Consider the following 72,089-nt stretch of genomic DNA (forward strand, 5'->3'; position numbering starts at 1 on the left):
AAGGTTATAAAGAGCTTATTGCATATTTTGTTTATCTGTGATGTTACCTCATCAGAATTTGGTGAGTGATACCAGTTAGCTGCACCTAATATTCTTTTAATGGCTTTCTAGGAATTGTTAATCTGTAGAAACAGCCATTATCTGTCTGCAAGTAGAGATGACTATTTCCTGTTTTTATTTTCATTTTCTCTCTTTTGTGTTATACATCACCATCTGTACACACACTAGTTTATATGCTATGTCTATTCACTAGACTGTAATGCTGAATAAGACATGTCTTCATAGTCCTTGATGTTCACAGTACTTCTTCATAAATGTGTACTCAGAAGTGATTTTAAATGATTAAATAGATCAGGAAATGTTTTTATAAACCACAGCTCATTGAATCAAAGATGTGTGCATATCATTTGAGTGTTAATTTGGGAAGCCATTTGCAAAGACTAACCAAGAACTAAGCATAATCAATTACTTCTGCTATTTGGAATGAGACTCAGAAAACTATCCCTTGGAAGTAAAAGAAGTTACAGAAAGCACTTGTACAACACCAATTGCAAATTAATGAACCACCATAGCTGTAGGATTTGAGAATAACAAATTCGGAGTGTTTGGGGATGCAGAGGTTTAATAAATAAAAATTTTATACATAGTCTGAAAAAATGAACAATGATTATCAGGAATGCTAAAACTTTATGAAAAGATTGATCAGCACACCTGTAAGAACTTTCCTGGTGTTTAACAGGTTGAGCTTGGTCGTATAGAATGACTATGTGACGGGTACAGAATAACTCATATATATATATATATATAATTACTAGAGTCAAAACAAGGGTTTCTTGAAGGGCTTTGCCATTTTCTTAGGGATAATCTTCTAGAATTAACTTAGGTACATAACACACACTCAGAGTTTCCATTATCATTCTTACTTTTGGAGGAATCTTGACAGTTGAAACACAGCTTTTTAAACATTATAGTGAAGGAACAATTTTAATCCTTTTTTCTACACAAGCTCAACCCTTTTTCTTCAAATCTCACTTGACAGCTAAAGGAACAGCTCATTAGTGCAGTGGTTAGTAAGAACAGAGTCTTAAGTAGCCACGCTGCTCTTTGGAAGTAGAGTTGGAACATGTCACAGTAGGCATTTGATCAAGACTGCTGTGTACTAGCCCTTAATGGGTGCTTTGAGTTCACAGTGGTGGGACTTGGGTTGAGTGTTGATAGACTATTTGGACACATGCCTGTGCCTGGCAGTGGTTCTCTTTTGTCAGGAGCTGCTGGAACTGCCAAATAATTCTCAAGTTTTTATCTGGATGTCTGGAGACCTCTGCTTCCTGGCCTTTTATATTTCACTTCTCCACCACGATCCTTTGTACAAAGCCTTCCTTCTGATTCTGCAAACTGAATTCTTCACTGCCCACTCATGGAAAGGTATTTCAACTCACTCCTACTTCTCTTCTGTGTTCTTAAATTATGCAACACACAGGCAAGCATCCCATCTCTCCCACCTCTAAGGGACACACACACACACACACACACACACACACACACACACACAGAGAGAGAGAGAGAGAGAGAGAGAGAGAGAGAGAGAGAGAGAGAGAGAGAGAGATGCTGGCAAAAAGTAGGAATCACAAATCATAGACAGATAAAACTAGACATCTTCCAATTGTCTACATTTGAAAACGTTTCCATTCTTATTTTTTGGGAAGCTTTTCCTAATTTTCATTTCACATTTGTACTTTGGAAAGCGCACAGACTTAGCTGTAGATATTTTTTTTCCTTTGGCTTTACAAAGAATGAACCTTAAATTCTTATTCACATAAAAAGCACAATTTCCAAATATAGGATTGGGAGTCAGTTGTGTGCCACAAAATATAATGAAATGAGAGAAGAATAAAAATTATACGACCAGGGCGAGAGAATTGAAAAATCAAAATAATTAATTAAACAAAATCCCAAAACACATGATAGCTGATATTTAAGCAATGTTAGTATCATAATTACAAGTGAGGTGGCATGCTCTCTCTCTCTGCTATTAGGCCTGCACAGGTGCATGGTCCTCTTGTCACCGCAGCAAGGTGATTAAGATCTTGCCCACTCCATCTGTCATTAAAGCATCGCCGAGCGTTATTGGTACAAGTAAATGAATTTTCCTCAGGGCAAACTGAATAAAACAAACTACATGCTGTATCTACACAACAAAGAACAAACTGAAAATGTCTCTCTGTACACTTATTTTAATCAATCCCCTTTTTTCCCCATCAGTTTGACACAAGCTAGAATCATTTGAGACGACAGAGCCCCCACTGAGGAAATATCCCTAATAGATTGACCTGTGGGCAAGCAAGCCCGTGGGAATTTTCTTGGTTAATAATTGATACTGAATGGCCCGGCTCACTGGGCATGGTGCTATTAGTGGGCATGTTGTCCTAGGTGGTAAAACAAAGTAGGCCTGAGAAGCCAGTAAGCAGCACTCCACGCCCCCCATGGGCTCTACATCAATGCTTGCTTCCAGGTATTCCCACCTTAAGTTCCTGCACTTACTTGCCTAGATGATGGACAAACTGGAATATGAAATAAACCCTTTCCTCCCTAAGTTGCTTTTGGTTATAGTGTTTGATTAGAGCTACTGAAACCCTACTATGACAATGGATATGGCTATATGATAGAAATGAAACCACTTTACTCTGTAGCTATCAGATTACTATATAGCTCCCATATTTACACAATTAGCAAATTATACGTTTGGATTTTTAAAATTAGATTATATAATAAAATAGTTAAAAATAAGGAGGAGGAGGAGGAAGGGAGAAGGAGAAGGAGGAGAAGAAGAAGAAGAAGAAGAAGAAGAAGAAGAAGAAGAAGAAGAAGAAGAAGAAGAAGAAGTAGGAGGAGGAGGAGAGGGAGAGGGAGAGGGAGAGGGAGAGGGAGAGGGAGAGGGAGAGGGAGAGGGGAGAGGGAGAGGGAGAGGGAGAGGGAGAGGGAGAGGGAGAGGGAGAGGAGGAGGAGGAGGAGGAGGAGGAGAAAAGAAGAAGAAGACGAAGAAGAAGAAGAAGGAAAGAAAGAAAGAAAGAAAGAAAGAAAGAAAGAAAGAAAGAAAGAAAGAAAGAAAGAAAGAAAAACAAAGGAATTGGGTACATTTAAAGAAAGGGTTTCACTATGTAGCACAGGCTGGCCTGAAATTAGGGTGTAGATAACACTGGCTTCAACTTCACAAAGGTCAACCTGTTCTACATTGCCGGTGCTTGGATTAAATATATGTATCATGACACTTAACTAAGAAACTATTTTGATGGAAAGAACATATAGTAATCAATATGATCCAGAGTTTCTGACACTGAGAGCAAGGGAGAGGGGAAAATTAGGAAGAGCCTATTGGGAATTGCCTACTTCCTAATTTAATCAATGAATTGTGGACATATAGAAAGAGAGGATAATGACAAGGGGGAACAATGATGGTAAAGAGGATAATGGGAGAGAAAAAGAGATGAAGACGGGGAAGGAGAGAATAAGGAAGATAGAAATATAGAGTGGTAGATTTCATACATTACAATGGGAATGAATAATATATATTTGAAAAGCATTGTGGGGTAAGATTATATGTTACATTTGTAGGAAACTAATCATGGAATTCAGAGAACTTTTGTTAAAGTTAATAGTGATGGAAGTGATGTTTTCCTAACTACTCTTGACTAGGCAGTAGATTAAAGTGTGAATGCATCAGCCCATTTATTCCTTAACAAAATGTAGAGACAGGTGATGTCAGTATTTGCAATATATGTTTGAATAACATATCCCTTATTAGAACTCATGCTTGACTCTACAGTTGATAGGTTTTAGGTTCTAGGAGCTATGGTAAGCAGAGTACTGAAAATAGATGACATCTGTTTAATTTTTTACTAAAAATGGTACTTCTAAGTGTACACAGCAGTGAGTTCTCGCAAAAGGAGATTGAGGCTAGAATGTCACTGCATATTTATTTTTAAAAACAAGTAACATTATACAAACTGTCAGTTTATATATTTAGAATTATGTATGTCTGCACACAGACACAGACACACACACACATATACTTTTTCCAACAATTAATGAAAAAGAGACTGCAAATTTGAGAGAGAGAGAAAGGAAGGGTATATGAGGGAGTTGGGAGGGAAGAAAGGGAAACAGAAAATGGTGTAATTACGTTATAATATCAAAAAGAAATTCAAAAGTAAAAGAAGAAAATAAGGAAGAGTTGGAATTGCTTATAGCCCATTGGGAGAGTGCTTGCCTCCCATATTAAACCCACACACAAGAACCCTCAAACCACCTGGCCTCAATCTCCAGCAATTCAAAATAGAGAAAAACCTAGCAGTCCAATTGCCTTGTAAATAAAGAATATTAATAAGAAAGTCATAGGCATCACCTATAGCAGTGTGGTGAATGCTGTCAAGAAGAATCTGTATTAATCAAACCTGTCTCTGTGGTTTCCCACCTTATAGCCTAGGGGGATTAGCTAAGCATCTATGTTATTCTTATTCTCTTCTTGTAAAATATAAATAGTAACAATGGCATTTAACACTTATGAGAATCAACCAAAACCTGATATGTAAAGCACACTGGATGCCATGCATGTGTGAATCCTTTCACAAATATAAGCTTTTATTATGTGATGGATCTTTTGCATACTAAGAGGAATAACTCTAAGCGCCAACCGTGGCAAGTTCTAAATGACTGAGTTCTAAGTGCAAATAGTCAAGTTGCAGATAATATACACAAAATAATATTTATGAGAGCTATATTCTCACAGAAACATTTATTGTGTGGATACGCATAGCTAGCAGGATAGTTTCTCTTTACTTCCATGTCATGAAGTGGGGAGGGTTCAGAAGAAGGGTAGAGCTTTGGTCAAAGTTAAGACGCTTTATTTGTTTTGATGCAAACATGTGAATATATGAATAAACTTACTCCTTTGTAAAAGCGAGAAAATACCAAGTTCTGTTGTTCTGTTGAGAACAGAAATACATTCTGGAAAGTTTTCAACCGTATTCCTGCCAAAAATTCCTTTCATCTTTTTTCCCAAACAAACACTGATGCAGAGTACTACTAAGATCTTTTAAAAATATAATGAAGTATAAATATTGTCCTATCACTAACACGATGTGCTTCTTTGGAAGAGTCTTAGGCTTTCTCAAGCTCTTTGTGTTTTCATACGAGTAAAATGGGTATTTTGGGGATAGCAGGACATAACAGGGCGGTGTCTTTAAGTTCCTTCACTTGTGAGAGTTGATGGCTGCAATAAATAACTTCTGGGTGAAGAGAGATTCATTCTTTTTTTTTTTTTTTGAGGATATGACCACTAGTAGTTTTCTCATGGCCTAGTGAATGGCCCTCCAGCCATGTTTATATGGACAACACAAAATGGAGTTAAATAAAGGAGACATGAAGTCAAGAGAGGGCATGAATAAGGTGGGAGTTGAAGGGGTAGGGATGGTTAAATTTATTGAATATATGAATCAAATTCTCAAATGTAAAGGAAAAGATACACACAGAGCCATATCCACAGGTATACATAGATGCTTACAATTTGTCTTTTATTTTTCATTGTTTACTATTTACAAATATTTTTCTATTAGTAATATAAGATGTAGTTACACATTTTTCCTAGATATCATAGTTGGATTATTTTACTTGAGATTTTTGTAACATAAATTTGGAAGTAGACAATGGTAAAATAGAAAGGAGAAGGTGATTTTCCTGAGAAAGTAACAGTTTGTAACAAGGCATAGAGAAAATTGGTTAGGCTTGAAGGAAGACAGTAAGGATGGCATCTTGGATTGTTGGGAATTGGAAGCAATGAGACTGATGTCATGGTTGGCTAAATAAATATTGGAGACTACAGGGGACCTGCTATCTGAGGAGAAATAAAATTACCTCATTGAGAAAAAGTGCTTTTAAAATTAGAGTAATAACATCAAGTAATTTGCTTTCTTTAAAGTATATAAAAAAATAAAGTTCTGAAAACAAAGTTTTAGAACAGAGAGGAACAGTGAGAGAGGGGCCAGTCAAGGAGGTTGAACAGTTCATAGGTAAATACTTTGCCAGGGTGAAAGAAACTCGGTAAGGCTGCCCAACACAGAAGAAAACCAGACAACAGAAGTCATAAAGTTTCCCTAGTGTTATGGGTTTAGAAAGTTGGTGATGTCTAGATGAATATAACTGATCCTCTTCTCAGGTCAGTTTATGTACTAACGATTTTGTAATTAGTTTCAGCCAATCAGTCATTCCTTTAGTTAATCTTGGTTGTAGACAACCCTCCATGGGCTCAGGTGCTGGCACATGTAGTCTCCCTCTGTTGTCGCTGTTCTGTGAGATTTTGGAAGGTTTGGGACTGTGGTCTAGTAACATATTCAGGTTGCTGGTGGCTAGAATTCCAGAGGACATTTTGCTTTAAGGTTCTCTACATTATTGCCTGTTCCCATGAAGTGATCACCTCTAGAACTTCTCACCATGTGGCTCCTGTCTGTAAGCATAACAGAGCATCATTAATAGGTCAGGGACTGGTGCTTACCCATAGGATGGGTCTCAAATTGGATCTGTTATTGGTTGGTTATTTTCTTATTCTGTTCTCCATCCCCCATCCCTGCATATTTTTTTTTGTAGACAGGATACATTTTGGGTCAAAAGTATTGTAAAAGGGCTGATGCCTGCCTGGCTACAGGAGGTGGTCTCTTCCCGTTCCATATCCTATACCTGTAATTCTACTGAGCATGGTGTTTCATTGTTTGCACTTGCTTTCACCTTTAGAGACTGTTTCAGTAACTTTTCTTGTTGCTGAGAGAAAAATTCTCTGATAAAATAACGTAAGGAAGGGTTTATTTTAGACTACATTTGGAAGGTATTTGTCTGTCTGTATCTATCTATCTATCTATCTATCTATCTATCTATCTATCTATCTATCTATCTATCTATCTGTTGTCAGTGCAGTCAGAGTGGCAAGAGATTGAGGCAGCTGGTCACATTATGTCTGCAGCCAGGAAGCAGAGAGTGAGGAATGCTTGTGCTTAGCTCAATTTTTTAATAGAGAGTCCAGAATCCCAGACCAGGGATGAGTGACCATGGGGATGCCTAAAGACTTATCTCCCACTTTATTATAGATCTTAGGGAGTGAACAATGGAGATTATCACATTGTCATATAGACTAAGCAGGGTATAAGGTAGTTATCTACAAAAACATGAAACATGAAAGAGTTCTCTTGGTGTCATTTCAACTGAAGGGCCTTAGAATCCAAAAATATTTCTTAAGTGTTATGTGTGATCTCAAACAAGGATTCTGTGAGAGGAGCCTTAGTGGTCACAAAGTAACTGAAAATGAATGTTGTAGTTCACACAGGATTCAATTTAATTCTGGAAAAAATTGCATTGAGAAGAGGAAAGTTTTATTCCTGATAAATCTGTTCTCTTTATAAAGGATTCAGAGGAAATTAACTCATCACGCTATTAACTAAAGATCTTCATCTCTTTTGTCAGGCTGTGCCTATCCAACTGAAAAGATCTGACTCCATTATTAGGTGCTGTACTAATGCCAATATTGATGCCAGCATGGCTTTCTCCATGGTCAATTAGATCATTTATTTGGAGATGGGCCATTATTATAAAATAGTAAGAGGCAAATGGAATCGATTGCTCTGTATTGACAAGGTATACTATCTTTTTTGTAATCATTTGAACAGACAGATATCAATTTCACCCAGAAGAGAACTTACTTTGTTTAGGAAAGGCTTTATTCTCTACACTCTCCTTTCAGACGTATTTATATTTTTCGGAGCATAATTTTGAGTAATGTGGAGATACTATTACATGTAATGGAGTTAGAGGTAAAAATGAAAAAGAAAACTTGAAATTAAAATGCTTTAGGTTATTAAAGGAAAATCTCAAATTACTTAAATTTTAATTGATTTTGAATATTTAGGGTTTGTTATGTCTAGACATTTAGGACTGAAAACTGGGAGCTTGTACTTAAAGGGAATTAAAACTGCTTTTTCATATTCTGCAAAAAAATGCAGGCCCAGATAAGATCAGTAATGTCAAGAATTGCTGCACAGATGAATTTTTAAAAAGAACAAAAAGATAATGCAGAAAATTAAAGAGAAGACTAACAGTTATCAGAAGTTTGTTCAGAAGACAGTGTCACCAATACAAGATCATTTGAACATTGACTGGTTTAAGAAAAATAATTTAGTATTTTATTTATGATTATTTTAAAACCAAGACATCTGTTTTTAAATTTAAAAAAATCTATAGCCATCATAACCTGTACATTCCATACTCCAACAACAGCAGCCTTCAATCCTGCATTCCCACACCCACACCACAACAACTGTAGCTTCCTAACATGTGTCCCTAAATGACAACATCTGCAGCCTTCTCACAAGAAGTCCTCACAACCCAACTCCAGCCTTCCTAATCTGTGCCCTTTACACCCCAACAGTTATACCCCCTAAACGGTTCTCCCCATATCTCAACAACTGCAGCCTCCTCACCTGTACTCCCTGTACCCCAAAGACCATAACCCTTGTAGCGTACACATTTAACACCCAAATAACTGCAGTCTTCTAACCTATACTTCCTATCAGACCTAATTTATGTATCATCATCAGGGAAACAATTTAGCTCGGAATGATAAATGACTTATGCAGTGGTTATAAAATGTCTTTGGAAAAATTTTTAAGAATTCAAAGAGCTAGTAAAACTGTAGAAGAGGCTGTAGAAAAGGAGAATAGAGTGAGTTTTATAAAAACAGATGCATAACAGAATAAAAGGGTAGTAACCTTAAAGGACTCAGACCACAAATATTGCCACATTCTTTTTCTTTATTGTTGATGGACCTAAAAACTTTAATTCAGAAATTTAATGAAAAGTCACAGAGGGGATACTTTATGTTTCCAAATATAAAGGAAATTCTTACTAGATTCTACTGTAGAGGCTAAGGGATACCAAGGTGCTTAGCCCAGTACTGGGAGGAGGGACACTTGGAAGGGCAACTCTTCCTTAGGAGTCAGTTGTCACCAATATGTTCTTTGGAACACTCTAGCGCTTGCATTCAGTTTCTTTTTCCCTGCCCCCACTTCATAAAACTCAGACCTTCATTAAGACCTGTTAGCCTTTCTGGAGTCCTTCAGCTCCTTATCCAGTTTGTACCTGTGTTTTTGCCCAAATGAAAGTTTACATATCTACTTCTATTGTATTATTATCATCACCAAATGCTACTGAGATTCATCAGAATTCAAATGTGAAGATTAGAGATTTTGAGTGAGCTTATGCACAGACTGTGGGTGATGAGATGGGAGAGTTACACTTAGTCACTCATGGTAAACATTAGTGCTGAAGCTTGTACTTGTGATCAAGAAAGTGTCTGCTGATGTATGGTTCGCTAGAGTATGAAGAGCTAGGAACTTTTGGTTTAACAATGCCTATTGTAGCATTGGTGTTTTCTGGTAACCCCTGTAAGTTATTCTCCAGCACCCTCCCTTATAAAGAGAGGTCATTTCCTCGATAATTGAAGACTTTGCAGAAACTACACCTGCATAAAAAAACTAGGCATTGATCCTTTTACAAAGTGCTCATTTGTCTGCACTGCCCAAGTCAGATAATTAGCCCAAGTTGAAGAATAATCATCTTTTATTAGTGAAGAAGAGAAGAAAGTTATATTATGTGGTAGGAAGCTGAAATAATTAACTGGCTTTACTATATGGAGCCAGAGAATTATTTATGCCATGGGATTTTGATGGCCAAATCTTGTATAATTCTATAAGGAAATATTCTTAGAGGGAGATATTTAACTCTCTTAGGACAAGACATATTCTAGAAAAGATCCTAAAAGATGGACCATACCCAATTTAGAGGTTCTTCTTGATGAGCAAGCAAGATAATGGTAAGCATAGAGTAAAGTAGGAGTGTCTGAGTTGCCTAGTTACATATTAGAGGCAAGAATAATGAGGATGGAATGGATACAGGATGAGAAACTGAAGGACTCATCAGATGATGATGTTTGCAAGATCCAACAGGAGATGTCACTCACTGTGGTCATCTTCATTTTACTGGGAAGGGGACTTCTAAAATCACACACACACACACAACCCAAACAGCTGCTCCTTAACAATTTTCAGCACAGTCTACTAGAGAGAGAGAGAGAGAGAGAGAGAGAGAGAGAGAGAGAGAGAGAGAGAGAGGCAGATGAGTATTCAGAAGACATAAAAATGAATTGAACCATGAGATAGCATCTCAGAGGTATTCTAAAGAGTGCTTCCATGAAATCAACAGTTAAGGAAGTTTGGCTCATACAGAGCTGTGAATGCATGCAACATGTGAGGAATCCCAAGGGCACAAAAAGGAGAAGGTAAAGAATAAAAGGATGGACATCTCTTTAAGTTTGGGAAGTTTTCTTCTATAATTTTGTTGAAGATATTTGCTGGCCCTTTAAGTTGAAAATCTTCATTCTCATCTACTCCTATTATCTGTAGGTTTGGTCTTCTCATTGTGTCCCGGATTTCCTGGATGTTTTGAGTTAGGATCTTTTTGATTTTGTATTTTCTTTAATTGTTGTGCCCCTGTTCTTTATGGAATCTTCTGCACCTAAGATTCTCTCTTCCATCTCTTGTATTCTGTTGCTGATGCTTGCATCTATGGTTCCAGATTTCTTTCCTAGGGTTTCTATCTCCAGCGTTGTCTCACTTTGGGTTTTCCTAATTGTGTCTACTTCCTTTTTTAGGTCTTGAATGGTTTTATTCAATTCCATCACCTGTTTGGTCATGTTTTCCTGAAATTCTTTTTTTTTTTTTAAGATTTATTTATTGGTTATATGTAAGTACACTGTAGCTGTCTTCAGACACTCCAGAAGAGGGAGTCAGATCTCGTTACAGATGGTTGTGAGCCACCATGTGGTTGCTGGGATTTGAACTCCGGACCTTCAGAAGAGCAGTCGGGTGCTCTTACCCACTGAGCCATGTCACCAGCCCCTCCTGCAATTCTTTAAGGGATTTTTGTGCTTCCTTTTTAAGGTCTTCTACCCTAAGAGAACACAAATGCCAGCCCAGGCTACTATACCCAGCCAAACTCTCAATTACCATAGATGGAGAAACCAAAGTATTCCACTACAAAACCAAATTCACACATTATCTTTCCATGAATCCAGCCCTTCAAAGGATAATAACAGAAAGAAAAAAAAACATACAAGGACAGAAACCACGCCCTAGAAAAAGCAAGAGAGTAATCCCTCAACAAACCAAAAAGAAGAAAGCTACAAGAACAGAATGCCAACTCTAAAAACAAAAATAATAGGAAGCAACAATTACTTTTCCTTAATATCTCTTAATATCCATGGACTCAATTCCTCAATAAAAAGACATAGACTAACAGACTGGCTACACAAACAGGACCCAACATTCTGCTGCTTACAGGATACACATCTCTGGGAAAAAGACAGACACTACCTCAGAGTGAAAGGCTGGAAAACAACTTTCCAAGCAAATGGTCTGAAGAAACAAGCTGGAATAGACATTCTAATACCGAATAAAATCAACTTCCTATCTCCTTGTACTCAGGTCAAATCTAAGTAGATCAAGGAGCTCCACATAAAACCAGAGACACTGAAACTTATAGAGGAGAAAGTGGGAAAAGCCTCGAAGATATTGGCACAGGGGAAAAATTCCTGAAAAGAATAGCAATGGCTTATGCTGTAAGATTGAGAATCGACAAATGGGACCTCATAAAATTGCAAAGCTTCTGTAAGGCAAAAGACACCATAAATAAGACAAAAAGGCCACCAACAGATTGGGAAATGATCTTTACCTATCCTAAATCTGATAGGGGACTAATATCCAATATATATAAAGAACTCAAGAAAGTAGACTCCAGATATGCAAAGAACCCCATTAAAAATGGGGCTCAGAGCTAAACAAAGAATTCTCACCTGAGGAATACTGAATGGCTGAGAAACACCTGAAAAAATGTTCAGCATCCTTAATCATCAGTGAAATGCAAATCAAAACAACCCTGAGATTCCACCTCACACCAGTCAGAATGGCTAAGATAAAAAATTCAGGTGACAGCACATGCTGGCGAGGATGTGGAGAAAGAGAAACACTCCTCCATTGTTGGTGGGATTGCAAGCTTGTACAACCACTCTGGAAATCAGTCTGGTGGTTCCTCAGAAAATTGGACATGGTACTACTGTTGGATCCCTTAATACCTCTCCTGGGCATATATCCAGAAGATGTTTCAACTAGTAAGATAGAAACATGCTCTACTATGTTCATAGCAGCCTTATTTATAATAGCCAGAAGATGGAAAGAACCCAGATGCCCCTCAACAGAGGAATGGATACAAAAAAATGTGGTACATTTACACAATGGAAGTACTACTCAGCTATTAAAAAGAATGAATTTATGAAATTCCTAGGCAAATGGTTGGACCTCGAGGGGATTATCCTGAGTGAGGTAACCCAATCACAAAAGAACTCAAATGATATGTACTAACTGATAAGTGGATATTAGCCCAGAAACTTAGAATAACTAAGATATAAGTTACTATTTGCAAAACACATGAAACTCAAGAAGAAGGAAGACCGAAGTGTGAACACTTTGCCCCTTCTTAGAATTGGGAACTAAATACCCATTGAAGGAGTTACAGAGATAAAGTTTGGAGCTAACAAAAGGATGGACCATCTACAGACTGCCATATCCAGGGATCCATCCCGTAATCAGCCTTAAAATGCTGACAACATTGCATACACTAGCAAGATTTTGCTGAAAGGACCCTGATATAGCTGTCTCTTGTGAGACTACGCTGGGGCCTAGCAAACACATAAGCAGATGCTCACAGTCAGCTTTTGGATGGATCACAGGGCCCCCAAAGGAGGAGCTAGAGAAAGTGCCCAAGGAGTTAAAGGGATCTGCAACCCTATAGGTGGAACAACATGAACTAACCAGTACCCCTGAGTTCTTGACTCTAGCTGCATATGTATCAAAAGATGACCTAGTCAGCCATCACTAGAAAGAGAGGCCCATTGGACTTGCAAACTTTATATGCCCCAGTACAGGGGAACGCCAGGGCCAAAAGTGGTATGGATGGGTAGGGGAGTGGTGGGGGGGAGGGTATGGGGGACTTTTGGGATAGCATTGGAAATGTAAATGGGGAAAATACCAATAAAATATTTTTTAAAAAAAGAATAAAAGGATTAGTTCAAAGGAACAGAATGTCAGGATGGCTGAGTTATACTTGTCTTCTTTGTTGTTTAGTCCCCCATCAAGATGTTTCATATTTAAAAGTCATTTACTTGATTTCTTCATTTGAACAACACTGCATACAGAATCCATTTTCTAACTAAGAATCCAACCATAATAATGGCAGGTAAGTATTAAGATGATTTCTCTCATTTCCTCCTTCAGGGCTTTAGCAACACTTATTTGGGCTATTACACTTGCAAAACTCCCAGTCTCCTTCCAGCCCCCCATGTTAAAGCATATTGCTATGGAAAGCATCCGTAAAGGATTCTGTTAGATGGAGTCATATGGGGGCTAGCTTGTGAATCTGTATCCTGAAAGTCTGTGTTACTGTTGTACCTCTGTAACAGAATATACTTGGATAAGCAGTTCCTAAGTAGGAAAGACTTATTTTAGCTTATGGATTTTCATAATTGCTGGGCTTTCTTACTTTTGTGCCTGTGGCAGCATTCCTGTAGGGAATGACTGGGAGCAGCAGAACAGTTTAATTCATGGTTGCTGGGCACAGAAGTGTGTGTGTGTGTGTGTGTGTGTGTGTGTGTGTGTGTGTGCCTGTGCATTTGAATGTCTGTGTCTTTGATACTATTCAATATCACTCCCCAATGAACTATTGAAGCTCCAACTTCTAAAGGATAATTACCTCTCAAAAGTTATACAACCTCACAATTATATCTTGAACACACCATCTTTAGGGCACATTTTAGAGTCCATTTCACAACTTAAATCAATATTAAGAGTTGATAATTCTGGAAGCTATGCTTAGGACTTTATTTTGGGGGTTCATTTTTAGGGAAAGTAACCTAAGATACAGTTAAAATATTCAACAAGCTAACTTTCACAAAAAGACTCACTGACAGGGGATAATGCTATAATAGTGAATTCAGAGGCTTTCATTTAATTAATGCATATGAAAATGCTAAAATATGGTGGCCATTCTTAGACCAGACATGAAACACCTTTCAATGTCATACACTAAACTCACACACATTTACTATAATTTAGTTCCAACAACTACTCTCACTGTTAAATCCATGGCATGGTGGGATCAGATTTAAGTATTATGACTGATGGACTCTGGGGTTTTGTTGTTTATTTGTTTTCAGTATTTTCAGGTTTGCTTAATGCCTATTTTTAAGATTTTACCTATTGGGTGCATTCCACAGCCTGATCAATTCAATAGATGATATGCACACTAGAAAGGAAGCTGTACATGATAATTACACTGGAAATCATTTTTTTTACAAGAGTTTCTTGGAGCCCACTGTGTAACCAACTATAATATTGAACTTCGGATCCTTCTACCTCCATATCACAAATGCTGGAAATAAAGGTGCATGCATATACAGCTGAGGATAATACCCTGAGCTTCCTGTAAGTCAGGGGAGTATTATACCAATGTGGGAAACTTATGAAGTTTTTATAAAATTATAAATTATAAAAACTTCAGAGGATAGAATATATTTCTATGAAAACTCAAAGAGTTGCACACCACCATCTGCATGGTCCAAAGATGTGTTAAAATATAAGGGTACACTATGGGGCTTATGGGAGGCATGAATGGGATGCTGTCCACCAGAATGCGATTCAGATGCATGACTATGGTATGTAAATTAGAAGAAAATGTTCTCCGAAGAGCATCTCATGTGGTGTGCAACAACAGAAGAGACACAACACTGGGTCACAGAACTATAAGTTATATTATTCCATGTCTGAGCATCATACACAGAGTTCATTGGGTATTACCATTATAAAGCTTCCAGTGCCCTTAATTGGAGGCAACTATGCCAGGATAAAATAGTTTGTGATCAAATGTCCTGGGATCAAAGAGGACCAGCAGACTACAAAAAGGTATGTCTAGTCTTCCTGTTGCTCACTACATCTTGGCCTCACTTATAATGCTACATTTAGGTCTGTGTTGACTGTTGAAATGGGTGAAATGGTCAGATTGGTTGATATTTGTGTCTTCACACTTTCTAGTTGAAAGCCAAAAGTGGATGGTGATACATTCCAGACACTGAAAATCTGGAGGAAAGAGAAGCCTTCCCAATTTGGGAAACTAAGTGGAATATCTATCTATCTATCTATCTATCTATCTATCTATCTATCTTCTATGCTATATTTATATTTTTCATAGAGTAGCACATGATCTTACCATTTGGCTGGAGTATAGAAAGGAAATTAGTGAGTATTAGTGAGAAGGGCTAGAGAAATGGCTCAGTGGTTAAGAGTGCTTGCTGGGCCTGCAGAGGGCTGGGGTCAGTTCCTAGAAACTACTTTGGGTGGCTCATAACTGTCTGCAACTACTACCCCAGCAGATTCACAGGCATCCACAGACAAACGTGTGCGTGCCTGTATATGTAAATGTACTTGCATACACATATGAACAACATAAACACACAAAATTTAAAAATAACATTCTTTAAAAAGAAACAAGGATATTTAGAGCCTTATGGTTGAACATATGGAATGAGATTGCACACACATTTTTCAAGGCTATTTGTTTTACACATAATGCAAAATATAAAACATATTTAGCATTGATGGGTCACTAAACAACCAAGTAGACAAAAATAACTCAGGCACTTGGTGCCAACCTGCTTCCATTGTCAACTCTCTAAAATTTGGCATGGCCACAATAGTAGAGACAGAGTTCAGGTCTCAAGAGTAGGTTAAATATTTCAGTTTACTAAAGATGGTTAAGCCACAACTATTTCTCCCAAATCCCTAAACTTCCCTAAAATCCTTATACACCACAACTTTCAACAATAAAAGGATTCTGGGGAATTACCATCCCTAATCTCAAGTTTTACAACAGACCAATAGTGATAAAAACTGGATAGTATCGGTATATTGACAGACAGGTCGATCAACGGAATAAACTTTAAGATCCAGAAATAAAACCATACATTTATGGACACTTGATCTTTGACAAGGAAGCCAAAATTATACAATGAACAAAAGAATGCATTTTTAATAAATTGTGCTGGTGTAACTGGTGCTCTGTATGTAGAAAACTGAAAATAGATCAAAATCTATCACCTTACACCAAGCTCAAGTCCAAGTGGATCAACATAAAACCAGATGCCCTGAATGCAATAGAAGAGAAATTGGGAAAGAGCCTCCAACTCGTTGTCACAAGGGGAAATTTCCAGAACAGAAATCCAATGGCTCATGCTCTAAGATCAAAAATTGGTATTTGGAACCTCATGAAACTGGGAAGCTTCTGTAGGCAAAAGAAAATTTTGTCAATAGGACAAATCAACAACCTACAGGTTGGTAAAAAATCTTCACTGAGCCCAAATCCAAAATATATAAGGAAATCAAGAAATTAACTTCAAAAAACCAAACAACACAATTTAAAAATAGGATACTGAGCTAAACAGAGAATTCCCAAGAGAAGAATCTCAACTGGCTGAAAAGCACTTAAAGAGATGCTCAAAGTCCTTATTCGTGAGGGAAATGAAAATCAAAACTACCCTGAGATTCCACATTACACCATCCAGAATGGCGAAGATCAAAAATTCAAATGAAAGCACATGCTGTGGAGAATGTGGAGAAAGAAGAACACTCTTCCATTGCTGGTGGAATTGAAAGCTAGTACAACCACTCTGAATATCAATCTGGAAGTTCCTCAGAAAATTGGAAATAGATCTACCTGAAGACCCAGCTATATCACTCTTGGGCATATACCCAAAAGATGTCCCATCACACCACAAGGGCACATGATCCAATATATTCACAGCAGCCTTATTTGTAATAGCCAGAAGCTGGAAATAACCTGGATGCCCATCAACTGAAGAATGGATATAGAAAATGTGGTTCATTTACACAATGGAATACTGTTCAGCTATTAAGAAAGAGGATATCATGAGTTTTGCAGGCAAATGGATGGAACTAGAAAATATCCTGTGTTAGGTAACCCAGACTCAAAAGGACATAGTACATATTCACTAATATGTGGATATTAGCCAAAAATACAGAATACCTAGGATACAACCCACAGACTGCAAGAAGGTTAACAAACAGAAAGGCCCAAGTGAGAATGCTTCAATCCTACTTAGACAAGGGAAGAAAATAATTAGGGGAGGCAGAGGGAGGGAGGGGTTACCAACCCACATTCAAAATTTCTGACCCAAAATTACTCCTATCTAAGGGAACTGCAGGGACAAAATTGGAGAAGATACTGAAGGAAAGGCAGTCCAGTGTCTGCCCCAACATGGGATCCATCTTATGGGTGCTGGACACCAAGGCCTGACACTATTATTGATGTTATGTTGTGCTAAAAGACATGAACCTAGTGTTATTGTCTTCTGAGACAGATGTGGATACTTACATCCAACCATTGGACTGAACTTGGGAATCCTTACATTTGAATTAAAATAATTAAAGAAGCTGAAAGGAAGGGTGACTCCATAGAAAGACCAGCAGTCTCAACTAATGAATACCCTTTGGAGCTCCCAGAAACTGAGCCATCAACCAGGTACCTTTCATAGGCTTGTCTAAGGCCCCCAGCACATATATATATATATATCAAAGGACTGCCTGGTCTGGCCTTAGTGGGAAAAGACATGCCTAATCCTTGAGAGACTTGAGACCTCTGGGGAGGTTTGCAGGGGTGTGGTGGGGGAGGGGCTGATGGTGAGGAGAGTATTCCATCGAAGACAGGGGAGGAGGAAATGGACGAGGAGCTGTGTGAGGGGGACCGGGAAGGGGGCAATAGCTGGATTGTAAAAAATATATAAAAGTAAATAAAAAATTCTAGTATGGCATCATTCCATAAAGAGATCAAAGAGCACTTTCAGGTCAAGTGACTACAATGAGCTCTTTTCAGGTTTGAAGGGACAGTAGTAACTTATTATCAAAGTCAGATATCTATTCTATAATGCATTTAAATTTTTTCCTTCATGGTCTTAGTTAATATCATAATGGTGGGTCCCTAATGGGAATGATTTGCCTTCCATTTTAAGAGCTTTTCTTCACTATTCTCTGCAACTCTGATTTTTTTCCCTAGAAGTAGAGTTACTAGACAAAAGTGTTCCAACAAAATATGTGTTACCATTTTTTGTCTAGTCATTCTAGACCTCTTGAGATAAGAGATCAGTAGAACAGAGGACATGTATATGATATACATAATATGTCACTATGTTGCAAAAATTACTGGCTAACTAGTGAGATGCTAACATGCTAACCTCATGCAGTAGGATTGGGGCAGGACATGTGTGGAATTCCAGTGATGCATGTGAGCATCTAAAGTCATGCACTTGTTCCCTTGTCAATATGAAAGCATGTGTGTAAATATGAATACCTCTGCTTGGAGATGGCCTTATTACCAAATATACAGTCTACTCCACTGAGAATGAAGACTTTCATCATTCTACAGGATGTACCAATAAACTTCTCAGGTATGGACCTGAACAGAAGAGAATTTTCAAATGCATATAAGAGGAGATAGTTAATATATCAATTGTGGTCCTTAGTTCAATTGCAATAAAACTACTCCTTCTAACTCACTAGTCAGAAAGAGAGGCTCTTTAGTAGGCAAAAAGGTTTCATCCTAGTATCTGTGATGAGAAGATATATAATGTATGATGCATGATATGGCCATAAAATTGTTCCTCGAAGAGTTACAACTGTTGAACAAGTGATCAATGACATAATGTTTTGAGCATAGAAATCTATCTCCATAATGATGCTAAGGCTGCCATTTCTAATCCTTTTCCTTGAAAGTTGATCATTCCTACAAGGCATACGAGATGCAATATTGCTATACAGTATGCAGAGAGAGACAGCGATTGTAGTCTTACAGTCCATTTGAAGTCATGACGTCAATGATCTAAAGAAAGTTCCACACAGAGCCTCACATTAGTTCTGCTGTGGTGATAGAGCCTTTAACACACAGATCTCTATGGGTCACTCCCCATATTTAAGCCATAGCTCAATTAATTTTAATCTTGGCTTATGTACCTCTAAGAACTTGCAGTGACTTGCATTGGGTGAAAACACAAATTAGTGTGTAGAGTTAATGTGAATAGACTGTATAGTGAACCAAGATTGATTTGTAATTTTCATGACTCTACAAGTAGTTTTGCTTCTTGTATACAGCAGTTGACAGACTGGCTCTCTTCCATCTACTAATGATAACTGACTATGTTTTTCATGCACTCAGTAACTTTCCAATTTTTTCTTGCTCTAAATAATCCAGTATGACTTAACCAAGAAGAGAATGGGATGTATAATTTCCCTACAAAACCATAAACATAGCTCCAAACATATGCCTAATGGCGGAATAGTTCTGAGCCAAGGGAATAAATCAGAAAGTGAAAGAGGAATATGTAGAGAAATAAAGAACAATGAAAGTCAGAAGTCCCACCTATTTTAACATCCTGAAATGTTTAATTTGCTTAGTCTTTTAATTGTGTTTAAATCTAAAAATAAAGTAACTCCAGAATATGGTTTTTGCATGAACATTAGTGAAGCAATTACAGAGTACCTCATCCAAAAGTTCGTTGAAGAAATAGAGGAGAGATATTCTTCATAATGCTTCTCATAATGCATAGACTTATACATTCATGTTTACACTATCAGCATCCTTCTTTGATTAAATATTCCATAGCATCTATTATATCTGCTTTCGGAAAATGATGCCCAGAAATATTGGTAGATCTGAAATGAAAAGACGTTTGAAGAGGGTGTCTGTACAGAAGCATGGGGCAGAAGTATACCTGACACAGCAAACCAGTATTATAAAGACACAGGACCAAATACCTAAAGCTAAGGCCTTCTGGTTCTGTGCCTGTTAGAACAACATCATTTCACAAGTGGTTTTGCTGATCGCATTACTACAAATAGCCAAATGACCCAAATGAGTATCACACTTTGTTGTCATAATACTGTAGATCATTCAGGGAACAGAAGTCTGTTTCTGTATTTCAGTAGAAACTCAGGAGGCTCTCTGATATTCTGTTTGATCACAGCTTCTCGTGAGGTACAAGGCAAATTCCTGGCCTTTGTATATTTTTGACACACAGAGAAAGAAACGTTTCTCTGAGTTTATCCCATTCACTAGTCCTCATGCACATGTGCCTTACAGGGGATGGAAAAGGAAGTTAGTTGTCAGAATTCCTATTAAATATAGGAATAGATAAAGAATAAAGGGGAAATGATGACATATGCCAAAATTAAGGGGACAAGAATCTTTTCAGAATGTGTTCCAAAGAATCCAAACAGTTTTGTGACAGTTTAGACAGGAAAACTCATTTTTATACTGAAGTAATGTAGGGTTGTGCAAACCTTCATATCAGTTGATAAAGAAAAATATTACTTTCATAGGTTCACACAAGAAGTTCAAGTATTTCATCTTGGCTTCGATTTTTTAAGCCATTTTCCTGCAAACTGGCAAATTTCTGCCTCCAGCAAACTGATGAAAATTCATGGGTGTTTTCATTCCTCCAGTTTAGGGCAGAATAGTAAAACTTTTGCCTTAGATCAAACTTTTGAATATTTGAGGGGAGGAAAAAACCCCACATCACTTCTCAAATGTGAATACCCAAAGTGAAATGTGGCTGTTTCTTACATTTTTAGATTCCTGGAAGTTTTCCACCAACTTCTATAACAGTCACTCTGCAGGCTTCCGCTATAAATGTTGCAGGAACTATCTGGGGAAATATTCTATTGAGAGGAAAGGCAGGATTATCTAGCAGATAGAGCGTGGAATTTGGACTTAGACAACCATCTGAGACCTGCACCTGCCTCCTTCAGTGCCTTATGGTACGGCTCTGTATAAATGATTCAGATTCACTTTGCTTATATTTTTCCCTGTGGCAATAGAGGAAAATGGGCTAAACGTTAGTCCCTTCTTGTCTCTCAGAGTATTCTTGGAAGGTAAACATAACACTGTTTATAAAAAAGGAATGAGATGGGCCAGATCAACATTGTAGAATCCTGGGACTGGGCCCTGTGCAGCAAGCCCCTCACATCTGCATGCTTACAGGGATACCTAGGACACAAAATCAGTAATAGGAACTGCAAATACTAATTCTAGCATATATCTTTTCTTCAGCACCTGAGCATATTAATGTCTTTTCACAAATTCAGTGAAGGGAGACAACAATCCATAACAACCACTCAGCTGTCATCTATCAACATCTATCATAAGCAAACTGCATCATGATGCTGTAGGTTTAGAGTTTTCAAAACCTACTTCAAAAGTTCTATTTTTAAAATTAGATATTTTCTTTATTTACATTTCAAATATTATCCCCTTTCCTAGTATCCCCTCTGAAAATCCCCCATGCCCCTGCTCCCCAACCCACCCACTCCTACTTCCTGGCCCAGGCATTCCCCTATACTAGGACATAGAACCTTCACAGGACCAAAGGCTTCTCCTCCCATTGAGGACCGCCTAGGCCATAATCAGCTACATATGCAGCTAGAGCCATGAGTCTTTGGTGTGTTTTCTTTGATTGGTGGTTTAGTCCCAGGGAGCTCTAGTGTTACTGGTTAGTTCATATTGTTGTTCCTCCTAAGGGGCTGCAAGCCCCTTCAGCTCTTTGGGTACTTTCTCTAGCTCCTTCACTGGGGACTCTGTGCTCCATCTAATGAATGGCTGTGAGCATCTACTTTTGTAGTAGGCACTGGCATAGCCTCTCAGAAGACAGCTATATCAGTCTCCTATCAGCAAGCTCTTGTTGGTATCTGCAATAGTGTCTGGGTTTGGTGGTTGTTTATGGGATGGGTCCCCAGGTGGGGCAGTTTCTGGATGGTCGTGCCTTCAGTCTCTGCTCTGGATTTTGTCTCTGTAACTCCTTCCATGGGTATTTTGTTCTACAGTTCTTAAATGCTTTACCTTCTCATCTAGCCTACCACCCACAGGAGGTAGTGGAAAGGAAAGGTTAATAGAGCAAAGGAGGATGTGGATCTGATTAAAAAATAGTTCTTTGGAGCAAATTCAATCTATATTGTCAACACATCAGTACTCCAGTTCACACAAATCAGTAGGGGTAGCTTGATCCACTTGCAAACACCATTCACGAATCAGCAATGGCAGTTAGATCCAGAAGAAATTGTGAGGCTCTATCAATCAGCCTGAGTGCCTGGAAGTGGCAAGGAGCCACTGGAATACCATCAGAAGTTTTGTGGTGCATTTCTCGCTATAAAGTCATGAAGAATGATGACCAGCAAAGAATTGTAAAGTGTTTCAACACCATATAGCATCATCAGTGAAGACCAGTGACGGCAAAGCCCAGCAATGACCATCAAAGAATGGTAAGGTGTACCATCATACTCTGTCTGTTGGGTTATATTTATACTCTTTGCAAACATCATGTGTTCCGTCAAGCAACTGCCCTAGCAACACATCACATGCTCCTTTTCCAGATTGCTTCCAGTAAAAAAAACAAAACAAAAAAACAAAACAAAAAAAAAACAAACAAAAAAAAAAAACACCACCACATGTCTGTTCTCAGGAAAACATCCTACCACATGTCTGCTTCAGCAAAAACAGCATCTTACAATACAGTTTCCAGAAAACATCACATGACATAACTGGCTCCCCAAAGAAACCAGAAATTTCATGTTCATGATGCATGTCAGTCATCTTTTGAGAATCTACTGGAAGTGTAGTGATTAATAAAGCACACTTGCTGTTCTCTAAAACACTCATGCCTGTGTATTGATCATGTAATTATGAAGGAGATATGTGTTAATAACAAAAGATCCATATATTAGTCATACATGACAGGGGACAGATAATAATTATGAGTTTAAAGGAAGACATCTGTGACTGAGGACAGAAGAATGTTTGTTACATTTTTGTGGAATTAGAACACACACACACACACACACACACACACACGCACACAAACACCAATACAAAAGGCAAAAGGAACACACACACAGCATGTGTAAGTGGTACATGCTTTAAACTATAAAATCATATCTGTTTAGTCCATTTTCTCGATATAAGAAAATACTTGATGGTAGAGATCTTACAAAGTAGAAAGGATTTTATGGCTTATGATATTGCTGGTTGGAAAATCCTAGTAGCCATCGCTGGTGATTATTTCTTACCTACTATCAAAGTAATTATTTCTTATTACTATCAAAGTAATGCAGAATGGTCGAGACAAAATCTGCCCTGTGTAGAAGAGACAAGGTTTCAGGAAAACATATCTTTATAACAAATCACTCTCTTTAAAGAAATAGGATCTATCCTATAATCAGTCTCCAAACCCTGACACCATTGCACTCACTAGCGAGATTTTGCTGAAAGGACCCTGATATAGCTGTCTCTTGTGAGGCTATGCCGGGGCCTAGCAAACACAGAAGTGGATGCTCACAGACAGCTATTGGATGGATCACAGGACCGCCAATGGAGGAGCTAGAGAAAGTACCCAAGGAGCTAAAGGGGTCTGCAACCCTATAGGTGGAACAACAATATGAACTAACCAGTACCCCCCCAGAGCTCGTGTCTCTAGCTGCATATGTATCAGAAGATGGCCTAAATGGCCATCAGTGGAAAGAGAGGCCCATTGTTCTTGCAAACTTTATATGCCTCAGTACAGGGAAATGCCAGGGCCAAGAAGTGGGAGTGGGTAGGTAGGGGAGTGGGGGGAGTATGGGGGACTTTTGGGATAGCATTTGAAATGTAAATGAAGAAAATACCTAATTAAAATAAAATAAAATAAAATAAAATAAAATAAAAAATAAAAAAAGGGAATATTTGTCCCCTGAAAAATAGAAGGCACTTTTAGAGAAGAGTATTAATCCATTCGTTGACCCATTACTTAATGACTTTCCGTAATGTCCCAGCTCATTAAGATTTCACCCACTCCACACAGGAACCAAATGCAGTACAGCAACCTCTAAGAGATAAACCATATCTAAGGTGCTAAGGACATCCTCAACATTTGCTGTGATGCTAAGATTGTGATTCTTTAGTGTCTCTTGCTACCATATTAAATCTCACTATTACTGATTTTAAACAGTTTGGACTAATCTTATTGCCTATTCTATTATAGGCTATGTTTTTGACATTTTGTTGGCTTATTAGCAAACCCTGATCCAGAAAATCAGTATGAATGTGGCTTATGATAAAATCTACAGTGAAGATGGTATTGCATGTAGTGTTGAGGAGTGAAACTACTGGAGGTAGATGGATATGCTGATACCATAATGGGACTCAAAGTTCCTCATTTAATTTTCCCTGAGCATCTCTTTTTTTCATTACAAAGATAGAAGCTATGCATTATATTTTTAAATTCTCTTAAAAACTAGTACCCTTGAAAGTTATATATTTTCTGTTGCTAGAGGAGACAGCCTCATGCTCTTGGATTTTGTCAGAATCCATGATTATTTTTTGTCATTAAGCTCAATATCTCAATTTTATGGACCTTGGATCCCTCAGTAAAAACAAACCAGATGGTGATATGATGCTTTCAAAATGAGCTCTAACTGTAATTCTCAATTTAATCATAGCTAAACTGGGCATTCCCAAGCTCTATTAAATTTAATACTCAGCTCAACTTATGCCTATATACATTGCCACTGGTTTGTGGTTTAGGAACTTGTACAACAGTAGTGAGCAGTGTATTTATCACACCTACAGAGCTGTGCTGCCTTTCCTCTGGCTTACACGTGGTACTCCATCTCTTGAATAAGTATTTATTTATATATACAATCAAGCAGATTGACAAAATCAAATTGTCAGGTCAACTCATGGAACATATTTATTGATCTTTAATGAAGTGTCTAATATACTATTGGTTTATACAAAAAATTCAAGTTCCTTTGAACATTCATGTTTTAATATGTCTCAGAGACAGTATTCTGCATTGCAAGTGTGCTACATTTCATCAATGATGTGGTTGGTATTAGTATATCAAAAAGTAAAAGGTAAACTTGGTTTTAAGTAGCTAATATTATCATAAAGATTAAATAATCATGGCAAGAACTAAGTGTTTTAATATGATTGAATACATTCATTTTTTTTCAATTTGAAGAATTATATTGGATTTCTGGAACATGTTTTTATAGTCTAATCAACACTATAACATGCAAATATTTAAGCTTTGTAGTTTGTATTCCACATATAATAGAAAAGATACAAGAATATCTTTAAAAATTTGGTTTGATGCTATACATACAAATATTTAATATCAAACATAAGAGATACTTTATTCATTTTACTGATATGTCAGCATTCAGTGTGTATTTAACTTACAATGAGACTAAAGTCCATCTGGCCACATTTACAGTGTGACATAGCCACACCTTGCTAATGGCTGAAGCAGTGTCTGTTTAGGAAGCATAAGTAAGAAACACAGATGTGGCCACTGCCTTCATGGGAGTTTATACTCTAGTATATACAGCAAAAGTACAAAAATGTATAGTATAAATTTGAAATGTATTTTATAAAACTAATATTTATGAATAAGGTCCTTGCATTTAAATATTTTTATTTTATATATGTTTTATATAATATGTTTTTCTATGTGAGAAAAGTAAATACTTTTAAGTATATATACTCTAAATTTACACAATTTTGTACTCTGTTTCCATTCCTTTATCTCTGTCCTTGCCATTCATACCACATCAGGATTATACTTTAAATTTAAAGTTGTGTATGATCTAGGAGTATAATATTTTTTAAAATCAGTTTTACATTTGTTAAAAATTAAAATTGGCTTATATGAAAGAAAAGTTATCAAAGAAAATGTCTTTGGTTGAAAGGAAGTTGAATACTTTCCATGTGCCCTTTATAGTATTATAATATTTATTATTTCTTCTGACATATATCTGCAAAGGCTTCTATATTGCACAGCAGCCCTCCATTAGTTTTATTTTGGGACTTTTTCTGAACTCTTGCAATCATGCTTTATTTATATAAAGAGGTGACTCAACTATAGTATATTGATTTGAAGAAGTAGAATAAAACAGGAAAGGAAGAGTGATAAAAGTTGACAGATACATCCCTTAGTTGATTCCATAGAGCTCAGATTTAATTGGTAATGTGCTGAGGGTGGCTATTTATTGAGATTTGAAATATGCAAGAAAGCATGGATGAAATAAAAGTTTAGTGATCATTCATTTAACAAGTTATGCCGGGCAGTGGTGGCACACACCTTTAATGGTAGCACTTGGGATTTCGGGGACAGCCTGGTCTATAGAGTGAGTTACAGGACAGTCAGGGCTACACAGAGAAACCCTGTCTCAAAAAAATGTTATACACCTCCCACTACATTCCTTCTTAAAATAAGTTACCTTAGAATTTCAGACAAAGTTCTATAGCCTGAAGACTTGCTCTGAGAGGATCCACTCTATACTGGAAGTCTGTGTTTGAGTAGAGCTGGGCTGGGCTAGGAAACTCTTTTCATTTAGAAAAGCAACATAAATAAAGAGAAGAGTGGAAATTGGCAAGACATTGGGAGAGAGAGCAAATAGCTTCAGTTGGAGGCCAAGTGGAAATGTAAGAAGCATGAGATAATGGAGTCTTAGAATATCAAACTTGATCAAAACGTGATATGGTGCCAATCCAGTCAGCATCAGGGAAGTGACACAATGAAAACGGCATCGTTGGATGTTTCATCTAGCAGAGATGATGAGATTGATCTAAAGACACTGCAGGGAAATATCAAGGAGGTTGAGCTGAGAGACCAGATCCAGTGTTAGATTTGAAAGACTTAACAGGACTTCTTAAAATGGGAGACTCACGGACTTGTAGGGTTTTTGTTTGTATGTTTTTTTTTTGTTTTTCGTTTGTTTGTTTATTTGTTTGTTTATTGCCAGAGTGGATGCCAACGAGTAAGGGAACACTGAGGGAGAACAGAATAAATACATTACTAAGCTTGGGCTCAGGGATGTTTGTGGGAAGTTAGGTGGCAATAGACGGGGAACATGAGAGTTCTTCCATGACACTGTATACAAAGCTGCGATACTACTGTGGTAGCGAGTTTTGTCAAGTTCTCCGTTGTCCAATATAAAATACAGTGCAGTTTCATTTTATATTATTATTCTTAGACGTCATTCCTCAAAGCAAAAGTAAATTGAAAGTTGGTTGAAAAATTACTAAGTGAACCAGGGCAATGCTTCCATCTCCTCTCTGAGAGCTACGTATTTTGGCTTGAATTATTTAGGAAGTTATGAAACAAAACAAAATTTATGTTTACTGTATTTTGACATATGGTTTACATTCTGAAAACTTTGCCCTAGGATGGCGTTACATGAAATTATGATGATAAAATTGGACATTGCCCAAGGAAAATCACAAAATTCAGAACAGTAATAGACTTTATAAATCATGTAATTACATGAATAGAAAAAGAATAGTTTTCCTGAGTTACTATCAGGTTCCAAGTCTGTTGAGAACATTGGAGATATATATATATATATATATATATATATATATATATATATATATATATACATACATACATACATATACTGTTCTTGTAGATACAGCAGTTGGGAACATGATCAAGTAAAAGACACACGTACACATATGCAATTATTAAGTATGTAACTCATTGTTACTGGTTGTGTTTTGTCCCGTAAACATTCATATATTCAAGTCTCATTTTCTAATGTCTCAAGGCATGATATATTAAATAGGCTTATGGTGAATGTGAAGAGTTCAAAGGGTCATACTGGAGTAATTGCACCCCAACTTGACACGGCTCCTCTCCTTATGAAATGGAGATATTTGAACATACAAAGGCAAGTGCCATCAGAGATGAAGGCAGATACCACAGTGATTTTTCTGTTAGAAAAATGATGACCAAGATTTCCAGTAAAGGAGCAGAAACTAAACATTTTTCTTCATGAACCTCAGAAGAAATCTTCCCTGCTAACCTCTGAACCTCAGAGTGTTAATCCCCCACAAAGGTTAGACAGTGCATTCTGTTGTTTAAATTTCACACGCAGTGATATTTGTTGTAGAAATTCTAGCAAGCTAATGAAGTGATAGAAAAGAAAGATTATGGAAAATATTGGAAGCAACTATAGTAATAAAGAATTATGTCATATCCACAAGAGCATTACATTTCAGAATGAGAGAATAGAACCATGTGAATTATACAGGCTATGAAATGTAAAGAGTATATACAAAGGCTTCAAGCCAAGGATGGACTTGGCCTATATATGGTATGTAAAGAGAAGGTACATGGTTTGGTGCATAGCCCATGAAGTAGAGAATGATCCTCTTAGATCTTGGAAAATAACTTCTCTTTTATCTTAAATATGAATGTGTCATCTCTGCATTTTAAGCAGGGGTAATATAAATCAATTTACATTTGAGATGTATTATAAGTTCTAGGTAATGAATGGTGCATGGGAAAAAATAATTTCAAACCTTAGCCACAGTCCAGGTTATGGGACACAAGCTAGATTGAGAAGAGTAGACTGCAGGTAAATTGAGAAAATATTTAATGTTGTAAGGTAGAGGAAATACATTGAGCTTTATAAAAATAGCCTTATGCTTTAATCTAAAATTTCATGTGTGAGATACCACTTATTAGGAACGTAAGAAAAATACTATGAGGAAAAAAAAAACAGAAAAATAATAAATGAGGACATTTTGATGGACAGATTAAATTTGACATGTGTGTGTGTTGACAATCAAGGATAGACACGCAACTAGGAAGTTATTGCTTCAAAGGAAGTTGTAAGGAAAGATGGAGCAATGAAAGTTAACTCCATATCCATCAGGAGCTATCAACACAGTTTAAGACTACAAGACTCCAGATCCTGCAGCCAGTGTTTCCGCAGGTGCTATCACCAATGCCAATCTTGGATTAAAAACTAAGGAAGTGCTGGCTTGAGTTGAACTGACAATAACTTTGCAATTGCCTTATTGCAAACAGCAAGGTAGAGACAGAACAGTGACACCATGTCAAATGCACAGAACTATAGTTAAGAGGCTTGGAGTCTATTTTAGCTTTGCCACTAATTAGCTCAATCATGTCTCAGGATAATGAGTATGCAGTATCCAATGAACTCTAAGATACCTATTAGTTTCAAAGTTTGATGACTCTCTAGTAATTGGGCTTTGGGGGTGCATAGTCTAATAACATTCTTTTCCATGGGCACAAGGAGGTACACATGAAGGTTTTTGTTAGAATTGTATACATCTTTTTGTGTAAGCTCCTCTCATAGTTTTAGCTTTGCTCTTCAAGTCTCCAGGGGCATGTGATCAAGTTAGTTTCAAAGATATTAATGGAAATATCTAGAAATAACCCATATATTTAAGTTGTCTTTCTGAATAATTCTAAGTAGATTGACAATTATTTATTTATTTATTTTTGCTGGTCTCTCATCTCTTTGTACAGTGTATCTATGATGAATGTGGAACCTGCCCTGTGACGAGAGGGGAGATGGGAGAGATAAGAAATGAGAGATATACCAAACCCACTTTCTAATCCTATCATTTTGTTTTATAATTATAGTTGTGCCTTACACATTTTGTTATTTTCTTCTATATATTTATAAACTATTAGTATATTATAGGTATGTATACTGAATATATATATACATACATGCATGCATACATTCATAAATACGTGTGTGTGTGTGTGTGTGTGTGTGTGTGTGTATGATTTAGGATTTAGTGCTGGCCACAATTACCAGCTCCCACTATGATCTTTGATCACATCACCTGAAGACATGAGTGATGACTACATATACTCATATCATAAACATGAGATAGTCTATGGCAAAAATTTACCCTTAAAATGTAGAATGAAGTTTAAAACAACACATCTTCTATAAATGTACATATGTGCAAAAACATCTAAAGAGAAGGAAGGATGACATTTTGGTCAATTACTGGGAAAGAGAAGGAAACAGAAAAGAATGATTCATGAGGAAAGCTTCTAAGAGGTTGAGCCTGAAGGCCCCTGTTTATAAGGCAAGGGGGATTGGGAGTTTAAAATTAAACTTTTTATTTTATTTTATTATTTTTTATTTTATAAATTTATTTATTTTTTACACTCCATATTCCATTCTCCAACACCCCATCCACCTTCCAACTACTCCACATCCTACACCTCTTTCCCAAACCCCTGTCTCCACGTGGGTGCTGCCCCCCAACCCCACCTGACTTCCAAACTCCCGAGGGCCTCCAATCTCTTGAGGGTTAGGTGCATCATTTCTGAATGAACACAGACCCAGTAGTCCTCTACTGTATGTGTGTTGGGGACCTCATATCAGCTGGTGTATGCTGTCTGTTTGGTGGTCAAGTGTTTTAAGAGATCTCAGGGGTCCAGAATAACTGAGACTGCTGGTCCTCCTATATGATCACCCTTCTCCTCAGCTTCTTCCCTAATTCAACAACAGGGGTCAGCTGCTTATGTTCATTGGTTGGGTACAAATATCTGCATCTGACTCTTTCAGCTGCTTATTGGGTCTTCTGCAGGGCTCTTATGATAGGTCCCTTTTTGTGAGTGTTCCACAGCCTCAGTAAAAGTGTCAGACCTTGGGACCTCCCCTTTAGCTGGATCCCACTTTGGGCCTATAGCTGGACCTTCTTTTCCTCAGTCCCTTCTCCATTTCTATCCCTGTAATTCTTTCAGTCAGGAACAATTATGGGTCAGAGATGTGACTGTGGGGTGGCAATCCCATTTCTCACTTGATGCCCTGTCTTCCTGCTGGAGGTGGGTTCTGTAAGTTCCCTCTCCCTACTGTTGGGCATTTCATCTAAGGTCCCTCCCTTTGATTCCTTATAGTCTCTCACCTCCCAGGTCTCTGGTGCATTCTGAAGGGCCCCCTCCCCCCAACCTCCTATTTCCTGAGGTTGCCTGTTTACATTATTTCTGCTGGCCCTCAGGGCTTCAGTCCTTTTCCCTCACCCAATACCAGATCAGGTTCTCATCTAACCCCCACTGTCTCCCGGATCCAGTCCCCTTTCTCTCCCAAGTACTTCCCTCCCTCCCCATTTGTTATTTCTTTCTTTTCTCTCCCAAGTGGTACTGAGACTTCCTCACTTGGGCAATTCAGCTTATTGACCATTTTGAGTTCTGTGGACTACATCTTGGGTATTCTGTACTTTTTAAAATTTTTTTGCTAATATCCACTTATTAGTGAATACATACCATGCATGTCCTTTTGGGTCTGAGTTAACACACTCAGGATGATATTTTCTAGTTCCATCGTTTGCCTGCAAAACTCACAATGTCCTCACATTTTTAATAACTGAGTAGTATTCCATTGTGTAAAGGAACCAATTTTTCTGTATCCATTTTTCTGTTGGTGGTAACTTGATCTTTGACAAAGATGCCAAAAATATACAATGGAAAAAAGAAAGCATCTTCAATAAATGATGCTGGTCTCACTGGCTGTCTGTATGTAGAAGAATGAAAATAGACTCATATTTGTCACTATGTAAAAAACTCAAGTCCAAGAGGATCAAGTACCTCAACATAAAACCAGATACACTGAATCTAATAGGAGACAAAGTGGGAAAGAGCCTTGAACTCATTGGCACAGGGGGAAATCTCCGAAACAGAATTGCAATGTCTCATGATCAGGAATTGATAAATGGGGCCTCATGAAATGTGAAAGCTTCTTTAAGGCAAAGGACATAGTCAATAAGACAAATCGGCAACCTACAGAATGATAATAAATCTTTACTAACCCCACATCTGATAGAGGGCTAATACCCAAAATATATAAAAAACTCAAGAAGTTAATCACACACACACACACACACACACACACACACACACACACACACACACACACACAAATAACACAATAAAAAATGGGGTATAGAACTAAACTGAGAATTCACAACTGAAGAATCTCGAATGCCTGAGAAGCACCTAAAGAAATGTTCAAAGTCCTTAGTGATCAGAGGAATGCAAATCATAATGACCCTCAGATTCCACCTTACACCTCTCAGAATGGCTAAGACCAAATCCTCAGGTGACAACGCATGTTGGAGAGGACCTGGAGAAAGGAGAACACTCCTCCATTGCTGGTGGGATTGCAAACTGGTACAACTACTCTGGAAATCAATCTGGAGGTTCCTCAGAAAATTGGAAATAGATCTACCTGAAGACCCAGCTATACCAATCTTGGGAAGGTGCTGCACCATGACACAGGGGCACATGTTCCACTGTGTTCATAGCCTTGAACTCATTGTGATAGCCAGAAGCTGGAAACAACCTAAAGTTAAACTTCTAATTTCCTAAGTAGTTTCAGAGAAGCCTTAGCTGAAAATTGAGACCTTGTGGTAAAAGACAAGGTTTGCTCTGTATATAGCAGGAATAGATTAGGTTTATACATTATTCCTTGTATTTATATTTACATGAATTTTATTTCTCTATACATGAGCTAGGACCTGCATTTTTCATTTTAAATTGTTGAGGCCAAAAAAGATTTTCATTTCAACATTATGAATATTTTAATACCACATCATTAATTTCCTAAAGTCAGGGATGATATAGCCTATATTAACTCTGTGTTCATCATTCCTTTTTGAATGCTTTCTTCAGCTTTATTTAACCATCTATGACTCTTATCCTTAAGTTGTGCTGGGCAATCTCACATTCATGTTTATTTCAGAAAAAACAACACTGTTCTAAAAAGAACACTAAGGATTCCAATAACAAGCCTCAGTTCCCTAAATGTTCAGCCCTTGTTCCAGACCTCAGAGCTGGTCAATGCTGGTCAACAGGAAAGAGAAGATTTGAAACTCCATTGCAGTACTTGAGAGTGTGGTTTTGCTAAGCCATGATTGACAAGCATGTTGGCGTAAATTCCACCTCAACCTTATTTTCAAACTTTCTTCCAAAGTGGGACGCTCATTCATTTAGCATATAGTCTAAATATACCGAACATAGCGTTCATGTACTTTGCACATAAGTGGTGTGAAAATTTCAGAAATATACAGTAAGTGAAGGAAATATCTATCTTTAGGGAAAAAGGAGATGACTTAGTGGGTAGTATGCTTGCATTGCAAGCCCATCAACCTGAGTTGGATTCCCAGGTCTTGGGCAAAAGCCAGATTTAATAGTGCAGCAGTCTGTAATCCTAGAGCACCTCTATTTGGCAAGAAGAGACAGAGACAGGACATTACCACAAGCTCAAAGAGCAGGGACAATGTCCTTGCCAAACAAGGTGGAAGTGTGCTCTATTGTCCTCTAATGTCAACATGCATGACTTGATACATATAGGGCCTAAGTCCACTACCTCCCACAGAAAGATGTACACATAAAAACACACATTTTCATATATACACATACATGGCAGACTTAGGAAATGCATTGTGTTCTAGATACTGGCAAATGATTCTCCTTGATGCTTAGGCTCTGCTTTTTCTGAATATTTTGTGAGGCATGACAATGTTGTTTCTTTCTACCAATGCTTCACACTGTGTTGCTGTTGTCAATGCTAAAAGGAAGATTGTGTTATATTCATGGGTTTAGCTTTTCACAACTATGGGATAAAGAATTTACTGGTTGATTTTTCTAAAGAAGAAAAGATTGAAGACAACTTCAAGAAAATAACTGTAACATATTTAACAAGATGTCCATAATGCAGCTATACCATCAACAAATATTCGTATCATTCTTCTTGTTTTCTCAAGTCCATTGTCCCTATTCTTCACCTTAAAATTTTTGTGCTATATTTAAAGGATGAGCCCAAAGCATGGAAAGCTGTTGTTTTCAAATTTTATTAATGTTTTCCAACTCATCTCCCTGTTTGTCTGCTGACAGCCTGCCAAAATCACCCTCCAGTGAATTGTAACAAGATTGGGGTAGCAATCACGGGACCCAAAATGAGTTGCGGATAATTAGTAGATCAGATCTTTGTCACAGCAGATAGTTGCTTCCCACACATCTCTATTTTTAAGCCTGTGTGTCATACAATGTGTGTGCATTGTCTGCTTCCGAGTGAGGCACACATCTTTGCATTGCATACAATACAGCTGAGTTGAATGAGAAATTTCATTCTTTTTTCATTTTGTCTTGTGACTGGATAACACATGAGGTCTGCAAAATTGACAAACAGTTGAAATCACCCCTGGACTTAAACAGTACCAGAGAGAGAAGGATTTTCCTATTTTTCTACTAAGTGAGGCAACTCAGCCATCACAGACTGTTTTCTAATAAATGCAGGAAACAAAAATCTCCTTAGATGATCAAATTCGCTTTCATGCTAATTAGCTCTGACTAATTTGATTGGCAAGCCTAGCAGGTCAGGAGATTAGTTTTTGAGTGGTGCAAAATGGGAAAGCTCTTTTCAGTGAAGATAGGAAGTGATAAGTTGAGGGCGAAAATAAAAATTTCATTCTAGGGTGTTGAAAAGTCTAAGGTTATCTGCTAATAGGCTTTCAAGGGAATCAACCAGATGTTCATAGGTAGCAATATCTAGTAATCTGTTCGTTTTAGAATACTACCTAATACTACAGCCTTCACTCAGCATGTCTTACTTCATTTTCCCTTAATTCGACAGCCCACAGAGAGAATGTATAAGAAGTCAAATAGAAGATTATGGGGTGCTAAGGTGTGCTTCATCATGAAAGGAACATTACTATTCTTTGTAGTGTGAGACAATATATTGGTACATACCAGTAAAATTAGCACTTGGGTGGAAGAAGGTTCAAGTTAAAAGGTCAGAGGTTCAAGTTCATCCTCAGTTAAATAATGAGTTGGAGCCCAGCCTGGGCTACATAAGACTTTGTCTCAAAGACAAAGTCATAGTTTTGATAATTATGGTTTCAAGTCTAAGAGGATCATACAAGAATTGCACAAGAAGTGGACTGATGCTATAACTGAAATAAAAATGAAAGAATCAGGACATCAGCCTTATATATTTTTAAAAACTGCATTTTAAAATTAGGTATTTTCTTCATTTACATTTCAAATGCTTTCGCAAAAGTCCCCCATACCCCCCTACCCACCCACTCCCACTTCTTGGCCCTGGCATTCCCCTGTACTGAGGCATATAAAGTTTGCAAGACCAAGGGGCCTGTCTTCCCAGTGATGGTCCACTAGGCCATCTTCTGATACATATGCAGCTAGAGACACGAACTCCGGGGTACTGGTTAGTTCATATTGTTGTTCCACCTATAGGGTTGCAGACCCCTTTAGCTCCTTGGGTACTTTTTCTAGCTCCTCCATTGGGGGCCATGTGATCCATCCAATAGCTGACTGTGAGCATCCACTTCTGTGTTTGCCAGGCACAGGCATAACCTCACAGGAGACAGCTATATCAGGGTCCTTTCAGAAAAATCTTGATGGGGTATGCAATGGTGTCAGAGTTTGAGGCTGATTATAGGATGGATCCTTGGGTGTGGCAGTCTCTAGATGGTCCATCTTTTCGTCTCAGCTCCAAACTTTGTCTCTGTAACTCCTTCCAAGGGTGTTTTGTTCCCAATTCTAAGAAAGGGCAAAGAGCCCACACTTTGGTCTTCATTCTTCTTGAGTTTCATGTGTTTTGCAAATTGTATCTTGTATCTTGGGTATTCTAAGTTTCTGGGCTAATATCCACTTATCAGTGAGTACATATCATGTGAGTTCTTTTGTTAGTGGGTTACCTCACTCAGGATGATACCCTCTAGGTCCATCCATTTGCCTAGGAATTTCATAAATTCATTCTTTTTAATAGCTGAGTAGTACTTCCATTGTGTAAATGTAACAAATCTTTTTTATCCATTCCTGTTTTGAAGGGCATCTGGGTTCTTTCCAGCTTCTGGCTATTATAAATAAAGATGCTATGAACATAGTGGAGCATGTGTCCTTCTTAACAGTTGGAACATCTTCTGGGTATATGCTCAAGAGAGGTACTGCAGGATCCTCCAGTAGTACTATGTCCAATTTTCTGAGGAACCACCAGACCGATTTCCAGAGTGGTTGTACAAGCTTGCAATCCCACCAACAATGGAGGAGTGTTTCTCTTTCTCCACATCCTCACCAGCATCTGCTCTCACCTGAATTTTTTATCTTAGCCATTCTGACTGGTGTGAGGTGGAATCTCAGAGTTGTTTTGATTTGCATTTCCCTGATGATTAAGGATGCTGAACATTTTTTCAGGTGCTTCTCAGCCATTCGTTATTCCTCAGGTGAGAATTCTTTGTTCAGTTCTGAGTCCCAATTTTTAATGGGGTTATTTAATTTTCTGGAGTCCAACTTCTTAAGTTCTTTATATATATGTTGGACATTAGTCCCCTATCTGATTTAGGATTGGTAAAGATCCTTTCCCAATCTGTTGGTGGTCTTTTTGTCTTATTGACAGTGTATTTTGCCTTACAGAAACTTTGCAATTTTATGAGGTCCCATTTGTCGATTCTCGATCTTACAGCACAAGCCATTGCTGTTCTATTCAGGAATTTTTCCCCTGTGCCCATGTTGGGAAAAAAATAAAAGGAGAAGGGGAGCCTGGAAGGCCCTGGGGAAGAACTGAAGGAAAAATATGCCCACACCCTGCCAGATTTTCCCTATTCTCTGGCCAGTCAGGCATGTGAAGGCTGCTATCTAACCTATTCACTCATCCCTGGGTGGGCATTCCTCTATCCCACTCTTCAGGGGGTGGTCAAGGGGCAGTCATGCCTGCGGAGCCCTGGAGCTACTTTGCTAAAGCCACCAGGGTTGTGGGAGACAGGGAAGAGGGAAGAAGTTCCTAACACTGACCAGGATGTGCAGCGGAACTTGGAGCAGAACAGAGACTCTATGGTTTTAGAGCTTCATTATAGAAATGCAGGGGAAAGAGAGAAGGTAGAAAGGAGAGAGTGGGGGGGGGGAAGAAGAAGACAAAGAGAAAGGGAAGAGGAGAGAGAAGTGAGAGAAGAGAGAGATGAGAGGACAAAATAATACAAAATAATAAGAGAGTGAGGTGCAGGCTGAGCACCCCTTTTTATGGTCTTCACTGTTGCTAGGTAAATGGGGAGGAGTTTAGCCTGAAGGTCAGAAGCTTGGGCCATTGCTTACATGACTAATGACCATGCTTCTCTTCTGGGGGCTGTGGGAGGTGGTACCTTAAGCAGGGGCCAGAGTTCCAGAAGCATGAGGGAACGCCTACCGTGTGATGTAGGTGAATTATGACCATCGGGGTTCAGACCTCAGCTCTACTGGAGATCAGCCTGCAATTCCCCACATGCCCATATCTTCGAGGCTTTCCCCCACTTTCTACTCTATAAGTTTCAGTGTCTGGTTTTATGTGGAGTTCCTTGATCCACTTAGATTTGACCTTAGTACAAGGCGATAAGAATGGATCAATTCGCATTCTTCTACATGATAACTGCCAGTTGTGCCAGTACCACTTGTTGAAAATGCTGTCTTTTTTCCACTGGATGGTTTTAGCTCCCTTGTCAAAGATCAAGTGACCATAGGTGTGTGGGTTCATTTCTGGATCTTCAATTCTATTCCATTGGTCTACTTGTCTGTTGCTATACCAGTACCATGCAGTATTTTTGTTTTTTGTTTTTTTATCACAATTGTTCTGTAGTACCACTTTAGGTCAGGCATGGTCATTCCACCCAAGGTTCTTTTATTATTGAGAAGAGTTTTTCCTATCCTAGGTTTTTTGTTATTCCAGATGAATTTGCAAATTGCCCTTTCTAATTCATTGAAGAATTTAGTTGGAATTTTGATGGGGATTGCATTGAATCTGTAGATTGCTTTTGGCAAGATAGCCACTTTTACTATATCGGTCCTGCCAATCCATGAGCATGGGAGATCTTTCCATCTTCTGAGATCTTTGATTTCTTTCTTCAGAGACTTGAAGTTCTTATCATACAGATCTTTCACTTCCTTAGTTAGAGTCACGCCAAGATATTTTATATTATTTGTGACTATTGAGAAGGGTGTTGTTTCCCTACTTTCTTTCTCAGCCTGTTTATTCTTTGTATAGAGAAAGGTCATTGACTTGTTTGAGCTAATTTTATATCCAGCTACTTCACCGAAGCTGTTTATCAGGTTTAGGAGTTCTCTGGTGGAATTTTTAGAGTCACTTATATATACTATCATATCATCTGCAAAAAGTGGTATTTTGAATTCATCTTTTCCAATTTGTATCCCCTTTATCACCTTTTGTTGTCGAATTGCTCTGGCTAGGACTTCAAGTACTATGTTGAATAGGTAGGGAGAAAGTGGGCAGCATTGTCTAGTCCCTGATTTTAGTGGGATTGCTTCTAGCTTCTCCCCAATTTCTTTGATGTTGGCTACTGGTTTGCTGTAGATTGCTTTTATCATGTTCAAGTATGGGCCTCAAATTCCTGATCTTTCCAAGACTTTTATCATGAATGGGTGTTGGATTTTTTCAAATGCTTTCTCACCATCTAATGAGATGATCATGTGTTTTTTTGTCTTTGAGTTTATTTATATAGTGGATTATGTTGATGGATTTCTGTATATTAAACCATACCTGCATCCCTGGAATGAAACCTACTTGGTCAGGATGGGTGATTGTTTTAATGTGCTCTTGGATTCAGTTAGTGAGAATTTTATTGAGTAGTTTTACATCGATATTCATAAGGGAAATTGTTCTGAAGTTTTCTATCTTTGTTGGGTCTTTATGTGGTTTAGGTATCAGAGTGATTGTAGCTTCATAGAATGAGTTGGGTAGAATATATTCTGCTTCTATTTTGTGGAATAGTTTGTGAAGAACTGGAATTAGATCTTCTCTGAATTTCTGATAGAACTCTGCACTAAACCCATCTTGTCCTGGGCTTTTTTTTTTTTTTTTTTTGGTTGGGAGACAATTAATGACTGCTTCTATTTCTTTAGGGGACATAGGACTATTTATGTCATTAATCTGATCCTGATTTAACTTTGATACCTGGTACCTGTCTGGAAATTTGTTCATTTTATACATGTTTTCAATTTTTGTTGAGTATAGCCTTTTGTAGAAAGATCTGATGGTGTTTTGGATTTCTTCAGGATCTGTTGTTATGTCTCCCTTTTCATTTCTGATTTTGTTATTTAGGATTCTGTCCCTGTGCCCTCCATTGAGTCTGGCTAAGGGTTTATCTATCTTGTTGATGTTCTCATAGAACCAGCTCCACATTTGGTTGATTCTTCAAATAGCTCTTCTTGTTTCTACTAGGTTGATTTCACCCCTGAGGTTTTTATTTCCTGCAGTCTACTCCTCTTGGGTGAATTTGCTTCCTTTTGTTCTAGAGCTTTTAGGTGAGTTGTCAAGCTGCTAGTGTGTGCTTTCTCTAGTTTCTTTTTGGAGGCACTCAGAGCTATGATTTTTCCTCTTATGACTGCTTTCATTGTGTCCTGTAAGTTTGGGTATGTTGAGGCTTCATTTTCATTAAACTCTAAAAAGTCTTTAATTTCTTTCTTTATTTCTTCCTTGACCAAGATATCATTGAGGAGAATGTTGTTCATTTTCCACGTGAATGTTGGTTTTCTATTATTTATGTTGTTATTGAAGATCAGCCTTAGTCCATGGTGATCTGATAGGATGCATGGGACAATTTCAATATTTTTGTATCTGTTGAGGCCTGTTTTGTTACCAATTATATGGTCAGTTTTGGAGAAGGTACCATGAGATGCTGAAAGAAGGTATATCCTTTGGTTTTAGGATAAAATGTTCTGTAGATATCAATTAAATCCATTTGTTTCATAACTTCTGTTAGTTTCACTATATCATGTTTAGTTTCTATTTCCATGATCTGTCCATTGATGAAAGTGCGGTGTTGAAGTCTTCCACTATTATTGTGCGAGGTGCAATGTGTGCTTTGTGCTTTACTAAAGTTTCTTTAATGAATGTGGCTGCCCTTGCATTTGAAACATAGATATTCAGAATTGAGAGTTCCTCTTGGAAGATTTTACCTTTGGTGTGTATGAAGTGCCCCTCCTTGTATTTTTTGATAACTTTGGGTTGGAAGTCGATTTTATTTAATATTAGAATGGCTACTCCAGCTTGTTTCTTCAGACCGTTTGCTTGGAAATTTGTTTTCCAGCCTTTCACTCTGAGGTTGTGCCTCTCTTTTTCCTTGAGATGGGTTTTCTGTAAGCAGCAAAATGTTGGGTCCTGATTGTGTAGCCAGTTTGTTAGTATATGTCTTCTTATTGGGGAATTGAGTCCATTGATATTAAGAGATATTAAGGAAACATAATTGTTGCTTCCTATTATTTTTGTTGTTAGAGATGGCATTTTATTCTTGTGGCTTCCTTTAGGTTTGTTGAAGGATTCCTTTTTTGCCTTTTCTAGGGCATAGTTTCTGTCCTTGTATTGTTTTTTTTTTCTGTTATTATCCTTTAAAGGGCTGGATTCGTGGAAAGATATTGTGTGAATTTGGTTTTGTCATGGAATACTTTGGTTTCTCCATCAATGGTAATTGAGAGTTTGGCTGGGTATCTTAGCCTGGGCTGGCATTTATGTTCTCTTAGTGTCTGTATAACATCTATCCAGGCTCTTCTGCTTTCATAGTCTCTGGTGAGAAGTCTGGTGTAATTCTGATAGGCCTGCCTTTATATGTTACTTGTGCTTTTTCCCTTACTGCTTTTAATATTCTATCTTCATTTAGTGCATTTGTTGTTCTGATTATTATGTGTTGGGAGGAATTTCTTTTCTGGTCCAGTCTATTTGGAGTTCTGTAGGCTTCTTGTATGTTCATGGGCATCTCTTTCTTTAGGTTTGGGAAGTTTTCTTCTATAATTTTGTTGAAGATATTTGCTGGCCCTTTAAGTTGAACAATCTTCATTCTCATCTACTCCTATTATCCGTAGGTTTGGTCTTCTCATTGTGTCCTAGATTTCCTGGATGTTTTGAGTTAGGATCTTTTTGCATTTTGCTTTATCTCTGATTGTTGTGCCCATATTCTCTATGGAATCTTCTGCACCTGAGATTCCCTCTTCCATCTCTTGTATTCTGTTGCTTATGTTCAGATCTATAGTTCCAGATTTTTTTACTAGGTTTTCTCTCTCCACAGTTGTCTCACTTTGGGTTTTCTTTAATGTTTCTACTTCCCTTTTTAGGTCTTGTATGGTTTTGTTCAATTCCATCACCTGTTTGGTTGTATTTTCTGTTTTTCTTTAAGAACTTCTACATCTTAAGAAGTGTTTTCCTGTATTTCTTTAAGTGAGTTATTAAAGTCCTTCTTGATGTCCTCTACCATCATCATGAGATATGGTTTTAAATCCAAGTTTAGCTTTTTGGGTGTGTTGGAGTATCCAGGACTGTCTGAGGTGGGAGTCATGGGTTCTGATGATGGTTAGTGGTCTTGGTTTCTGTTAGTAAGATTCGTATGTTTGCCTTTTGCCATCTGGCAATCTCTGTAGTTAGTTGTTATAGTTGTCTCTGGTTGGAGCTTGTTCCTCCTGTGATTTTGTTAACCTCTGTCAGCAGACCAGGGAGTCTAGCTCTCTCCTGAATTTCAGTGGTCAAAGTACTCTCTGCAGGCAAGCTCTCCTCTTGCAGGGATGGTGCACAGATATCTGATGTTCGGACATGACTCCTGGCCGAAGATGAAGGCCTGAAGCAGGGCCTGCCCCAGAAGCTGTGTTGCTACTGCCTGTCCCAGAAGCTGTGTAGCTTCTGTAGTCCACACTCTTACCTGTGCAGACTAGTCTTTGAGGGATCCAGGAACCAAGATGGCTCCCCAGGTGCTCCGGCCTAAAAAGTGCATTTTATAAGTGAATGTTTCACTTGGAGAAAGCTTACCATCTTTAAAACATAGGTTATTGATCAGTATAATGGGTAAAAAGGGCTTTTCTAGCTAACCTAATTTTTGTTAACTATAACAAGATTGTAGATCTAGGAATAACCCATTGATTTTCTAACATGTCCTCAATGTTTATGGTATTATTGAGATCACTTAGACATTGATGCTTTTAGAGAGAAGACATATCTTAAGTCAGGTTTAATATACTAAATATAAATAGGTACCTGTTGTATTAAATATTCTGTCTTGATAAATCCTCAATATACAAATCATGTAGTAACTCTTATCTTCATAGACCTTATAATTCAATGAGTCAAAAATTGTTTAGTATATTAACAGGTATTAAACATTACAAAATGAGAGAAAATGGAGTTTTTAAATTGTATTTTTATTATATATGTGTGTATTCATGTGAATGCATACATGTGCATGAGTGATTGTCCTTATATGTTCAGCACATATGTGCAAGTGACCATACAAGATAAAAGAAGGAATCATTTCTCCTGGAACTAGAGTAAGAAGCACTTGTTAGCTACCCCATGGGTACTGGGACCAGGAAAAAATTAAGTCTCCAGATGTAAGAACAGACACCATTATAACTGAGGTTTTGTTTTACCAGGTTTTCATGGCCTTCCACACTTGCATGATTAATGGTTAGTAGTCCATAGCTGGGAAGCAGGACAGAAGTTAAAGAGGTACTTTCCTGGATGCTAGGGTAGTCTCATTGATCTCATCTCTCAGTAGTAAGAGGGAGGGATTGTGTGCTGTGGCAGCTGGGTTGTGTGGTAGGCAAAAAGGGCTGTGTTTAGTCATAAGGAGAAGAGTGATCAACTGCTGCTACCTCATATCTGGCCAACTGAACAAATGAAGAATGAAAAGGAATTTTCTTTCCAGGTTGTAATGGTTCTCATGAAACTACTCAGAAAATCTGTCATTCATTACCTACAGAAAAATGTTGCATGACACATACTCTTTTTTTTTTTTATTTTCTGAGTGATTCTCTCTCTTTTTATTTTATTTGCTGTTTTCTTCATTTACATTCAAATGTCATACTCTTTACTATCAGTTGATGGGGCTGGATGGGCTCTGTCCTGGGTATAAATAAGAGCAAACTATGGTCAGTCAAATCTAAGATCGTAAAATTCCATAACCTAGTTCCTCCCTATATTACATACATAGGAAATAGATAATTTGTAAGTAGATAAAAACTTTACAGCAATGAAAATCTATGAAATACAAGTTAAAACAAAAAATGAAGTCATCTTTAGAAAAGACTCTTGCATGAGTTAATGCAAAACAAATCAATAGATTTGTGTTGTTTTGTTTTATAGGATAATCAGATTTTCCTCACACATTAATAATGATCTCAGTTGACTCAATTTTCCTGGTAATGGGATCTATTGTTAGAGATTATTTATTCCTTCAATGGTGAAAGCTTTCTCACATAAGCATACTATTGCTTACCAGCAACACTTGTGGATTAGAGTCAATCACATAGTTCTTTGGAATAGTAGACACAGGTATTCATGTGGTTTTGGTTTCTAAGATGCTAAGGGATACTTGCAAACAGCCATTCCTAGGCCTGATATCTAGATCACTTCTGAACTATAGAAATTCACTGTTGCACACATAGATTATTTTTTATGTGTATGTAATCCAGAAATATATGTTAAATATGGAGGCCCCTATCTGAAATTCAAGCACATTTGTTGTGCAGCACAGACACACTCATTTGTTTATGCATTATCAATGGCTATTCTTCATAGCAACGTAATTGCAAAAGAGGCTATGCATCTTGAAAGGTCTAAAACACTTACAATCTGACTCTCTGCACAAAGTGTTTGCTAATATTATCTTATACTATGACCTTGCCGAGAAAACCATGAGTACTTGATAGCCACAAAAATAGGCATCCTCTTAGCAAAGAGCATCTATAGCTTTTTAAACATTCCCGATAGTCAGGCCATTCACTTCATCTCGAGGATTACATCAGTTTCAGTGCTGCTTTCCCCAGATCCTATTTTTACAGTCAAACCCTGACTATAATTAAAAACATTTTTACTGAGGAATTTTAAGTAAGGCACAACCAAAGATCCAGTTTCTACTCCCACCTCGCATTTGAAGGGAAATATGTAAAATACTCTTTATTCCAGAAAGTTAATCTATATAAATGAAATTTTAGATCCAAAAATATAAAGTATTTTGCTTTAGAATTTTTATATTCACATGCTGTTTATATTAAGGACATAAAATAGTTTTAAATGTTCAAAGTTTATTAAATTATTGTCACTTTTATGGCATAATTGTTATGAATTATGGGACATATGTGTAGACATGACAAAGAGTTTACTATAGATATAAGGATAAGAATCATATTAAACAGAATGCATTTTTATGCAACCAATTTTTTTTGATTGTAATTAATATTTATTTTTTCATTCTTAGGAACTATATTGAGCCTTCTGCTAATAAGACAAGACCACAGTAAGAGCTTGATGTTTGCCTTCCTGGAAGAGAATGGCCAGTTCTCTTGAAAAACAAAAGTTTAATTCTTCAGGTTTTATGACACTTAAAACTTTATACATATATATAAACGTATTTTCCTCAATTACATTTCCAATGCTATCCCAAAAGTCCCCCACACCCTCCCCCCCCAACTCCCCTACCCACCCATTCCCATTTTTTGGCCCTGGCGTTCCCCTGTACTGGGGCATATAAAGTTTGCCTGTCCAATGGGCCTCTCTTTCCAGTGATGGCCGACTAGGCCATCTTTTGATACATATGCAGCTAGAGACTTTTTTTGAGATTATAATTTTAACATTTTCGTCTTCCATTTTCTCCATCTAAAACCTTCTATATACCCTCTCCCACTCTTTTTTAGTTTCATAAACTCTATTTTCAGTAACTGTTACAGCATGTATATTTGTGTGTGTGTGTGTGTGTGTGTGTGTTCTTAAATATAACCATTTTGGTGCATTTAATGTTGCAGAGTCTTTCCAGTGTGACTGGACAATCACGAGTTTTACAAAGATCACACCAATGGATGTGCCAAACTGACCTTGGATGAAGAAAAGCCCATGGGGCCTCAATCCTAAACCAAGAACTGTAGGCAACTAAGAAGAGATTGAAATATCAGAGACTGGCCTCCCTAGCATCACAATAGTTTGTCCAGTGCCAAATGGTCAGCCCTGAAAACAACTAACTAACAACTAACAACTAACATTATGTGCTAGATTTTAAAAGTTCTCCTCGGGAATGATAATGCTAAATAGAAACACTCTTGGTACATAAGAACTAGACATTATGGTAGATTTTTCAAAATTTAGATTTACTATTTTTTCTTTGTGATTAGTTGAATCCAAGGATACATACACCATAGATAGAGAGGGTCAACTGTATGTCCCGCTATGAGGAAGAGGAGAGGGATCAGAGATGGCTGACTATCCTGTTTCCAGGGAAATCATTGTAGCACTGAGCAGAGATACATTGTAGACTAGGCTCTGAATAGGTTTTGAGTTTATGGGTAGGGGACACCTTAGCATCAGAACATCAGGAATTGAAGAGTGAAAGCTTCTATGATGATACCTCTGACAATAGAAGCACAGGAGTGGACTCATGAGGATGGGCTATACCCAGACACTGCTGAGAAGTCCATTCCTGCTGCCAGTCAAGCTGGGTGCAAACTGAAAGTCTCCTTAATATGACCTCATAACATGCACACCCATACCCACAAGTGCACCTACACACATGCACACATACAGAACACACACACACACACACACACACACACACACACACACACACAGAGAGAGAGAGAGAGAGAGAGAGAGAGAGAGAGAGATTTAAGTACTGAGTGAACTGAAGCATAGTTGAGCAAATTTGATAGGGATTACATCAGTCACCTTAAAATGGAAAACTTTAGTTTCTTTTCCACTGCAAGTATGAACACGGAGATTTGTGAACGAGCACAGTAATAAAGGAATACCTTCACATATGAGCTTTTAAGTGGTGTCATTAAATTTTAAACTGCATATATTTTATAAATGTGTTAAAAAAGCAAGCATATTTACACAAATGTGAAGGTCAGTCATCTTAGGTGGTGAGGATGTGGGTGACTCCTAGGTCATCCATTTGTATGTGTTCTCTAAATATGCTCAAACAAATGTGTGTCAGCTTGGCAATGAGAAGGGAAATTTAGTGTCGGGACAGATGTATTTGTGCCTTCGCTCACTCTGTGCTCACCGAAGCTTGTTAATCTAAAAACCATTCCACCTTCAAGTGTTAATGAGCTAATAAGTCATTTTGAGGTGAACTACTTTTCAAAATTGCTGAAGTCACACCTCTAGCTGCATTCTTGTCCTGTCTATTGGGAGAGAGGACGTGACCATCCTTTGCTACAACCTAGCAAATGAAAACAAGAAAATGTATGCTTGTCACCTCCACAATCTCTTATAATGGAGAGTCAGCAGGAAGACGCTTAGTTTATTAAATGACTGGTTTGAGTCTGCTGAGTTTTATACACGGGGACTTAACAGAACATAAAATTATGGCAGAGATCAAAATCACCTCCACTCCTACCCAGACATCTTTCTCTCTCCATGTGTACATAGTTTTAAATACACTTGGTAAAGAGTGGCCTGAAAGCTAAAATAAAAACCAAGGTATGAACTATAGGTAAGATGTTTGCGGTGAGCTGTGGTTAGACTAACACACAAATGTACCCATTTCCTTTAGTGTCATGCTCACACCTAACTATGACGTTAGAAATGACATACTGGATATTAAGAAATGCCAGTTAATGAGACATTTAGTGTTTGATTGATTACACAGTGGTATCACGTAACCATATGGACAAACCTTTATGTGAATAAACTTGCATTCCCCTCAGAAGAGTAAGGAAACAGGAAATGAGAATAATAACTTAATTTAGGGCTTTCTTTTAGGGTTTTGCTTAAGATTTCTCTTCATATTGTCAAAAATTACATTTCATGCTTTGTCTAATTTCCTCTTTGATATTTCCTAAGTATACTTTTTCATTCCTCTTATACTTTTCCATTAAGTATTGGCTGTAACATGAATGTGGCTATTTTATTACAATCACACATATAAGATGAAATTAATGATCATTAAAACCAAAAATACATGCTGGGGTTAAAATATCAAATCATTAAAAAACGCTGCATCTCTTAGAGATTAGAGACATGATATAAAAAGGCTTTAAGCAGCAAACAGTAAAAATTTGACCTAACCTGGCTATAGTTATTAATTATGTCAGACAACATGTTTCAAACATGGTGTAAACAGATATGTTAGACCTTTACTATGCATTATTCTATGAGGAAATTTTGGATGGAACTCATAGTTTATTATATAGAGAATGTAGCATAGTGTGCATGCTCTGTTGTTGCAGATCTCATCTAGAGCACAGAAAAATTAAACACAATAGAACAAAAGAAGCATGAGACAATTCACTCTGCTTTAAGGCTGTTTAGAGTGAACAAACTATTCTGTTTTTAGACTCACATTCACACTAGAATATATAAACTCAGTTCTTTTTCTTCTCAGGCCTTTGTATCAGAATAAACTTATATTTAAGTTTATCACTTGCTTCTCCAGGTTGAAAGTTGTAGGTCTCATCTTCCATAATTGAATGAGCCAATTCTGTATAATCAAATATTTTATATCTTATTCTTCTATCTATCTATCTATCTATCTATCTATCTATCTATCTATCTATCTATCTATCTACCTACCTACCTATCATCTATCTTTCTGTATCTATCTATGCATGGTCCACTAGTTACCTATGCTATATGATTAAATTTTTTTCTCTGGACAACATTGGTCCAGATAATTTGTCATCCCAAAAAAACAAGCGAAATAAGGGTCAAATCATGTTGCTTAATCCTTGATGTACAAAGAACTCAAGGAACTGTTGGTTTTAATCCTGACACATAAACATCTGGGAAGTTTTAACTCTTATTGTTATAGCAACCAGAAAAGACAGAAACATTGAAACTCAGTTGGACCTTCCATATTTCTGTCTCCATGTATATTAGACAAACATTTAACCTGGAATATGGAGGAATGAATGACCAAATTGAAGACCTGAGCTGAAATGTTCTCATGAAAGCAGAATTCACTTGTGCCACAAATTCTGACCACTTTCTGAAATGTCAAAATGGTCAAGATAGAGAGAAAATATCTGAGAACTTCACTTTTAAGAGAAATGCATGTTTTACTTCTAGAAATTATGAGTTTCTCCTATTACAGGTTAATGAAAATTGGTGTCCAAGATCTCAAAGGAAAGGAATGATAACCATCAATGAACAGAAAGATAGCCATGTATGCTACATCATACCACTCAGGGGATCTTTACAAATTTTTTATCTCAGCAGTGTTAAGCTCATTTTTCATGCTTCTAATTTACCAACTTTTTCTAGTCTTCCTGCATCGCTAAATGATGGAAAAAGAACTAAAATTCAAAGTAAAAAACAAGATGGAATTTATATCTGGGAGTGCCAACCCATAAAAAGAATGATACTTTTTGATGAATATATTATATAATGTTTTCTCTTTGCTATAAATTAACATCATATCAATAGGAATTCAGTTTGGTAGTGGAAGATTACAGTACAAAGACCTCCAAAGTGCATCTTTTCTCAGAGAAAGGACATTTCTGTGAACTTAGAATCATAAAGGAAGAAAAATGGAAGTGAATTCAGAGAGGCCCATGACTGCACAAAATGTTGAGAATACATAGCCTAAAACATTACATTTACACTATATCTGTAATGCTCAAAGAACCACAACAGCTTAGTAGGAAGAAAATGAATGATCTAAATATAGGGGAAAGGGCTGTGAAATGATATATTTTAAGCACACACAACCATGGCAAGTGTAAACTTAAGTCAGTTGTGCTTCCTTGCTCTATGCCTACATAAGGTTGGGAAGGCTAAGAATAAGCTATGGATAAAGAAGGGTCTGATCTGGTCTTAGTGATTAACTATTTACAGCTATGATATTTGGGGAGAGGAGATAGTATAATATTCACTTTTTTCCTCCACTGATGAACTCACTAGCCCCATTATATACTTTTAAACTCAAATTCATATAGATGAACATATTTAAACTCAGTGGGACACAATTATGTCATGAATATGGAAAAGATATTTGTAAGGAAGATGTGGACTGGAAATGGAGGAGAAAAAGAAGAGAAAGCATGGATGACCTGGGCATCCCAACAGAGACATGAATGGGGTCCCCCAGAGATGTAAATGACAAGGTCATGTTACTATGTACAAATTTGGGACAGTCCTACTAGACTGTAGATTTAAAATTAGTCAACATAATTTCTCAAGTGAAAACATAAAAAAGAATCAGACATCAGTATGAAATAAAACAGAAAGATAACAAAAGATAAAGAATGATTGACCCAGAAATTGAAAACATCTTTTATCTATTTGTGAAGGATCCTGGGTTTTTAAGAGTGTCACATACTTTCAAAACGATGTCCAAGAATGGAGTCCCGTGAGGAGAATTCTGAGTGGTTGTGAGAAACCAAGACTTATGATCTCAGTTTCTTGAAAATCACAGAATTTTTATTTAATTTTATTGACTTATGCTTTTGTGCCCTTTCTAGGCATAGCAGATTGGAATGAGTTTACTTTAGTTCTTTCATTACAGGAGGCTGTTGTTATTTGTTTATATGCTTCTATGAAAAAACATGGTTCTTTTGTTTGTTTGGTGTGTGAGTGTGAGTGTGTGTGTAGCTTGTCCTTGTGGCTTTATACATCTTGAAATCATGAGAACTTTATTTAGGTGACTTTTCTTAATACTCAGAGTATAAATTGTCTGATGGTATGAATAACATCAGGCATTGCATAAGAGTATAGTGTGCTTCATTTTTAGGCTGCATTTTCACAGAGTCTGCAACCTTTAGAGTGGTAAACACTGCATAATATTATGCGTTGGTAATTAGTTTGTGTAAACACAGAGAAAATAAGAAAAAATAAAGAAAAACATCAAAGAATGTTTCCCAAACATAACAACACACAAAGAATCAGAAGGCTGGATACTGCCAAAGAATCATTGAATGGTCCAGTAGCAACTTCCCAAGCTGAAATATAAGATGAAAAGTTAATGAAAAAAATTAAAACCGTTTACAATACTGAATAATTGTTACTGGAGGTTTAATTAGATTTGTTCAAAATATGCACCATATATTTAAAGATTATCACTGAAGTTTTCAGAAGTATAATTTCCATGCTGAGAGAGAAGGAAAAGAAAGTGTAATGGTATTAAATGTTTGCTTTAGAAAAAGAGGGCAAAACCAGGCAGTGGTAGCAGATGCCTTTGATCCCAGAACTTAGGAGGCAGAGACAGGTTGGTCTCTAAGTTTGGGGCCAGTGTCATCTACAGCATGAGTTCCAAGAGAGCCAGGGCTAAACAATGAGATCTGTCTTGAAGAGAAAAAAACAAGAAACAAAAACAAACAAGACAAAACAAACAAAACAAAACAACAAAACAGCAATAACAAAAACAAAGAGAAATAAAAGGATATAAAAAGAAATACTACTCTGAGAAAACAACTGTAAATAAATTATTAAACTACATCCTTGCAAGGTTAGAGGCGATACTATAAATACAATTAAAAGGTAAGAAATGGTTAGAGTCGAACAGCTTTTCAGATGGATGAAAAATCTAGGCCATATATATAAAGCCCATTTTATAGATTGAAAGCACAGGAAAAAGAGAAAACTTTACTATTTCCACCTGACTAAAATAATCCAGAAGTAACTTTATTACCTTTACATGGTAACTTCAAACCAAGGAAATTTATCAACTTAAAATATAAGATAAGAAACATGTTGTTGAAGAAGCTGTAATTACATATAAGACACATAGCCACAAAACCAGCTGCATTGCATGTAGTCCGGTACTGATCGCATGCTATATAAAGGTAGATAAATCTGCTATGATCGTTTGAAACCCACTATTTTCCTTCATCAGAAACTATGGAAAATAGCAAAGAAATTAACAGTAAAAGTCAATTTTATCCAATGAACACGTGTAAGCTAACCTATTAAACAATAGCACCTTCTGAAGTCTGAGTGGGACATTTTCTATATGGATAGCATTTAGTTAGCTAATAGTGCAAACACATTTTCCAACCTTAGAAAAATTAAAACCTGAGTGTATTCTCAGATATCAGTAGAGTTAAATTATAGAGGAAAACAACAGTTTTTGATAATATTTTAATTTAAAATTAAATGTTTGTTAACCATGTGCACATCTAAGAAAGTATTTCGGTAGTAAATTAAAAAAAATATTTTGTTTAAACTAAAATAGCACATATAATTTAGAGCATATAAGAGGGGAATCAAGGAGACATGGCCAGCTGTGTTTACATAAAACATTTGAAGCCAGCCAGATCCATGTGAAAACCATCACATAAAGAAAAAGTGTGTATCAAAGTGTGTGAGATGCAGCAAGATCAGGACTCTGAGAGAAGTTTGTAGTATAGGTGTTTATTTCTGAGAAGAAATACTTAAGATCAGTACACAAACTTCCAATTAGGAAGCTACATAGTAATGCTAGGGTAGTTTGAGAATTAAGAATGATTTGTTGATAAAACAATAAATTGAATAAAAAGATAAAAGAAAGAAATCAAGACATGGAAGATTTTTGTGTGTGTGTTTTGTTTGTGGGTTTGGCGGCAAGGTAATAAATGAATGTTTCCAGTTAATTGGCTAAGATCGAAAGTAGGGCAATCATACAAGTAAGCAGTGCTAGAATTAAAAGAATAGTCCCAGGACTGGTCTCATCGACATTTAGAGGTGATGAGAGGCTAGATATATAGATTAGTGCAGCAAGTTGTCTAGAGTGCAGGAGGCCTGAAGCACAGCGTGCAACAGTGAACAACAGAAGGATTATATGGGGAGCTAGAGAAAGGACCTGAGGAGCTAAAGGGGTTTGCAGCCCCATAGGAGGAACAACAATATGAACCAACCAGTAGCCCCCAGAGCTCCCAGGGACTAAACCACCAAACAAAGGGCACACATGGAGGGACCTATGGCTCCAGCTGCATATGTAGCAGAGGATGATCTTGTGGGAGGGGAGGATCTTGGTTCTGTGAAGGCTTTATGTCCTAGTGTAGGAGAATGCCAGGACAGGGAGGAAGGCAGGAGTGGGTGAATGGGTGGGGGAACAACCTTATAAAAGCAAGGGAAAGAGGATGGGATACGGGGTTTTCAGAAGGGAAACCAGGAAAGGAGGTAACATTTGGAATGTAAATAAAGAAAATATCTAATAAAAAAAGAAGAAATTTATTTATGATATAAATAATAAATTTTACGTATAAACTAATTTGATTGCTTAGATTAAACAGGCTAATTCCTTCAAATATGCAAACTACAAAAAGAATAGTTAATCCAAGCATTCCCACATATCAAAAAGAAATTGAATCAATATAAAGAAAGAGCTAGCCAAGATGAATTCAATGAATAATTTCAAAATTTAGGGAAGACGTAATCTGTGTGTGTGTGTGTGTGTGTGTGTTCTTTTGTGCCTATGTGTGCATGTGCATGTGTGTGTTTCTGAAAACTGAAGCAGAGGAATTATCATCTAATTCACTCAGTGAAGCTAATATTACATTCTCCCCAAACTAAGCAAGCACATTATAAAAAAAGAAATCTATAATTTACTCTCTTTCATGAATACTGGTATAAATATTCTTAAGAAAATCTTTGAAATTACTTTTTAAAATGTACATAAACATTTCATTTCCATAGGTAAGTGGAATTTATCAAGGGCCCTAGAATCCAGGGTGTGACAAGTAGTTCTGGTAGGCTTTTATCAGAGTTTTAAGTACATGTAGAATTGGAAGTTAGATATCCTTTATCTGGTATATGTTTTGAAAATATTTCCCATCATCTGCATTTTACCCCTCATCTTCTTTCTTTGCCCAGTTGCCTCATTTTGAAATTCCTGTTATACACCATTCTGAATTTTCACTATGCATAACTCACAGCTGAGAAAGACAAGTTATGCCCCACATTTTGGAGTGTGGGGAATATACATAATTTTTGAAATTTATCTGAACTAACAGATATTTTAGTATACTTGAACTTTTAGAAATAGTGTATGGAACTAAGTATATGTTCTAAATCTTAAGGGTTGTGAGTAGCAGAAAAGAAAATAAAAGATATATAGCTTACAAGTAATAGGAATAATATGAAAACACAGCAAAGCCAAGAAAGTAAAACATCAGACTAAAACTCTTTTTCAGAAAATAGATTTACAGAATATTAAAAATAGAACACAAGTAAAATTACATGAATAGCATGAAGGTATTCATTAAATAAAAATATTGAGTCACATACTGTTCTTAAAATGTAGATAGTTTAAGAATGCCTTTAAAATGCATAAACAAAAGTCACTGCCATGTAAAAACCACACTTCAGGTTTAAATTCATCCATCAACTTGAATCAAAAGGGTAGAACTTTAGTAAAGCTCAAAGCACACATTGCACCTCACACAATAATCGTGGGAGACTTCAACACACCACTTTCACCAATGGACAGATCATGGAAACAGAAACTAAACAGGGACACACTGAAACTAACAGAAGTGATGAAACAAATGGATCTGACAGATATCTACAGAATATTTTATCCTAAAACAAAAGGATATACCTTCTTCTCAGCACCTCATGGTACCTTCTCCAAAATTGACCACATAATAGGTCACAAATCAGGCCTCAACAGATTCAAAAATATTGAAATTGTCCCATGTATCCTATCAGATCACCATGCACTAAGGCTGATCTTCAATAACAAAATAAATAACAGAAAGCCAACATTCACATGGAAACTGAACAACACTCTTCTCAATGATACCTTGGTCAAGGAAGGAATAAAGAAAGAAATTAAAGACTTTTTAGAGTTTAATGAAAATGAAGCCACAACGTACCCAAACCTTTGGGACACAATGAAAGCATTTCTAAGAGGGAAACTCATAGCTATGAGTGCCTTCAAGAAAAAACGGGAGAGAGCACATACTAGCAGCTTGACAACACATCTAAAAGCTCTAGAAAAAAAGGAAGCAAATTCACCCAAGAGGAGTAGACGGCAGGAAATAATCAAACTCAGGGGTGAAATCAACCAAGTGGAAACAAGAAGAACTATTCAAAGAATTAACCAAACGAGGAGTTGGTTCTTTGAGAAAATCAACAAGATAGATAAACCCTTAGCTAGACTCACTAAAGGGCACAGGGACAAAATCCTAATTAACAAAATCAGAAATGAAAAGGGAGACATAACAACAGATCCTGAAGAAATCCAAAACACCATCAGATCCTTCTACAAAAGGCTATACTCAACAAAACTGGAAAACCTGGACGAAATGGACAAATTTCTGGACAGATACCAGGTACCAAAGTTGAATCAGGATCAAGTTGACCTTCTAAACAGTCCCATATCCCCTAAAGAAATAGAAGCAGTTATTAATAGTCTCCCAGCCAAAAAAAGCCCAGGACCAGATGGGTTTAGTGCAGAGTTCTATCAGACCTTCAAAGAAGATCTAACTCCAGTTCTGCACAAACTTTTTCACAAGATAGAAGTAGAAGGTATTCTACCCAACTCATTTTATGAAGCCACTATTACTCTGATACCTAAACCACAGAAAGATCCAACAAAGATAGAGAACTTCAGACCAATTTCTCTTATGAACATCGATGCAAAAATTCTTAATAAAATTCTCGCTAACCGAATCCAAGAACACATTAAAGCAATCATCCATCCTGACCAAGTAGGTTTTATTCCAGGGATGCAGGGATGGTTTAATATACGAAAATCCATCAATGTAATCCATTATATAAACAAACTCAAAGACAAAAACCACATGATCATCTCGTTAGATGCAGAAAAAGCATTTGACAAGATCCAACACCCATTCATGATAAAAGTTCTGGAAAGATCAGGAATTCAAGGCCAATACCTAAACATGATAAAAGCAATCTACAGCAAACCAGTAGCCAACATCAAAGTAAATGGAGAGAAGCTGGAAGCAATCCCACTAAAATCAGGGACTAGACAAGGCTGCCCACTTTCTCCCTACCTTTTCAACATAGTACTTGAAGTATTAGCCAGAGCAATTCGACAACAAAAGGAGATCAAGGGGATACAAATTGGAAAAGAGGAAGTCAAAATATCACTTTTTGCAGATGATATGATAGTATATATAAGTGACCCTAAAAATTCCAACAGAGAACTCCTAAACCTGATAAACAGCTTCGGTGAAGTAGCTGGATATAAAATTAACTCAAACAAGTCAATGGCCTTTCTCTACACAAAGAATAAACAGGCTGAGAAAGAAATTAGGGAAACAACACCCTTCTCAATAGCCACAAATAATATAAAATATCTCGGCGTGACTCTAACGAAGGAAGTGAAAGATCTGTATGATAAAAACTTCAAGTCCCTGAAGAAAGAAATTAAAGAAGATCTCAGAAGTTGGAAAGATCTCCCATGCTCATGGATTGGCAGGACCAACATTGTAAAAATGGCTATCTTGCCAAAAGCAATCTACAGATTCAATGCAATCCCCATTAAAATTCCAACTCAATTCTTCAACGAATTAGAAGGAGCAATTTGCAAATTCATCTGGAATAACAAAAAACCGAGGATAGCAAAAACTCTTCTCAAGGATAAAAGAACCTCTGGTGGAATCACCATGCCTGACCTAAAGCTTTACTACAGAGCAATTGTGATAAAAACTGCATGGTACTGGTATAGAGACAGACAAGTAGACCAATGGAATAGAATTGAAGACCCAGAAATGAACCCACACACCTATGGTCACTTGATCTTCGACAAGGGAGCTAAAACCATCCAGTGGAAGAAAGACAGCATTTTCAACAATTGGTGCTGGCACAACTGGTTGTTATCATGTAGAAGAATGCAAATCGATCCATACTTATCTCCTTGTACTAAGGTCAAATCTAAGTGGATCAAGGAACTCCACATAAAACCAGAGACACTGAAACTTATAGAGGAGAAAGTGGGGAAAAGCCTTGAGGATATGGGCACAGGGGAAAAATTCCTGAACAGAACAGCAATGGCTTGTGCTGTAAGATCGAGAATTGACAAATGGGACCTAATGAAACTCCAAAGTTTCTGCAAGGCAAAAGACACTGTCTATAAGACAAAAAGACCACCAACAGACTGGGAAAGGATCTTTACCTATCCTAAATCAGATAGGGGACTAATATCCAACATATATAAAGAACTCAAGAAGGTGGACCTCAGAAAATCAAATAACCCCCTTAAAAAATGGGGCTCAGAACTGAACAAAGAATTCTCACCTGAGGAATACCGAATGGCAGAGAAGCACCTGAAAAAATGTTCAACATCCTTAATCATCAGGGAAATGCAAATCAAAACAACCCTGAGATTCCACCTCACACCAGTGAGAATGGCTAAGATCAAAAATTCAGGTGACAGCAGATGCTGGCGAGGATGTGGAGAAAGAGGAACACTCCTCCATTGTTGGTGGGATTGCAGGCTTGTACAACCACTCTGGAAATCAGTCTGGCGGTTCCTCAGAAAATTGGACATAGTACTACCGGAGGATCCAGCAATACCTCTCCTGGGCATATATCCAGAAGAAGCCCCAACTGGTAAGAAGGACACATGCTCCACTATGTTCATAGCAGCCTTATTTATAATAGCCAGAAACTGGAAAGAACCCAGATGCCCCTCAACAGAGGAATGGATACAGAAAATGTGGTACATCTACACAATGGAGTACTACTCAGCTATTAAAAAGAATGAATTTATGAAATTCCTAGCCAAATGGATGGACCTGGAGAGCATCATCCTGAGTGAGGTAACACAATCACAAAGGAACTCACACAATATGTACTCACTGATAAGTGGATACTAGCCCAAAACCTAGGATACCCACGATATAAGATACAATTTCCTAAACACATGAAACTCAAGAAAAATGAAGACTGAAGTGTGGACACTATGCCCCTCCTTAGAAGTGGGAACAAAACACCCATGGAAGGAGTTACAGAAACAAAGTATGGAGCTGAGATGAAAGGATGGACCATGTAGAGACTGCCATATCCAGGGATCCACCCCATAATCAGCTTCCAAATGCTGACACCATTGCATACACTAGCAAGATTTTACTGAAAGGACCCAGATGTAGCTGTCTCTTGTGAGACTATGCCGGGGCCTAGCAAACACAGAAGTGGATGCTCACAGTCAGCTAATGGATGGATCACAGGGCCCCCAATGGAGGAGCTAGAGAAAGTACCCAAGGAGCTAAAGGGATCTTCAACCCTATAGGTGGAACAACATTATGAACTAACCAGTACCCCTGAGCTCTTGACTCTAGCTGCATATGTATCAAAAGATGGCCTAGTCGGCCATCACTGGAAAGAGAGGCCCATTGGACACGCAGACTTTGTGTGCCCCGGTACAGGGGAACGCCAGGGCCAAAGGGGGGGAGTGGGTGGGTAGGGGAGTGGGGGTGGGTGGGTAAGGGGGACTTTTGGTATAGCATTGGAAATGTAAATGAGCTAAATACCTAATAAAAAAAATGAAAAAAAAAAAAAAAAAAAAAAAAAAAAAAAAAAAGAATAATATATAACCGGCATGTATTAATCAAAAGAAAGAAATTGAAGAATGTTGTTATCTGAAAAATGTGGAATTCAAAGCAAATGCTTTCTATGAAGGAAAGAAATATTCCCCTTTGATAAAAATAATAGTATGTCAAGGTGCAATGATATTCATGAACTTTTTGTAGGAATATGGTTACTGTGTATGGAAGAAAACATTTATCAAAATCAAAAGAAATCAACAGTATCAAATGCTTTTCATCCTGTGTTAATGCTGGAGAAATGAACTGTGTGAATAGGTTAGGAGTAGAATGATTATGTAACATGCACAAATCCTTGGGTTCAATTTCTAACACTATAACCAACCAACCAAAGACCAACCAAGAAACAAGCCAAATGGAAGAAAGAAATGATAGGAGCTAAACTGCTATGCAAAAGTTGTAAAATTTAATGTATATTTAAGAGGCTCATGGTATGTATGTGTATTTATATGTTTATTATGTATGTCTGTGGATATATATGAATATAATAAAATTAACATTTTTATTCAAACAGAAATATTCACTGTGCACTAGAGTAGAATACAATTCTGGTTGTTCACTCAGCAAGTCCAGGTTCATACTACCAGGTCTTGCTTTCTAGCTAAATAGAAATAGAGACTTTCAGTTTAAAGAAGAAAATGAAAGGAGTTTGAGAGGGTAGAGTCATGGAGTTCCTTGTAGAAACACAAGTTGGTCATGGGAAGGCAGGATGGAGTTAATGAAGCTGTTGGTTAAAGTTGGAAGACAGTGGGTGTTTTTGTGCTAATGAGATAAAACTAGATAAGGCAAAAGTCAGAAGTCAGCAAATACTTAAAAGTACTTAGTTTCTTAGAGAGGCAGAATAATGATATCCAAAGAAGGTAAACTTCAAAAATATAATCAACAAATAGGCAAAAAAACACGTATATAATTCTAAAAAGAAATCAAAATCCATTTAGAGAGAACAGCTTCCAACAGAAAATAGACAGGAAAATCTGGAGGAAAAGTCGAGTCTTTCTATACTATTGGAAATGAGAATAGTCTACAGACCATGAAATCAGTATATGGTTCAACAAATCAACAAACCAGCAAAAATCTGTAGCGTGTGTTGCATACCTTGAAATTCAGCACTTATGAGACAAAGGCAGGTACATCTGTCTAGGATAGTTAGAGACCAACCTAGTCCACATAGCAAGCTCCTGGCAGCCCTAGATACACAGTGAGACCTTGTCTAAAAAGCCAACTATACAAATCCAAAGCAAAAAGCAAACAAAGATAGAATTTCCATGATGTAACTATATCACTTCTCTTGGCTATATACCTAGAGGATTCTAAGACAGCATTCTGTAGAGATACCTGCACATCCTTTCTTGTTGGTTCACTATAACAGACATGATGTAGTGAGTCCAAATGCCTAATATTTGATAATAAATGGGTAATAAAATTTTTTCTCTTACTCAGCCACAACAAAGGACAAAATTAAATTTATATAAAAAAGACCAAATCAGAATCTATCATATTTAACCAAGCCAGACTATTGCCTGTGTTTGTCTCACATATGATGTCTAGTAATAATTACAAGACACAGTAGAAGGGGGACTATTTAGATAAAGAATAGAGATGATGGAGGGAGGGAAAAAGACCAGAGGAAATGTGAATATTGTGAGAATACACTGTATGCATAAAAGAAACTACTATGAAAACCTTTCATACTTTATATTTCATAAATGCTCACTCAAAGAGGACACAACTGTCTTATTAAAATTGAGATTATAAATTACATAATTTAAGTCACATATAACAGTTTTAGTCCTATGAATCAAAAATTATTTTTGCTTATACAATTACTTTATTAATATTGTCAATGAATTTTTATCACATGGTTATAGTCAACAAAATATCACTTATCAGAGTTGTAAAAACCATCAGAAATAAACATATTTGGTTGCAGATAAGCAAGAAAATAGGGAAGTGATACTGTGATATTCATTTTAAAGAAATATTTGACACAGTTATTTTCTAAGAAAATAAACAGGAGCTATAACTTAGGGTCAAATAAATAAGATAATGATTATTATTAAAATCTGCAGGATTCTAGAAATAGGCTTCAAGTATTTTTTTTCTTTAATTCCTTTTCTTTTCTTTTCTTTTCTTTTCTTTTCTTTTTTTTTTTTTTTTTTGGTCTTTTCAAATTACCCACATGGACAAAATAGTAACTGAGTTGAGAATTCTCTGAGCCCAGGTTGCTTTCTAATATAAAGAGATGACTGTGGAGAGAAAGATCTAGAAGGATGAAACCTCTGATCCACCCTTGGTACTTTTGTTTCTATTTATCTTCCCTTTTCTCCTTTTCTTCTTCTTCTCTTCTCATTAAAGTACTGGATAATATCTGAAGTGTTTTTAAGTTAGTTTTTAGAACGGTCATACAGTGAATTTTCTTCACATTTACCCTTGTCCCAGTTCCTCCAAGACCCACATCTCCTTCCTTACATACCTGTGTTTTCCCCTATCAAGTTTAGTGTTTGTCCCCACATGTTTACAAATGTGTGACCTTGGAGTGGAATTTGTTTGGAATACCTGAGACAAACTCTCAAAGACAGCCTGTTTTTCCTTCCTAAGCAATCATCAATTGCCAATAGCTCCTCAGGTGGAGATGGGAGTTTGTTCTTGCCTCCCCTCTACATGTAGCAATTTGTTCTGATGTTTCTTTCAGAGGCCCATGTATGCTTCCATAGCCACTGGTAGTATGTATATGCAGCTACCATGTTATAACTGGAGCATGCTGTATCCTTGTACTCATTTACTATCTCTGATTATTACAATCTTTTGTGCACCTTCTTCCAAAATAGGCTCTTGAATCTTGGAGGAGGTGACTCATGGTAGACATTCAATTTAGTGCTGAGCATGCTGACTTCTCTTATTCTGTGAATCCCGGACAGTTGTAGGTATCTTTGTTGAACATCATCTATTGCAAATAGCATCTTCTCTGTTAAGCATTCATTGGTGCATTAATGTATGCATATACTAATGAGTCATTAGTAGACAGTTTAGTACTATGCACATTTAGCAGAATAATTGTAGGAGGCTCTTCTCTCTGGCCTCTGACTTGTGTAGCCATAATTTCTTGGCTAATAATAGTGCCAGGTATGGGTTTCATCATGTGGACCAGAACTTAAACCCAGCCAGAAAGTAGGTGATTACTCTCATGATATTTGAGCCACTATTATACCAGCGTGCATGTCTTGCAAAACCAATATTTATTTTAGCTTACACGGTTTGCATCTAGGTAAAAGTGATACTTTTCTGTTCTATAATATGAACAGCACCTTTCCTCACTATCAAAGCAGGAATGAAGCTTCCAGGTCAATACCAGTTTAATACCTGACTCAATATGTGGTTTCTTTAGCAATAGGCTCTTGCTTCCAAAATATAAACATCTACAAAACAAAGAACTCAGCTAAAAATGGGACACAGAACTAAACAGAGAGTTTTCAAAGATGAAGTTGTAAATGTCTGTGAGACAGTTTTAAAAATGTTTAGCATTCTTAGACATCAACGGAAACTACTTTGGAATTTCATCTGACCTGTGTCAGGATGATTAATGAATGGATGATGATGATGGTGGTGGTGGTGGTGGTGGTGGTGGTGGTGAGAAATGCTGTGTGGATGTGGGAAAACAGGAACACTTGATCAGTGAGAGTGGGCATGAAAACTGGTGCAGCCATTATGATAATCAGTGTGAAGTTTCCGACAAATGACAGACATAGTGCTAACAATGGGTTTCTTCCTTTGGAGTTGCTGGCCAGTGAGCTGACACAGACTCCAAAAACTAGCAGCTATTGATTACCTAAAATGTTAACTGTTGAGGATTTGTGGAAAGAATCTTCTAAGAATGGCTTTTGTGGGAGATGAGGACAAATATAAGGAGGCTGGAGGAGGAAAGAAGAGAGAGAAGTAGGATGAAGGAGGAGTGAGAGGAGACATCAGAGGAGGTGGCTGAAGATGACAGGAATAAAATTAATAGTGGAACTAGCTACAACAGTTAGATTAATTTTTCATGATTAAGTTCTGATTGTTGAAATCTCAGGCTTGGCACTATAACGAAGCAGCCTAACAAAGCCTGCGTGAGTCAACAGAGACAATTCGTAATGACTGCTTTCTTTTTTTTATGTTATCTTAGTTAACACACTATATCTACATTATTTTCTTTCTTTCTTTCTTTCTTTCTTTCTTTCTTTCTTTCTTTCTTTCTTTCTTTCTTTCTTTCTTTCTTTCTTTCTTTCTTCCTTTCTTCCTTCCTTCCTTCCTTCCTTCCTTCCTTCCTTCCTTCCTTCCTTCCTTCCCTCTCTCTCTCTCTCTCTCTCTCTCTCTCTTTCTTTCTTTGTTTATTTGTTTGTTTGTTTGTTTATTACACTCCAGATTTTATTCTCCCCACCCCTGATCCACCTTCCTACTTTTTTACATCCCAAACCTCCTCCCTATCCTTCTATCTCTACAAGGATGTCCTACTTCTCACCCCTCCACCCCACCTGACCTCTAAACTCCCTGGGGCCTCCAGTCTCTTGGGGATATGTGCACCATCTCTGAATGAACAAAGACCCAACAGTCCTCTGCTATATATGTGTTGAGGGCCTCATCTCAGCTGGTGTATGGTGCCTGATTGATGGTTCAGTGTTTGAGAGATCTCAGGGGTCCAGATTAATTGAGACTGCTAGTACTCCTATGGGACTGCCCTCCTCCTCAGTTTCTTTCAGCAGAAAGGATGGAAACAGGCAACCACCAGAGGTAGGAAGTTGGGGGGACCCAACAGAATGTATCAGAGACCTGGGAGGTGAGAGACTCTCAGGACTCAGGGTGGGAGGACCTTAGATGAAATGCCAGACAGTACGGAGAGGTAACTTATAAAGCCCACATCCAGCAGTATGACAGGGCATCACATGAGGGAGGGGGTTACCATCCCACAGTCAAACTTCTCACCCATAATTGATCCTGTCTGAAAGAACTACAGGGATGGAAATGGAGAGGAACCTGAGGAAAAGAAGGTCCAGCAACAGGAGCAAAGTGGGATCCAGCTCAAGGGGAGGTCTAAGGCCTGACACTATTACTGAGGCTATAGAGCACTCACAAAAAGGGACCTACTATGACTGCACTCCAGAATACCCAACAAGCAGCTGAAAGAGTCATATGTAGATATTTGTATCCAACCAAAGAACAGAAGCCGTTGACCTCTGTGGTTGAATTAGGGAATGCTGAGAGGAGCTGACTGGACTTTCTTATGCTTAGCTTTACACAGCCTGTTTATCTGTCATGGAAAAACTCCCCGATCTCACCTTTTTTCTGCTGACTGGAAAGCTTTGAGTCTTGCTTCTTTGAACTAGAATAAAGTTTAAGGAACGGACAAGACTCACCTTTTGCATTTGACCAGCTGATGTTAAAATTATCCTAGAGCTATAGTTAGATGTCTCTTGAAGTCTTTCATGGGTGAACAATGAAGTAGGAAGTGCACAAAAAGAAGAGAAAGGTGATAACATTGAAAAGGGAATTTGAATTGAAAGTGAATTGAGATAAAAAGAGCTGACTGGATAGTGTTTCCAATCGCTCCCACCTAAGAGGTTCTAGATGTCATCCAGCACCCAGAGAAGGGCACTTTGATATTACAAATCAGGGGGATTAAATGTGACAGTAAGGTTAAAAATTCCTCCAAAAACATTAGAGAGTTTCCTGGGGATATTTTGGAGCATCATTCCAATTAATACATGTTAATAAAAGTGAAAGCCAGTACTAGGACTGTATAAACGGTAAGATGCTGTCATTCATTCAAATGTAGAAAGATGAGTAAAAGCATAAAAGCACATTCATTTTGCTAAACTACGAAATGAAGACAATTGTAAATATTCTTTAAAGTCTGCTTGGTAAGTGCTTTATACAGAAAGAAAACATGTGTTTCAGTATAATTCTGGACAAAGTATCATAGACAATATCTTTTTCTGTGAATTTGAAGATGATTTTTAAGGGAATCTTTGTGGATTGGGAGAGTGGGGAAATCAATGATCTTGAAAGAATTCTAGTTTTCCCATTAAATAATTGAAGATTTTTTTGTGTGTGTGTGTAGCTCCAGTTGGTAGGTGACTTGATATGGGCACATACCACTGTGCAAAGCTACATTGTGTGAAATTATCAATTTAAGTTCTTTGTCATATAAAGGCTATTTTATCTAATAATATTTGAGGGAAAGAAGGTCCGAAATACTGATTAATTGAATTTAAATCAGAGAGGCTTATTTTGTACAGCACGAGATGAGGGTTGAAGAGGCACATGTTTGAAGTCCATCACGGCTGCTGTGCATGGCAGCCAACTGTTCATGACAACCAGACTGCTCACATCCATGTTGCTTAAGGGTTCTTCTCATGAGTTGACCATGAAAATCAAGCTTACTGCATTATCGCAGTAGATGACAGAACACCAATAGGACAGGCACTAGGGTCAAAGAACTAAATGGGATCTTATGAAACTGAAAAGCTTCTCTAAGGTAAAAGATACTTTCAAGCAAACTTAATGGCAACCTACATAATGGGAAGATATTTTTTTTCACCAACTCCACAACCAAATTAGGACTAATATCCAAAATATATAAAGAACTCAAGAATCTACATTTCAACAAACCAAATAATTCAGTTGAAAAATGAGGGACCAGACCTAAAGAGACTTCTCAATAAAGAAAACTCTAATGGCTGAGAAACACTTAGAGATATGTTCAACATCCTTAGTTATCCAGGAAATGTAGTTCAAAACTTATACCTGCCTGAATGGCTAAGATCAATAATACAAGTGACATGTCATCTTGGCAAGAATTTCGAGCAAGAGGATCAATTGTCCATTGCTAGTTGGAGTATAAATTTGTACAGCTCTTACAGAACCTATGGTAATTAATATGGTGGTTCTTTAGAACATTGGAAATCAATCTACCTTATGATCCATCTTTACCACACTTGAGCAAATATCCAATGGATGCTCCAGTCTATAACAAGGACACTTGCCAAATCATGTTCATTGTGCATTTATTCATAACAGCAAGAAGATGGAAGCAAGATAGATGTCCCTCAACAAAAGAATCTGTAGAAATGTGGTACATTTATGCAATGAAGTATTACTCATATGTTAAAAAATTACATCATGAAATTACAGGCAAGGAGATAGAAATAGAAATAAAAAAAATTCTGAGTAAGGTAACCAAGATTCACAAAAATAGGTATGTATTCACTTATATCTGTAACACTTATTATCTGTTACATAAGTGATAACTAAACTACAATATGAAGGCACAGAGAGGTAGATTAAGAGGAGTGGGTTAGCTGGGACATATAAATTTCCCTGGGAGGGAAGTGTAGAGTAGATTCTAGAGGTGGACTAGGCGAGGTAGGGATGATATTTTGGGGGGTCCATTTTTGTAGAGGAGATAGTGTGGAAAGAGAGCTGGGCTTAGGAAGCCTTGCGGGGGGGGTGGTGATGTACAGTGGAAACATCCTGAAGTGCTCTCTCTTATAACCTATTCTTTTCTGATAAGAGACAGAAGGGAGTGTATCTGGACAAAAGGAGAGGAGGGGAGGAACTGGGAGGAGTAGAGGGAGGGGAATCTAAATCAGGGTATATTGTGTTAGAGAAGAATCAATTTTCCATAAAATAAACATTGAGGAGGAGAGCAACTCTATAGGAAGAGCAGCAGTCTCAACTAACCTGGACCCCTGAGATGACTCAGACACTGAGTCACCCCCAGGCAGCATACACCAGCTGATATGAGGCCCCCGACACATATAGAGCAGAGGACTGCCTGGTCTTGACTCAGTGAAAGAAGATGCACCTAACCCTCAAGAGACTTGAAGCCCCAGGGAGTAGTAAGGTCTGGTGGGATGCGGTGGGGTTGGGGACATCCTATTGGAGACAGGGGTGAGGGTAGGGAGGAGGTATGGGATGAAGAATAGTCAGAGGGCAGACCTGGAGGGTGATAAAAACTGGACTGTAAAATAAGATTAAAGAATAAAAAAATTAAAAAATGAAATCAGGTTCACCTTATAGATTAAACGTAATGAAATAGATAAGTAGATACTGAAGTATCTATTTTCATAAACTCTGTAAAGACCGTTATTTAATTCGTTATGTTAATAAGGTCATGGCTGAGAGTAAAAAGCCAAAAAAAAAAAGTAAAATTAAATTGTTTTGGAAACATGAATTGACCAATGAGTTTTATTTATTTGGTGAATCTAAAAGATATTTAAATATAAATTTAAATTTCTTTCCAAAAGTTAAAATAGCATATAAATATATTTAAAAATAATAATTTTAAATCATGACTTCAGATTATATAAGCATTAGTAATTAGCACAGGAAAATAGCTTTACTTGATACATATCTACTTTTTTTTCTTGTTTTAATTATATCTATTTCAAATAAGAAGCAATGTTTTTTATTATATTAAATGGAGATCAATAGTTTAAAAATCATTCACACATGCACTTGTGTATAGAATTCTCAGTAAAATTATGCTACAGTTGCTAAAATTCTTGGTATGTTTATGTTGTGCAATAAATGTTATTACTGAATCATATTGAAATTTACAAATATTTTATTTGAAATAAGTTCCCTTGTATTAATTTCTTCCAGGGAAACTGTCATTGAAATCCAAACCTTACCAAGCATTTTTCTCATTTTCCAGATTTTCACTGTTTATTTGAATGTAAGAGACTTTAAAATTCATGGAATCTGGTTTGTTGTTACTTTTATATACACAATCACTTTATCCAAATGAAGAACTAGACTTAAACAGAGAGCTCATAAGAAATTATATGAGGCTTGAGAGAGAGGTGTGAGGGGAGGAAGAAAGGAGAGCAAGTAAGAGACCGTTATATATTCCCTAAAATTTGTATAATCATTATGTTAGTAAAATACAAACATTCAAGAATAATCTATAATTTTTAAACCAAATTTACAATATCACTCATGATAACACCATGAACTGAGTGGTCGTCTATTTAAAATATCTATGCTAGTTATAAAAAGCTATGATATTTCAACTCTTGAAAAGATTCTTATGCTAGTTGAACAAATCAATTATAGTTATGATTTTGTTTTTAGTAGAAGAAAATTATATATTCATTTAGAAGAATTGTTCTATCTAAATGAAAATTTAGAATATACAGCACAGAGTGATAAGCAGTCACACTGGAACCCTTGCTTATTAAATTGTGAATTATTATTGTAGATTTGTTAAAATAGACACTGTGTTTTGAACTGTCTTATTCAGCTCAGTTTGCTTTCTAGTTTTTGTATGCTTATATCATTCTGGGCTGGAGAGGAGTGAGCACATGTCAGTAAACATTTTGTCAATGCTTCATGATCATAACAATATTTCATGAGAATTGGGAATTTTGTACTTAATTTTTGGGCTTATGCTCTCATTTTTTCTTTTTTTTTTCCAGATCTCATTGCTGCCAGACTTCATTAAAACTCATTACATTCTATTCCAACATGAACATGAAAGCTCCAAAAGTAACAAAGATTTATGCCAACTAATAAATGAAAAGGAATTTGTAACACTGGGGTTCAACATCTTTTACATGATGTGTACAGAGGTTCTATTTGTACTTGCTTGACTGTGTATACCTCATGTACTACTGAAAACTAAATTACCACTTCTCCTCATGACCAGCTGTGGCCCTGATAGTGTTGGTCACTCTGAAGTCCAGTGATTTCCCTTGAGCACCTGATGCTAAAATATTTTTGTAGCCTCTGAACTGTCAGGTCCTTATTTACTCCATTTTAGCAACCTTTAATACTCGGTCTGAAACATGGGTATTGTTTATGCCTGGAATGGTGCAAGCAAGGGCAGCTGATATCTTGCTATCTTTCTTCAGATTTAATAACATGTTAACATGAGACAACTTCTCAAAACAATACGTAGTCAAAAGTGATGGACTTGCAAGGAAAAAGAGCAGCGTTAGTGAAAAACAGTAACAGGATGCATGATTTAGAATGAAGATTAGAGGATAGGATGATGAAGTGCTCCTCAAGAAATGTAAGGACTTTTCCCAAATGAAAAGGGTAGAATTGAGGTAAAACTCTGGGAAGGATAGAAATGTATTTGTTATACAAAATAGTACATTGCACAATGGAGATCTGCCATGCACCTCCATACATCACAGAGAACAAGTTCAAAATAAATTTTAAAGACAACATGAATAATAAAATAATCAGAAACACTGAGAAATATGGAAGCTGCTTCTCCAGCCTTAAAACCTAGCATGAATGGTGCTTAGGACATATCTCAGCAGACAACATAGCCTTTGCCATGAAAACTTGACCACTTGAGTGTGATGTAGTAGACCTATGTAGTCCAAGCACTTCTTCAGTGAGATGGAAGGTAGAGATAGGAGATTTATCTGGAAGCTTGCAGGCTACCTGGCCTGGTGTATACAGTGAAGCCAAACTGCCCCACCTGGGGATCCATTCCCATACACAGTCACGAAACCCAGACACTGTCGTGGATGCCAAGAAGTGCTTGCTGACAGGAGCCTGATAGAGCTGTCTCCTGAGAGGTTCAGCCAGAGCCTGACAAATACAGAGGCAGATGCTCGCAGCCAACCATTGGACTGAGCACGGAGTCCCCGATGTATGAGTTAGAGAAAGAACTGAAGGAGCTGAAGGGGTTTGCAACCTCAGGAAAAACAACAATATCAACCAACCAGAGCTCCCAGAGGTCCCAGGGACTAAAATACCAACCAAGCAGCACACATGGAGGGACCCACGGCTCCAGCTGCTTATGTAGCAGAGGATGGCCTTGTTTCGCATCAATGGGAGGAGAGGCCCTTGGTTCTGTGAAGGCTCAATGCTCCAGTGTAGGGGAATGAGAGGTCGAGGGTGGGGAGACAGGAGTGGGTGGGTGGGGGAAAACCCTCATAGGAGCAGTGGTAAGGGGGGATGATGTAGGGCATTTCTGGGGGAGGGGAGGACGTGATAGAGGGTTCAGAGGGGGAAACTGGGAAAGGAAAGGTGGTAACATTTGAAATGTAAATACAGAAAATAGTCAATAAAGAAAAACAAACAAACAAAAAGAAACAAAACAAAGAAAACTAGATCGAATCTGCTTTACCAGAGTGGGCAGTGATAAGGGACTCTTAATCTGGCACATGACTACACTCAGCCACAGATCTAAACATGCACTTGCACACACACACACACACACACACACACACACACACACACACACACACACACACAAATATAATTTATAATTTTAAAAAAAAGAGAGACTAAGTTAACAAATGTTGTAGACATGCATTAATAAAAGAAGAGTGAAGCCCCAGTCATTAACCATTAAGGTACTGTATGCACTGATATATTTTTAACTAATTAATTAATTTTACATTCCATATTTTATCTCCCCCTCCAGTCTACCCTCCTACTGCTCCACAACCCACACACACTCCTTGTCTCCCTGAGGATGTCTCCACCCCCTACCTCACCCAACCTCTAAACACCCTAGGGCCTCCAGTCTCTGAGGGCCAGGTGCATTATCCCAGAGTGAACACAGACCAGGCAGTCCTCTGCTGCATATGTGCTGGTAGCCCCACATCAGCTGGTGTATGTTGCTTGTTCAGTGGTCTAGTGTTTGAGAGATCCCGGGGGTCCAGATTAACTGAGACTGCTGGTTCTCCTACAGGGCCACCCTCCTCCTCAGCCTCCCCCAACTCAACAACAGGGGTCAGCTGCCTCTGTCCTTTGGCTGGGTGCAACCACCTGCCTCCAACTCTCCAAGCTGCCTTCCAGGTCCTCCAGCAGGTCATGCTTTTCGGGAATGTTTCATAGCCTCAGTAATAGTGTCAGGCCTTGGGGCCTCCCCTTGAGCTGTATCCCACTTTGGGCCTGTCTCTGGACCTTCTTTTCCTCAGGCTCCTCTCCATTTCTATCCCTGCAGTTCGTTCAGACAGGAACAACTATGGGTCATAGTTGTGACTATGGGATGGCAACCTCTTCCCTTACCTGATGCCTCATCTTCCCACTGGAGGTGGGCTCTACCTGTTCCCCCTCCCCACTGTAAGACACCTTCATCCAAGGTCCCTCCCTTTTAGACCTGAGAGTCTCTCACCTCTCAGGTCTCTGGTACATTCTGGAGGGTTTCCCCAACCTCCTATTTCCTGGGGTTGCCTGTTTCCATTCTTTCTGCTGCCCCTCAGGGCTCCACTCCTTTTCTCTCACCCAATACCAGACCATGTTTCCCTCTCCCCTCACTCCCCTCCCCCTGTCCACTTTCCCTCCCAGGTCCCTCCCTCCATCCCTCGCCATTTTTTTTCTTAATTAGGTATTTTCTTCATTTACATTTCCAATGCTACCCCAAAAGTCCCCCAGCCCCCCCCACTCCCCTTCCCCCCACTCCCGCTTCTTGGCCCTGGCGTTCCCCTGTACTGAGGCATATAAAGTTTGCAAGACCAATGGGCCTCTCTTTCCACTGATGGCCTGAGGCATATAAAGTTTGCAAGACCAATGGGCCTCTCTTTCCACTGATGGCTGACTAGGTCATCTTCTGATACATATGCAGCTAGAGACACGAGCTCCGGGGGGTACTGGTTAGTTCATATTGTTGTTCCACCTCCCCATTTGTGATTGCTTTCTTCTCCCTCCCAAGTGGGAGGCTTCCTCACTCAGGCCCTTCAGCTTGTTGACCTTTTTGAATTCTGTGGGTTGTATCTTGAGTATTCTGTAATTTATCTTTTTTTTGCTAATATCCGTATATTAGTGAGTACATACCATGCATGTCCTTTTTGGGTCTGAGTTACCTCTCTCAGGATAATATTTTCTAGTTCCATCCATTTGCCTGTAAAACTCAAGATGTTCTCGTTCTTAATATCTGAGTAGTATTCCATTGTGTAATTGAACCCCAAACAGTCATTAACTATTAAGGTACTGGATGCACTGATTTTTTTTAATGAAAGTTCATGTTCAAAATATTAAGGAATCAGAATATATAATTATATATGCTAGATCATGAAGACTTACCACATATTAAATAATTTGATGAAAATATCAAGTTACTTTGATGATTTGGTTAGAGACTGAGGCACTTGTTTTAATCCTCTGTTTTTTGATTCATTGCTATGTAATGCATGACACTCAGAATCAGATTAAACATTAGGTTACCATTTTACTTTCGTATGTAAAGGATCATTATTGCTATTTTGATAAACATAGATATTAGAGAAGATATGCAACTTCATGTTTTCTGTGTCGTACTTTGGTTGTAAAACAATGGATCCATTTTTTCATGTTTTTACAAACCTTCTCTAAGATCTATTGTCTTGTATAAGTTTTAACAGACAGGGGAGATGAAATAGCATCCCCAAGCCTATGGCCGAAGAAACTTTGGTTATTTCTGTCCCTCTTTCTTCCTTCAACTTAGATTTGGCTTTCTCATGACAACATGCCTGAGCTGATACTTGATTTGTGTGAAAGTGTCCTGGCAAATAGGAGTTGAGTTAATCATCTACTAATCTCATAGAGAAGAGAGACTAATCAATATCATACAACTAAATACCTGGCTTAATAGTGAGCACAGTCTAGACAAGCAGAGCCGTCTAGACTCGTGGAAGTACTATTGAACAATCCTCACTCTTTATCATGCTGAGCCATAGAGTCTGCAGGGAGAACAAATCCCTAAGACAAAAATCGATACTTGACAGAAGGCGTTGTGATTATATATATATATATATGTTTAATAGAAACTTGAATTTTGTGGTGCTGACTTTGTGACTTTTGGAAATGTTTCAAGCTGTTACCCAGGACTAGAAGCTTGGTAAAGGGGCTGTAATTGGAACCTGGAAAAAATGATGATGCACATAAAGTTCTCACAAAATAATTGACCATATCATTGCCTGCAGTAACTTGGAAGATGGAAAGGGTGTCTAATGAACTTTTGGATTGGCCTAAGGAGATCTCTAGGCAGAATGTTGAGAGAGTCAGCTGGATTTTTCTAATTGTGTAGAGTGTGTCAAGAAAGTGATGAATTAATGAAAAGCTGTCCAATTCCTAAGCAGAATTTAAGCGGGGGATATAAGACAGCTACTACACTTAATGGATTAAAAACTAAAACAGTTATAATTTTTAGTCCCTCAAGTCAAAATAAGATTGTCAAAATCAAGTGTAGCCCAAGAGCATAGACTGAAATGGCTTATACTCTTTGTACAACTTGCAGAAGTATTAAGCAGTTTGTCTCACATACTTTGGCTGACAAAATGGGTTGTAGCAATAAGAGGTATGGCTCATGGAGGTCTGATATGTTATAAATGAGTATGGTTTAAGAGAATATGTGAAACAGTATGAATATAAATCAAATTGTGGAAAGTCCACAAAAGTCTTCAAGGGACCCCAGAGATTGGGATTATGTAAAGTACAGTAGACAACAGAATTCTGTCCATACATGATTGCAAAGGTTGCTAAGGGAAATACTCAAGGGGTTTAATTTTGTTGAGCTCTTCAAAATGGAGAAGGAGAGGTTGAAAGAAAAACATGTGTGACTAGG

Source organism: Mus musculus, chromosome 15 (genome assembly GCF_000001635.26).
Source record: "Mus musculus strain C57BL/6J chromosome 15, GRCm38.p6 C57BL/6J".
In the NCBI taxonomy this organism is placed as follows: domain Eukaryota; kingdom Metazoa; phylum Chordata; class Mammalia; order Rodentia; family Muridae; genus Mus; species Mus musculus.